The sequence below is a fragment of the Homalodisca vitripennis genome, chromosome X (genome assembly GCF_021130785.1).
Source record: "Homalodisca vitripennis isolate AUS2020 chromosome X, UT_GWSS_2.1, whole genome shotgun sequence".
NCBI lineage: Eukaryota > Metazoa > Arthropoda > Insecta > Hemiptera > Cicadellidae > Homalodisca > Homalodisca vitripennis.
In genome coordinates, this window is record NC_060215.1 from 151,566,868 (window position 1) to 151,634,709 (window position 67,842).

At 34.0% G+C, this 67,842-nt stretch overlaps 3 protein-coding genes across 9 annotated transcripts; 2 read left to right on the top strand and 1 right to left on the bottom strand.

Moving 5' to 3' along the window:
* The first annotated feature begins 1,029 nt into the window (after positions 1–1,029).
* LOC124370028 lies at positions 1,030–13,346 on the top strand. The gene is made up of 2 exons (XM_046828320.1): positions 1,030–1,167; positions 10,790–13,346. Exon 2 carries the CDS (start codon positions 10,797–10,799, stop codon positions 13,239–13,241), a length of 2,445 nt encoding a protein of 814 aa, XP_046684276.1. The 5' UTR covers positions 1,030–1,167; positions 10,790–10,796; the 3' UTR covers positions 13,242–13,346.
* On the bottom strand, positions 1,052–19,216 carry LOC124370029 (splicing factor 3A subunit 2-like). The gene is made up of 7 exons (XM_046828321.1): positions 19,076–19,216; positions 14,756–14,851; positions 14,024–14,119; positions 9,423–9,491; positions 8,003–8,071; positions 5,366–5,440; positions 1,052–1,186 (listed from the first exon to the last, which is right to left on the bottom strand). The coding sequence occupies exons 1-7, from the start codon at positions 19,078–19,080 to the stop codon at positions 1,108–1,110; spliced, it is 489 nt and encodes a 162-aa protein (XP_046684277.1). The 5' UTR covers positions 19,081–19,216; the 3' UTR covers positions 1,052–1,107.
* Positions 19,217–29,093: 9,877 nt separating this feature from the next.
* On the top strand, positions 29,094–59,592 carry LOC124370030. 7 transcript variants are annotated; one of them, XM_046828324.1, is made up of 11 exons: positions 29,094–29,169; positions 33,572–33,720; positions 36,133–36,381; positions 37,692–37,904; positions 39,180–39,553; positions 52,737–53,159; positions 54,675–54,765; positions 55,150–55,396; positions 56,876–57,173; positions 57,465–57,682; positions 58,960–59,592. In XM_046828324.1, the coding sequence occupies exons 5-7, from the start codon at positions 39,347–39,349 to the stop codon at positions 54,693–54,695; spliced, it is 651 nt and encodes a 216-aa protein (XP_046684280.1). In that variant the 5' UTR covers positions 29,094–29,169; positions 33,572–33,720; positions 36,133–36,381; positions 37,692–37,904; positions 39,180–39,346; the 3' UTR covers positions 54,696–54,765; positions 55,150–55,396; positions 56,876–57,173; positions 57,465–57,682; positions 58,960–59,592. The 7 variants fall into 7 exon arrangements, 5 of the variants coding, with proteins under 5 accessions (XP_046684280.1, XP_046684279.1, XP_046684281.1 ...); XM_046828323.1 differs by lacking the exon at positions 29,094–29,169 and adding an exon at positions 31,513–32,152; XM_046828325.1 differs by lacking the exon at positions 29,094–29,169 and having other exon boundaries at positions 32,680–33,720; positions 54,675–54,769.
* The last annotated feature ends 8,250 nt before the right edge of the window (positions 59,593–67,842 follow it).

A 67,842-nucleotide genomic window follows, 5' to 3' on the forward strand; every position in this document is an offset into this window, starting at 1 on the left:
TGGTGTCATCTGTTATCTCACTTAGAAAGAAAAAACTTCGGTTGCGGTTTATAATGATTTAAAAACTGCAATCGAAAATCTCTTGCCCAACCTCCACTTGATTCAACTTGTGTTTTTTTTTTTTTATTCTCTTAGGACAAGAAGCTTATAAATGCACTTAGTCCTGCAAGAATGAATTAGGGAGCTGTTGACAATAAGCTTCATTGTATTACTGTTTAGTTAATTACATATAAAATTATTAGGCAGACGCTTTTTACATGGAGGTATTTATTGGATATAAAATACCCCCAAAGACAATGGCTTAAAAACCTTCCTCCAGCAATTTTCAATTCTCTGTAAGACCTTATAAATGCATTTTAGAACTGTGTTCAGACGTGCTTATGTACTTGTTTGCATAATACTGTCAGTACCTAAAGCTAATTAATACTTGCTAAACACATCATGTGATAAGCTTTACTCTGCACATTATTTTACGTAATTCAATACAATACTTAATCTGTTCGGAACATTGAATTCTTTCCGTTCGAATTCAAATATTTTGCAAAATACGTTATGAACTAAACTCCTTGAATTCACCATTGAGTACTAACTACCATTGTGGAATGTAGGTATGAGCAAGAATGTAACAGGTCAGCATATTTATAACAGCCTTTAGCCAGCCATATTTTTGCATTTTACAAACACAATTATTTGTAATAATAAAAAAATAATTTTACTGCTTGAACCAATTAGTATACCATTATTTTGATCATCACATAACGTACATTTAAAGCATCTAAAATATAATAAAGGGTAATTTAAACAACCCGAGAAACTGTTGGGTGGTTAGTCGGAAACCAATTGAAATCTTATCCACACCGTTACCTGTTAATACGAAACTTGGCAGTATACCACATGAAGAAAACAAAAACTCAAACAACCCTCAGATCCCTGGAGAAAAAAACCCCAACAAAATATTTACTGGGAATTGAACATGATTAGTCTCTTTACCTGTTTTCTTCTTCCACAGCCTCGGGGTTCCTTTCTGAAGGAATAGGAGGAGCTGTTGAGTCCAAGCTGGGAGCTGATTGCACAGATTCGGAGTCTGATTCGAATGAGTACTCAGATTCAGGTTGGGGACGAGGACTCAGAATGAGTGGCAGGTGGCGTCACAGTCGTCTCACTCGGGTAACTTGAACCTCCGTTCCTTTCAGTACAAACAAAATATCAGTAGGCATTATGTTAAATTATATCAAAGTTTTAAGAGAATAAATAATTTCCAGGTTTTACATAACATAACATTTATCTATCAACTTAGTTATTATCTCGTACTTGTCAGTTGTTTAACATTTTTTTCAATCTTTCTATGGCTTGTCATTGATTTATAAGTCGTCTTTATTACAAAATAAACATTCACAAATGGATACATGCGTTGTCAATATAACTAGAAATCAGCCTATAAATAAAACAATTTTCAAGATGATAAATAAATAGATATATAAATTATATACAGAGCTGTCACATACTTATATAAATATATACAAACCTTAAAATGGATTCCAATCCTATTTCGGCCCATGCAATGATGGAGCATAACAAACAATTCAATGAATGCTTTTCTTTAAAAAGTGTTATACAAAATTCAGAACCCCATAAACTTAAAATTAATTATTTATAAATTGCTCCTCAGAGGGTGCTACAAACTAAATATATCTATTTGTAGAAATAAATTATCCTTTACAGTTTTAATTTGTTTTATTTTATAAAATTGCACATTTAACTACAAACTGAATTTATAACTTTCACTTTCAAATGGAAAATAAATTAAATCAAGCTTTTTATGAATTGGCATACTGGTTTAAGGTTAACGGATTGAAATTAAATCAAGAGAAAACTCAACTACTAAATTTTCGAACGGCACAATTAAAAGAGGGCTATAATAAGGATGTGATTTTCCACGGCCAGCAAATAAAATTATGTGATAGCGTAACATTTTTAGGTATTGATCTGGATATAAACTTTTCTTGGAAAAAATGTATTGAAAATATTATTAGGAAATTGAACTCGGCATGTTATCAAATGCTAGTGTTATGAAATTCAATTAATTTGGAAACTAGAATAATAATTTACTACTCTTTCTTTTTTTCAACAATTCAATATGGTGTTGAATTTTGGGGATCATCTTCTGAATTTGATGATAAAGTTTTTAAGATCCAAAAAAATTATGAGATTAATGACCTTTTCATCATTTAGAACTTCTTGCAAACCTCTGTTTAAACTGTTTAAAGAATTAAAAATCTTATCACTTCCAAATTTATACATTCTGAAAACCCTACTAACAGTACAATCAAATTTTGAAAGCTTATCAAGTGATAACTTTGATCATAATTACAATACAAGATTTAAAGCTAATTTTCAATATCCCATACATCGACTGCGTCTGGTAGAAAAAACTCCAATATACACGGCAAAAAAACTATACAGTAAGTTACCTCAAAAATATAAACATTTAATCAATTCAAAAACATTTAAAAGCAAACTAACAGATTTTTGTTGGAAAAAAAACTATTATAGTGTTGATGAGTATTTGATGGATCCTGAATTTTAAAATTGTGTTTTAACATAGATTACATTAAATTTGTTACGCTGTCTTGACCTCTTATATATATGTTTATGTTTATATGTATATGTGAATGGTGATGTGCATATATATGAATGTATATGTGTATGTATTAACTTATGACAATGTTACCTGTTTCTATAGCAATGCTATGTATAAACGTTGATGTAACAATAAAGACTGATTCTGATTTTAACTTTATATTCCTTGTATTATGCAAAATGATTTACTCATTTCACCAAGTACAAAATTAGTTTATTACATCATATGATGTTTCTTTTGTCTATTATTTTATGTTAATATGTTTAACTAAATTGTTTACACAAAATACAGATAATTTTTATGTTCCATTTGTGCAAAATGCCATAATATTAAAAGTCTCAAAATTTATAATTTAAAAATTGTCTCCTGGTCAGGTCAAGATGAAATTTCTAAGTTTAAAAATGTAAAGTTAAAAGTTTAATATGCTGGATGAAAGATCTAAATTGTTATAAATAAAAAAAAAGAAAATAGTCTCTGTTCATGTCATGATAAGTTATGATGTGAGTGTCAAATATTCTTTAATATTATAAGAACAGCGAGCACAGAGAAAGTCTAGTTTCTTTTTTCAACTTTTTAAGAGATTGTTCATTTTTAATTCTGGCTGGAAATTGGTTATAGATGGTGATACTTTTACATGTTTTAAAGGTACAAGTCTAAGTTTAAAAATAGATTTATTGTGACATTATCTTGTACATCTTCTGTACACAAAATGTGTTTGCATGCACCTTCAAAGAAATGAAAATAAATTAAAACTTAATTGATTTTTAAATGGTAGAAGATATTTTCTCTCACAACACTCTTATACAAGAAGTGAGTTAACAGCAATATTTTTAACTGTTATACATGAGATCCAAGCTTCAGCAATTTAAAAAAGTCCTTTACACCATTATAGCTTGTAAAAAAATGGCATTGTATACTAAGCTAAAATGTTCTTATTTACATAATTTACACAGTTAAAGACCCTGGATAACTTACAGAGAGCACCAACAACAAACAGAAACAATTTTGTTTGAGCTGTCGAAACTTTTTCTAGAAATTAAAAGATTGCATCAGATGTGATTTTCCTTTCCGCCAATAGACAATTGAAAAGGGAACCAAAAGAAGTTTTCTTCAAGATACCAATGAATTCTGGCTGCGTAGAATACCTATGCCTTTGGCGAAGGTGTGATTTAATAAAATTTTACTGATGTTTGGATATAGGCTGGCAAAACAAGTTCAGTAGTTAATAGATGAGTAGTTAAAAACAGGACAAGGTCACATCTGTATAGTTATTAAGAATAAAAGTTGTTTTTCTGCATGCTGGCACCCATTGTATAAGATTTAGCTTCACTTCTGGAGCGGACTCAATGTCAATGTGTTTAATGCTGTTGTAGAGTCTGAGATCATTTAGTATGATTTTGTGTTTGGAGGGCAGGGCATTTCTATTTATGTAAATATTGCCTGCACTAGCAGAGTATTTCCCTCTGTCATCTGTTCTCAACTGAACAGGGCGTGCAGCATCAAACCCAAATTGGTGAGGGGTATCGATTTCTGTCTTTGTGAGGAGGTCTCGGAGTTTTAAGATGATTATGGCATACTCTCTCTAAATATTGCTCATTTCCTGCGGATTCTTTGGATGTCCATAATTCATTCTGTTAAGGCATTGTTACTTTAGCATAGTTGTTGGCCTTAGTGGGAGTTATGGTGTTTTTGGGAAAGATCCTCTTGTCGTTCTCTTGGTGCCATTTGAACTTGTGTTTCTGGCAAGGAAGGCTCTTAAAATTTTTCTCTGGTACTTTTCCATTGTGTTGCCAAGGATTTTATCAATAATTTCTTTCAGTTCTTTGTCTGTTATATACATGCAGAGTATGTGTATGTGTATATACATATTTCATTGCAACAGGTCTTGTAAACTGATTTATATAATACTTAACCAACCCAGTTCAAGAAATGGAACTATTCCCATTGCATCAATTATGAAAAACAAGTGAGGAACACCAATCATCAGCAGACACGATTGGGTGGAAGTAAGGCTTGATATGTCTTGGTAGGTCAGATGCAAAGAGCACCAACAAGTTGGGAATCAAGACAGACGTTGTTGTTATATGACTGCCTTAATAACTTTTAGCGAAAGAACTGCACAACTGGTTGGCTACACAGTCCGTTTGTCTGAGGTAGATGATTTATTTTTCTATATTTAAACCTGTCAAAAAAACTAGGTAAAGCAAAAAAATCCTATTAACAGGGGAAAGTTTAGAGTCTTACTAATATTTTAATGCAAATTATGTATGTAGGACAAAAAAACTTAGAGGAAAAATAAAAACCTGAACTATCTAATATTAAAAGCTGCCATCAGAAAAACAAGAACCAGGAAAGCAACAGTTTCAACCGATGGCAAGGATTGAAACCCAAGAGCTTACCTTAGCTTATATACACTGTCAAAGACACATAAATAATTCCTCCCAGAAGAAGAAGGAGTTTACTCACAAAACAATACCTATCAAGAGAAGAAACTGGTGGGAAGTTTATCAAATCCCCAAAAACATCAGGAAACCAAACTGAAACCTTATCCACACAATTTCCTGTTGATACAGAACTTAGCAGTATACCACTTGAAGAAAATGAAAACTCAAACAACCCTCAGACTCCTGTAGAAAAATACTCCCAATAAAATATTTACCTGATACTAAACATGTCTTTCACATAGTCAAGCCCATAATACACTAGTACTCTGAGAGAACTTACTCTTGCTCTGCCAATCCTGGATGAAGCGATGGTGGATAAGAATGAACGGAGAGGTCAAGGGGTGGTAGGAATCCACTGGAAAACATAACACATTATGTTAAATGATAACAAAGTTTCAAGGAAATAATTTCCTTGTTTTAAATAATATAATCAAGTTACTTGTCATATGCTTAGAATGTTTTTAAGATTTCAAAAGCTTGTGAAGAAGTAATAATTTATCTTTATTGAATGATATACGTTCACAAATGAACAGATTCATTGTCAATATTATTCAAGAAATCAGCTTAAAAATTAAACAATTTTCAAGATGATGAATAAATAAATAGATACATTATACAGGGTGGTGCACACGTCAGTTTCCCCATAAATTGGAAATTTAGAATTTATTTTGTTTCCGTGGGCTGGTAACAATGTTAAGTTGGCAGCAACACAGAGTAAGTTCATTGTTGTCTGTTCCAGTGGCTAGTGTAAAGTGATGCTCTTTGCATCTGTTGTTTGTTTGTGTGTGTTTTAAAAATGTTTACAACCCAACTGTGACTTTACTTCCTTCAGTTGTCGTGGAAGCATAATAAAAATACTGCTATAATAATTGAAGAATTTAGTGGTAAATATCCAGGTGTCGTGATACCCACTCGACAGTATATTCGGAAGTTAAATAAGAAATTTGAAAACATGGGAAGCGTTTTAAATGCCCCGAAGTGTGGTCGTCCACGATCAATTTGCAAGGAAGAAAACCTGCAGACAGTTGCTCAAGCTTTTGTAGCCAGTCCTGGTAAATCAACTCGTAAAGCATCTGTTGAACTATAAATATCAAGAAGCATGCAAAGAATGTTAAAGGAACTAAACTTTAAGCCATACTGTCCATCTTTACTCCAAGCACTTCACGAGGATGATTCCAATAGAGGATAGGAATTCTGTGAGACAATTATTATCCGTTCAGAGGCTGATCCAAATTTCTTGCGATCAATTTTGTGGTGTAATGAGGCATGTTTCAAACTAAATGGACACGTTAATCAATATAACTGTGTGTACTGGTCGGATGTAAATCCTCATAACGTAATCCAACCAGAACTCAATGTGCCTGGTGTTGCGGTATGGGGAGGTATTTCGAGTACTGCACTGGTCCTTATTTTCTTCAAGGAAATGTTAACTCAGAAAGTTACTTACGGTTGCTACAAGAAGTAGTAGTTCCCGAGATTAGAAACAATCCTGTTTTCAATACTCATTCGCTCATCTGGCAACAAGATGGTGCCCCAGCACATTTTGGTATCCAAGTTCGAGATTTTTTAAATAAAACATTTAATGAAAGGATTGGTCACCGTGGTACAATCGATTGGCTTGCGCGCTCGCCAGACCTGACCCCGTGTGATTTATCACTGTGGGGTATTATAAAGGGGACGGTGTATGCTTCTAAACTGCGAAATCTTGACAAACTCAGAAACCTAATTAGAAATGCATTTGAACTTGTAGATAATGATAAACCTTTATTGCTAAAAATGTGTGATTCTGTTCTCAGTCGTTGTATGAAGTGTATACAAAATCAAGGTGGACATTTCGAACAACTGCTATAACATTGTATGGTAATATGTAAGTAATTTCACACAATGAATTTGTTTTCTTGCCTAAAAGTGTTTTATTTAAGTAACCTATAACGCCTTTAAATTTCTCTTCTGGGGAAACTGAAATATGCACCACCCTGTATACAGAACTATCACATAATTAAAATATATATATGTATGTTTAATGCCATAATATTAAAAAGTCTACAAAATTTGTAATTTAAAAATTGTCTCCTGTTAAAGGAAAAGATTAAACTTCTAAGTTTAAAAAAGTAAAATTAAAAGTTTATTATGTTGGATGAAAATCTAAAAAGTTATAAAGTTTAAACAAGAAAATAGTCTCAGCCCATGTCATGATAATAGTCTGATGTAAGTGTCATATATTCTTTATTGTTATAAGAACGGTGAACAAAGAGAAACTTAGAGTTTTTTTTTTTTTTAAACTTCTTAAGCAGTTTTTCATTTTTTAATTTTGGCTGAAAAATTGTTAAAGATGGCGATGCAGCTGTAACAAGGAGATTTTCAAAAAAATCTATTATTATTCATTTGTAGTAGAAAAAGTAAACTGAGAATGTTCAAGATTCCTGCTGTAAAATCAGTCAAATCTACAATTCACAAAAATTACACATTGCAAAATAAAAATACATGGGAGTGGTCAAATTTAAAATTTACATCAGCCAGAATTCTGACTACCCTTTTCTGCAGCAGAAATGTCACTACCATGTTCTGTTGACTCACTAGAGTTGCCTCGGAACATCAGACCATCGACATTAGACAATTGAGATAAGAAAAATACACATGTTTTAGAACCTGATGGTCAACTACATGAGGCAAAGTCATAATTGAGTAGAAAGATTTGTCTACTTTAGTGAGTAACGAAGCAATGTGTTGATGCCATGAAAGAGTATCACAGGTAGATTAATCACTCACGTAGAAAAAAACTCACACCAAACTAAACATGTCTTTCAACTGGTTACTTCGTATTGATCAATCTAACAGTGATATTCCAACAACTAACATGCACTCTGAGACTATCATAGTGAAGCATATAATACATCAGCACTCTGATAGAACTTACGAGATTCCCTCAAACAAGCCTCCGTTGGCTGGTATTGGCATAAGTAGTGGCTCAGGTGGATTCACGCCTCTGGTAACATAACACATTATGTTTAAAAAAATCAAAGTGTCCAGAAAATAATTTCCTAATTTTAAATAATATAATCAAATGGCAATACAATGTCATACTTGCCAGTTGATAACATTTTATTTAATCTTTCAAAGGTTTGTGACTAAGTAATAATTTATTTTTATCGCATGATATATAATCACAAATGAACAGATTGATTGTCAATATAACTAGAAATCAGCTTAAAAATAAAATAAATGTCAAGATGATACAAAAATAAAGAGCGACATTATATACAGAACTATCACGTACTTTAATATATATGTATATTGCCATAATATCAAAAATCTATACAAAATTTATAATTTAAAAATTGTCTCCTGGTTTAGGAATGAATCACTAGAGTTGCCTCAGAGCATCAGACCATCGACATTAGACAATTGAGACAAGAAAAATACACTTGTTTTAGAACCTGATGGTCAACTACATGAGGTAAAATCATAATTGAGTAGAAGGATTTGTCTACTTTAGTGAGTAACGAAGCAATGTGTTGATGCCATGAAAGAGCAGCATCGGTAGAGAAATCAATCCAAAAAATGTCTAATAACTTACAGAATTAAAGTGGTATGGAATAAATTATTTGTCTACCGTAGGAGTCTTGCAATGGTTTAGATGAAAACTTATGAACTGAGATTTACAAGGGTTAAATTGTAAGCTGTTTTGTCAAACCAGGAGTTTAATTGTTGAGTACATTGGAATAATATTTGTGAGAGTTATTTTGTTTTTTTCACAACTCACTATGGAAGTATCAGCATACATAAGGATATTGGCCCAGAATAGATCCCTGCGGAACTCCGGAGTTAACCCTTCCATTATTGTCTACAATAACCCTCGTACGTGGAACATGAGGCATTGCTGCTCCAGCTAGACTTGAGGGATTTGGAGTTTGCTACATTTATTTGAAAAACTATTATTTTAAAATTATTTGATGAACACATAAATTGAAGAAGGTCACAAATCCAAAGTTCAACCGAGAACCCTTCCTATACACTACTTGGAGAGTATACACAGATGGATTCCAAAATAAAAGTGATTCATGTGTTGTGTGAGTTTGAGGAACAAACAGAAATAGGCCAAAATACGTTAATAAAATACAAAAAGGAATATCACAAGGTACCAGAAATAATGGACAGTAATATTATAAAAATACAACCCTTATACTAACGTGGAAAAAACTCACTACAAACTAAATATGTCTTTCAACTGGTTACTTTGTATTGATTAATCTAACAGTGATATTCCAACAACTAACATGCACTCTGAGACTATCATAGTGAAGCATATAATACATCAGCACTCTGATAGAACTTACCCGTGTCCCTCCATCAAGCCACTGCTGGATGGTACATCGTGAAGTAGTGGGGCAGGTGGATTCACGCCTCTGGTAACATAACACATTATGTTTTAAAAAATCAAAGTGTCCAGAAAATAATTTCCTAATTTTAAATAATATAATCAAATGGCAATACAATGTCATACTTGCCAGTTGCTTAACATTTTATTTCATCTTTCAAAGGTTTGTGACTAAGTAATAATTTATTTTTATCGCATGATATACAATCACAAATGAACAGATTGATTGTCAATATAACTAGAAATCAGCTTAAAAATGAAATAAATTTCAAGATGATACAAAAATAAATAGCTACATTATATACAGAACTATCACATACTTTAATATGTATATATCGTCGGTGTTATGTAAAAAGGGCGAATTCACCAAAAGTGTGTTTTTCATGTTTTTGCCGATTTGGCTTCCTGGTATTAAGATCTATCGATATGTAAAGACGGCATATCTGTAGAATAGTTCGTTCCCTTGGAAACAGCAAATGACAAAAGGGCGAATATAATATTGGTTGTGTTAAAAAGGCGAATAGTTCTATTCGCCCTTTTTACTTACCGTAAACAGCCAACTGTCACGTCAAAAGGGCGAATAATAAGTGTTAAAGGGGAGTATGAACCAAGTAGTCTTCTTTACACATTATTACAATATTATTAATTAATTACTATTGTATTAATACGATATAATGCCATAACGTTATAATAGTATAATACATTATATATATATATATTAATTAGTTTGTTCTACTCTATTAAATAACACAATTTGTGTTTGTGTTACAAATAAGATTGGCACCACTGAAACTGAAACAGATGTTGCTAATAAAAAAATGTTTCCTGAGCGGACACCTGCAGTCTGAAACTGTACAGTGGTTTAATACTGAAAAGATTTTAATTGTGTTTCAATTATATTTACTTGTGAATTGTAGTGATGCAACTTAAGACTATTTAGGTGAGTACACTTAAAGTTGTGTTAGCTTATCATTAAGTAGAAATGATCAAGTTATTAAAAGAAGCCTAGGTTTGTTAGTTTTTAGGTTAAGACCTATTGTATTTTCCTCTGATCTTATATAATAACTAAAATACAATCACGGGCTATTATTGAAGTATTTCTTGCCAGAATATCTTGCAATCCTTGTGTATTGATCATCAATATATGTCTTGCACTGATACAAGAGTGGTTTGTTTTTATTTCTTGTTGCTTTAACGACGTGTGAAATCTTTCTCGTGAACAAACAGTATTCACATTACTGATGCTCGTATTAGCCAAGGAGGATATTTGCCTTTGAAATGTAATAAATGGTCGCAGCACCCTAATCAGGTTTTTTTTTATTTCAGGCCCAGAATGTTTTACTCACGAGCACAAAAGATTTTGGCGCGGCTTAAAGAACATAATGCAGATAATTTTGTTCAAGGAGTAAACCATGCAATTGAGCAAAATGAACAATTGGCTTTGGAAGTAAACAATCCAGAAATAATACTTGAAGCGGATACAAATATTTTAAATAATGAAAGTACTAAAGAATTTTACAACTTGCAGCCTGTACAGCCCTCGCCATCAACTTCGTTTAATAATATGGAAGAGTTGTCAAACCATCGAACAGATACTAATGAAACAGGCATACTTAACCTCTCTGCATCAACATTAAACTTCATTGATGAATGTTTAAGCAATGATTCATTAACAATAAATGAAATTGATTTGGGCCATTATTTATCATCACCAGGCAATGCTGAGAATTTTGTTGAAAATGACAGCGTTGACAAAAACCTGCATGAAGAGACTCTGATTAGAAAGGGTTTCATGTGCTATCATTGTTCAATAGTTTTTGAAAACAAAAAAGTGTTAAGACAACACATAACCAAACGACATATGGTTTTAGAAGAATCTGAATCAGAAGATGAAATAAACTTGATTCAAAATGATGAAATAGGACTTCAGCATAAGAAACAGAGAAAAATTAACAATGAAAACAAGGCGACTACTATGAAAAAGCGTCAAGAAAGAAAATGTTTAAGGGTTGCAGGAAAATCGTACGTAAGTGTGAAGGGAAGCGTGATAAAAAAGAAAGAAAAACCAATTTTTTCATGCACCAACTGCCCTCTAAAATGTAGTACCAAATTTTCTGAAAACGAAAAGGATGAATTTTTCTTAGCATTTTGGAAAATGGGCGAGGATGACAAGAATCAAGACAGACAACGACAGTATGTAGCAAGCCATGTAGTCGAAGCAGAGCCTGAAAGACGTCGAGTAAATATTATTTCTCGAAAAAAACGCAGCCTCCACTACTACTTAGAAAAGGATACCGAGCGTGTACGTGTTTGTCGCAAATTCTTTTTCTCAGTTTTTTCAATAACTGAAAAGTTTGTAAGAGTCAGTCTAGAAAAAAAGAATGATGTTGGGATTGTGTCAGTAGATGGGAGGGGTAAACAATCATCTGCCAACAAAATTCCTGCATGGATTGAAGAACATGCTCGTAAGCACATCCTCTCATTTCCTACAGTGGAATCACACTACTGTAGGAAATCGAGCAATAAGCTTTACTTATCATCTCAATTGAATATTGAAAAATTGTATACTCTTTATGAGGAAAAATGTAAAGAGGATAACTTAGCAATAACGGTTGAAAATGAAAACTCTAACTCAGAAACTATGAAGTCACTGATAAAGCCTGTGTCAAAATCACAGTACAAAGTTTACTTTTACTCGTATGGTAATCTTAGGTTTCATAAACCTAAAAAAGACCAGTGCAACATCTGCAATCGTTACGAATCATTGTCTGTTGAAGAGAAAGAAACTGAGAAAGACCAACATAATAAACATTTGAAAAACAAAGAGAGAGTTCGTGAAATAAAAAAAGAAAAAATCAATGAGTGTAAAGATAGTAATGGGAGAAAAACTGTTGCTAATTTTGATCTTCAGGCAGTTCTTGAGTGTCCTAAAGGCCAAGTGTCTTCTATTTTTTATAAAAGAAAACTGGCCGTGTATAATTTAACAGTATTTGATCTTACATCCAAAGAAGGAACATGCAACTTGTGGGATGAGATTGAAGGAAACAGAGGCTCAACAGAGATAGGAACCTGTATCTTCAATTATATTAAAGACCACCCAAACATAGAAGAATTCTTTTTCTTAAGTGATAGTTGTGGTGGTCAAAACCTAAACCAGTATTTTTCTACTGCACTTTTGCATGCTGTGCGACTAACAAGTTGTCAAGTTATAGATCATGTGTTTTATGAACCAGGCCATTCACAACAAGAGGGTGATGCGATGCACTCTACCATAGAAAGGGCTTCAAAAAACATACAGGTTAATGTGCCTTCTGAATGGGGTATTATTTGCCAGACTGCAAGAAAGACACCGGAACCTTACAAAGTTGTGTATTTTAATCATGAGGCTTTTATTGACAGGACTGAATTGGCAAGCACAAACAAAGATACCCAAAGATATAAAACTGTATCTGGTAAAGTTGTACAGTGGAGGAAGATAAAATGGTTCAGGTATTTGAAAAGTAAACCAGGTTCAATTTTTTTTAAGTACGAATACAATGATGAGCTTTTTCATGAGATAATAATGAAAAGTGTTGGTAGGCCAAATCTTTTGAAATTAGAAAACCTTCCTAAGGCCTACAAAACCCGTCTACCAATATCGGAGCTAAAATTTAAAGACCTAAGTTTAATGGATCTCTGTAAATCAAGAGTAGTTCCTGTACACCACCACAAGTTTTTTGAAGAACTTCCTAAAGAAGTGAAAACCACCAGCCGGAGGGACAAGAAAAAGAAAAAATAAGTGCTTCCTTAACATTTTCCTTTTAGTCTATGTTGTAAATGTTAAGACACTAAAATATTTTTTGATAATGGTGTAATTGTATGGCTCAATAAATTTGTACTTTTTAAAATCTAATAAAAGGTTTTACTTGTTCTCATTTTAAACCATTTTCACCTTGTATTACTACGTAATATTAATTCCATTCATAGTCTCAATAAAATCTATATTAATTGTATTATATTATAAAAAGGCAAATACCCAACTTGGTTTTATTCAGATTTAAGTATGTAAGAAGGGCGAATAAGCCAACATGATGCTAAAAAATATTTTTTATAAATTTAAAAATGTAGCTTATTTAATTGAAACTTTGCAAATACTAAGAAAAATATATTTTTTATTTGAATTTAATATTACACATGTGTAGAATGCTATTAAATAATTTTTTGGTTGATTCGCCCTTTTTACATAACACCGACGATATATGCATAACATCAAAAATCTACAAAATTTATAATTTAAAAACTGTCTCCTTCTTCAGGAAAGTCACTAAAGTTAACTCAGAACATCATACCATCGACATTAGACAATTGAGATAAGAAAAATACACTTGTTTTAGAACCTGATGGTCAACTACACGAGGTAAAGTCATAATTGAGTAGAAGGATTTGTCTACTTTAGTGAGTAACGAAGCAACGTGTTGATGCCATGAAAGAGCATCATCGGTAGAGAAATCAATCCTAGAAAATTCTAATAACTTACAGAATACAATCATAGTGAAACACATAATATATATCAGAACTTACCCAATTTCCTCCAAAATTGGTTCCTCGAAAGGAGCCTCTTCTGCACCGGGAGCTTCAGATGGAACTTGTTGAGGGGATGGTGTTGGAGGTGACTGGCTGAAAAACATTACACGTTATGTTAAATAACAAAGCTTCATGAAAATTAATAATTTCCTGGCTGTAAATAATATACTCTAATTACTCAATATAATCTCATACTTGTCAATTTGCTTAGCATTTCCTTCAAAGGTTTGTGACTAAGTAATAATTTATTTTTATCGCATGATATACAATCACAAATGAACAGATTGATTGTCAATATAACTAGAAATCAGCTTAAAAATAAAATAAATTTCAAGATGATAAAAAAATAAATAGCTACATTATATACAGAACTATCACATACTTTAATATGTATATATATGCATAATATCAAAAATCTACAAAATTTATAATTTAAAAACTGTCTCCTTGTTCAGGAAAGTCACTAAAGTTAACTCAGAACATCATACCATCGACATTAGACAATTGAGATAAGAAAAATACACTTGTTTTAGAACCTGATGGTCAACTACACGAGGTAAAGTCATAATTGAGTAGAAGGATTTGTCTACTTTAGTGAGTAACGAAGCAACGTGTTGATGCCATGAAAGAGCATCATCGGTAGAGAAATCAATCCTAGAAAATTCTAATAACTTACAGAATACAATCATAGTGAAACACATAATATATCAGAACTCTGATAGAACTTACCCAATTTCCTCCAAAATTGGTTCCTCGAAAGGAGCCTCTTCTGCACCGGGAGCTTCAGATGGAACTTGTTGAGGGGATGGTGTTGGAGGTGACTGGCTGAAAAACATTACACGTTATGTTAAATAACAAAGCTTCATGAAAATTAATAATTTCCTGGCTGTAAATAATATAATCTAATTACTCAATATAATCTCATACTTGTCAATTTGCTTAGCATTTCCTTCAAAGGTTTGTGACTAAGTCATAGGTCATCTTTATTGCACGATATACTGTAGATTTACAAATGAATATGAGCAATATAACTAGAAATCAGCTTAAAATAAAATAAATTTCAATATAATACATAAAAAGTTAAATACATTTTCTCTGTCAAATTACTGAAATATTTTCTTTGTCAGTGTAGGAAATGATCTAGTACTTGTCAGTGGCTTAACAGAATTTTCTTCAATCTTTCTTTCAAAGGCTTGTAACTGTGCGACATGAGACATTACCGCTCCTGCTAGATACTCGAGGGATTTGGAGTTTACCACATTTGTTTATAAAAGGTATTATATTTATAATTATTTAATGTGTACAAATATTAAAGAAAGATAGGACAAGAACCCTTCCTAACTCATAATCTTGTAAATTATAACGAGAGGTGGATTTCAAAATCTGCCACTCGTAGGCTATTGTGATATCGCTCCCCCTCACCCAATTGATGTGCGTAGTATTCCTTCTGTTCAACATACCACCTTTGATAATGTCTATGAAAATATATGTTATCATACTCTTAAATCTGTTGTCATATAAATCATTCAAGTTAGTTGCTAGATAGCAATGATTTACGAAACGGCAAGAAACAACTCAGATAACAGTTAGATAACGGCAAACGAAAGAAACAAAAATGACAATGATACATTTTTTTTTTAATGATCATTGTATCATGCGATGTAGATAATTTCACGTTTGAATTTCAATTAGTCTGTCACAATCATCAATGCTTATATGAATGTACATGTGAAAATATTGGATTTGTTGACTCAGTTAAGTATTTAGGCGTTTTTATTGATAGTAAGTTAAAGTGGAATAAACATGTGGAGTACTTGGAATCAAAACTCAAAAAAATTAATTATGCTTTATATTATATAAGGAACTTTTTAAGGAAGCAGCATTTAAATTCCCTTTACAGATCTTGGTTCGAAAGTACAGCTCGTTATGGCATCATTCATTATGGGGGGACTTACCCTACAGTATTAAAATCAATTGTAATGATACAAAGGTTTGCAATAAGAACTATCCATTTTATTAAAAAATCAAAGTATGTCTTATTTATTTTCGCAGAATGATTTTCTTACAATCGATCAGTTGTATTTGTTGACTGGTTTGTTGCATTCACATAAGTTTTTTGGCAAATATAGCTTGAAACAATTTAATGCTCCTACGCGAACTTCGCAATTCATTACTATTTCAACGCCCAATTTCAGAAAAGAATTTTGTAGAAGACAGTTTTGTTTTGTTGGAAAAGAAAAATTTCAATAAGATTATTGTACACTTTGGTAACGACAATAAATTACTCAAAGGTATGTATGTTGGCTGACAACTAATATTATAAGTCGTAATTAATTTTGTTTCTTATGTTAATAGTATTTCCGCACGAGCTCTGTGAGCTCTTGGAATGTTTAAAAGTATTGCGAACTTTCTTTAAATAAAGCATTTGTCTACTGTCTACAAATTACAGAAAATTAACAAACATGTTTTAATGATTACATTCTAAAAATTACAAAAAATATCCATTATTTAAATATAATTAACAAACTGAGAGAAATTATTATAGAATTCAATTAATTGCAACTCTTAGAAACTGCCTAACAGAACTGGTATATTCCACAATATTTCTGCCTCACAATCCCCTTGTAGATATGCAGTCTATTCTCTTTTAAAATCCAAGATACTGCTGCTAATTTCTCTCTACTGCTATGTTGTTGTTGCCTTTCATGTGATATTCAAAAACCTATATTACATATATTCAAAATTATCATTTAAAATAACTAGTTCAGAGAGAAAAATAGATAAACTGTTATATCTTATTGAGGTAAACCTTAAACAAGGTTTAAATAAATGCACACCATACTTCGGTTCGATGTGGAAGCCTTTCTGTTCAATCAACATCGGATAACAATCTTACCCAGAGAGCGACTCTCATTACTGAAATGTACCAATTTTCATACCAGGGTTTTAAATGGGGAAATTTTCAACCCGGGTGAGTTGAAATGTATCTTGTTTACAAACGTAAAAATACACTCGGAAAAAGTAAAGTAAAGATGTCTTATTTTACCACGCAAAGTTAACAACAAAAACGGAGCAACTGTGATCAGTATTGTAACATTCTCTTCACAAGCGAAATATGTACTGGTGGGCTTAACTCTTATTCTGTTTATTTTCAAATGCTTTTTCAAGCCAACTTATAATTTGAACATATTCCATTGTAATTCAGAAGAAGCGAGCAAATTTACTTTTTACAAGAACAACCTAGTTTATTATTAAATTTAAAGAAAAATGTTCCATTAAAAAGGAATTGATTATCAGCCGTGCTACTTTAGTAGGATATTAAAATGGGAATGTTCCACTCAGTGCACCGTCTGAAGTCTAACGCTGCGATAAAGTTGCCTCCATGAATCTGGAGTCAATATCCATATGAAAAACAGTCGGTGATGAAGAAGCTCAAAACGAACTATCTAAATTGTTTCGACAACAGAGACACCTGGACTACAAACAAATTTAATCAAGATGAAGTGGTGTTCTCATTGTCTCATCAGGTACACAATTGAGACAATCTTAGTGATGATTAGCTGATGATTGATTTCTTTCTAAGGAAATAAATATCATACAGCGAATTCATATAAAAAAGATTGTGTTCTTACAAAATGCTAATTGGATCTCGCCTCTTGTACTACCATAACTAAACAGTGTACATAATAGGAACGAATCCTAGGCTAATAGAGATTATTTAAACCTACTAGGCTATAATACACTAGTAAATATTTATCAAACGTTATTGTTGAATTTGTGTTTAGATAGTCTCTCAATCACTTAAAGGCTTTGTCACTTCAGTCAATATTCTGTTGGTTGTCTAGGTTCAGAAAACTTCCTAGCCTAGGTAAGGTAAGATATACTTTCTAAGCCATGTGCCATTCACAGTACCTTTCTGTGATCAAAAACTAACTAAATGATATTATGGGGGATGAAGAGATTTCATCTGGTAAGTCGCTAAAGTTTCTAGGCGTTCAGATTGACAATAAATTAAGCTTCCACGATCATATTGAGCTCGTTTGTAGGAAACTAAGCTCGGGGATTTTTGTTATTAGAAACCTGTCAAAGTTTGCTGATACCAGAGTGACCTTGGCTGCTTACTATGGGCTTATCTACCCCTTTCTCACATATGCTGTAGTCATTTGGGGATGTGAAAGTGTACGTACAAAATTCGTTTTTAAACTCCAGAAAAGGGCGTTGAGAGCGGTTTTTGGGAAACCGTGTAGAACTTCTTGTAGGTCGCTTTTTAGGGAGGCAAAGGTTCTAACATTCCCATCGATTTATATCTTGTACTGCGTGACATTTGTTCACAAAAACCTCCACCTTTTCAAATCTCAAAATCCCCTACATCGTCACAATCTACGTCACTCCAATATGATTACCATTCCTGCCCATAGAACAAGTTTTTTTGAAAGACATTTATTAACCAGCGGCATTAAACTATATAATGCACTCACAGACTCTATGAAAACAAAAACAAGTCCTTCTTTTGAGAGGGAGGTCAAGCGGCATTTGGTACAGCGGGCTTACTACAGTGTCAGGGACTTTGTCGAGTGCTCTGGTCAGACTAGCTTATATTAAGCTTTATGTTAAGACTAGCCACCTATGTAAGCTTTAGTTTGATTTATTTTAGCATTGACAAAAACTTTAGTGCTGTTTAAATTAATCTGACGTTTTTATATTTAATTTTATTGGGCTTTTCTGAAAATAACTTAATGTAATTAACTATTACATAATATTGTTGACGCTATTTTGCAGTGTTCTACTGTCTGACAATAAAGAATTTCTGATTTCTGATTAAATTGTATTATGATATTGTTTATTTCAATAAATAGAATATATGTATAAAGCCTATCACAAAACATATTGGCAAAATTAGCAACAAACCATGACTATAACCCATGTGGTAAGTAGCTTAACTTATTAACAGTCTATTTATTAACTTCCTATATAAGAAGTGGCGTATGATGATGTCACATGTAACAATGAATTGTTAAATCTAAATGTGTAAATTAGAATATTAATTACCTCATGTTTAACTGTATATTTCAGCAGACGCTCAAGCAGATTTCGATCTGAAATCGAATTCGATCAATAATGGAATCTTGTAGCACTCTTAATTCTAAGCGTGTCTGTTCTTCTATTCTAATAGTATACTTTAGTATTACGTTCCCGGTATAACTGCCAGTGCTGTCTTGATAGCATATTTTGATTAGTCACTATATCTATATTTCGCATATACAGTATTACAGATTAATAATGTTTTACTAGTGTAAGCTGCAAAGTAATTGCAAAATTAAATAAATCTTTATTTTCACAAAAGTTTCACAATATAGCGCAGGTATAAAATAGACTACATTATGAAATATAAGTTACACTACTCTTTTATAAGTAAATAACATTTCCAAACAACCAAACATACAATACAATAAAACTCACAAAACTTATACAATAAAACGGTATTAACTGACTTATCAAACGAAAGCAATTATGTCAGTTTTTAAACTTACTTAAAAGTATAAAATGTAAACATTAACAAACAGTAATACAGTGAGAACAATTAAAAACGTTATTTAAAAGCCACATACATTATAGTGTTTTTTAAAGTAACAGTTCATTTTATCTCTGAATGTATCTGAATACATCATTTCCTTAAAGCTTAAAGGCAATTTATTGAAAAGTTTTCCCCCATGTAGGATGGTGTCTTTTTACCTCTTTCAGTTGATATCTGGAGTATTACAAATTAGTTTGATACCCAATATTATGATCGTGTTTATGGTTTTCATTACAAAGGTTGTCATAATTAGACTGCACTGTTAATAGGGGTTTAAAAATTATTAAGCTCGGTACACTCAACATTTTATATTCATTAAAAATAGACTTACAAGAAGTCTTCCAAGATGAAAATGCCATTATTCTTTAAAACAATTTAAATAAAAAGACTTTTTATCTGTGTACCTATTTAAATCCCCCAGAACTTAATCCCATACTGAAGAATTAAATAGAAAATAAGCATAATATATCATTAAACGTGTTTTTATATCTATATATCTCAAAATAAACATTATAAAGCATGCCGAATTAAATTTTCTTGAAATATTTTCAATGCACTTAGTCCAATTTAAATTCAAATCCTAGTTCTAGACCCACAAATTTAAAGCTTTAAATAATAGAAAATCTGTGATATCCAAATTCTAAATCACCAAAATAATGATTTCTTGATTGAGGACAAGAAATGTTACAAAATTTACTACTTGAGTTTTTCGTTAGTTTAGTTTCAGTCAATTTATTTCAAACAATTCCTTTAATTCAGTTATTACTTCACAGGTTTTAGCCTTCAATTCGCCGCCATTCGTAGATGTAACAACTGCAGTCGCATCATCTGCTTAAAGTATTAGACTGAATTATATTTTTGCGTTTATGTAGAAAAGAAACAAAACAGGTCCCATCATTGAACTTTGTGGAACCCTAACTTTTAGATACTACCACTCTGATTTAAATTTAACATATTTTCTACGGATGACTGTCTTTTGATAACGATTTGGTAGATAATATTTGATCCAAGATAATGAACTCTTAGAACATTCGTAAGCGTTCAACCTTTCAATGAGTATACCATAATTAACCCAGTCCAACGCCTTAGACAGATCACAAAACACACCCACTGCGCTCTGAAAATCATCCAAGGCCGATGACACATCCTCAATAAATTGAGATAAAGCAGTTATATTATTCATCAATCTTCTGAATCCTAATTGTCCAGATGCTAAAATATTATTTTTTTTTCTAAAAATACTGATATTTCATTTAAAACTAATTTTCAAGAATTTTAGCTAATGATGGGAAACTGAAACCGGTCTATAATTATCAGAATTTACTTTTTATACGTTGGTCGAGTTTATGAAGAGCAGCCTGGGGAGTTAAAAACGAAGCACGTTTTAACAGGATCTGATGTAGGAATTGCTTTTTTGTCTGGATGAGGAACTTTCTGCATGTATGAATGAGCTGATAGGGCAATGACTGTTGCTATGCAATACTGTATATTTTTTTCAAAAGCATTAATGTCTGATTCTATTTGACTTTCTTTCTCTCCTTATTAATGAAGAGGTTTGACTTCTTCAAACTTTAAATGATAATGAATAAGAGGTGTTTTGAAAAGATTGGTTTATAATAATAGCTAAAGATTTAGCTATAACACATGAAACTTTTTCACACATTAACTGGAACTTCATCCCAACCTGCAGATGTTTTATTTTGTAAGGACTTAATTACTTTGAGTACATCATTGTCTCTAATAATTTGAAAACTAAACTCTGAACTAAGACTAAGACAATTAATTACTCATACTAAGACACTTTACATTTAAGACTTCCACAAGTTTGAGAGCCTTATGAACACAAGGTTACAAATTGCTACCAACTTGCCAACGAAATTATTAAATAGGTTTGAGTACCCAATACCCAGCATCTACCAATGCGGTCGCGTGGGTGTGCTTAGTTTGGGGAGCAGCACACTAACAAATTCGGCGTCTCTATTTTCGCCCACTGATCAATAAGAGTTCAACGAGTTTTACAGTAGAGCATCGACTATCCGAAACAATTAGTGAAGGGGGATTTTCGGATAATCGAACATCAATGTAAAAAAACGTCTATCTGGGGTTTTGTAGGGGAATGGGTGGGACAGCTAAAAACACGTTTTTGGTCAATAATACACAATAGGACATTTTAATATCACACGAAAGTATAAAATATTATGTGAAGGTAACACATAAAATAGGGATTGCACATACAGTAAATTCAATTTTGTCTCAGTAACTTAGATGTCGTAGAAACAGTACAAACTTTACTTAAAATAAGTTAAAATAGGAACAAAATCATTCCAAAATTAGATACTTATGATAAAACAGTACAAAATCAACCTAAAAGGAAAAGTTGAACAAGTTTTTTTTGCTTAAGCTTTGACACCCGTTTCTTTTTCTTTTTTGCCGCTAAGCCTAGTAAGCGTTAATACAGCAGCTGCACAGCACCACGTTCATCTTGCTGTTCCGACCATTTAATGCCAGCCTCAAAGCACTGGAAGGCATTTTCATTGGCCGAACTGTTTACAACCAAGACGTTGTCTTCATCAATGTCATCTTTTGGCTCTCGTGCCTGTGCTCCTGCTGGTTTTTAATGTTGACAGAGGAACTAATCTGTGAGCGGCGCTGCATGTTCAGTGGCATGGTAATGTAGATTATATATATGCTATAAATCATACTGTCGATATATGATGCGATTTTTATTGCTACAACATATTTATCAATAAATATGAACTTTTTAATTATTTTAAACACTATACCGACGCCAACGATGCGAAGGAACAAGTGGTAGACATGCACAAAAGCACACAGAGCCAATTAGGATTCGGTGACAATAAGAGCCTTGATAATCATAATACACGACATAAGTCGGATAGGGCTGACCAATCGTAAAATTTTGCGTGATTTGGCTCTCGGTTAACCGGAGCTTCGGATGACCGACTTTCGGATAATCGACGCCCTTCTATACTTGGTTAAAATATTCAAGGTGACCTGAATGTCAACAGAAGACTTGGGCCAGGGCTCCACAGAGATGCGCCGGTAGAGGATGATGCTATGGATATCCTCCACACCTCCAAAACCGTAGACCGTCCTGTCAATCGCTATTACCCCGAACAAAACACGGTAATGTACGTAGTTTTGTCTACTACGTATGCTCTTTAGTCAACTGATTAATATTTCATTCTATTAAGCTTTGTTTCAGCCATTCTTCATTGTTATTATATTTAAAAACTGTTAAAGTATTTAGTACTTTTCGTAAAAATATAGCAGAAAAATAGTTGAAAACGTTTCATACATATCGTAAGACGGAACTGGAGAGTTAATATAAAAAACAAGCATAACTGCTCACACAGTCTGTCGTTGCCCAGTTCAGTAATGCTTTGTTAGCAGAAAAAATACATTCCTCCAGTATACGAAGCCATAACTTACCCAAAAGTAGGTGCCTTTGGAAAGAATTCCGCTACAGAGACTTCAGAAGGAAAATGTTAACTTACATGTTGCTATTGATCTGATTAAAATTGTATGTTTAATTTTGGAAAATATGAGAGGAGAGAATGCTTTAAACAGTTTCATTACTGATACCAACAAGCTGGATGAAAACTCGACATAGTCTAAGTGAAGAAACAGTTTTCTTATGAAATAGAAGATGAACCTACTGGACTAGGAAAGAACTCTTTTGGTTGTATTGTTACCTTTTTGATCATTATAGATTAAGCAATCAATAACTTGACTGATCAGTTTGAACAAATGGAAAATCGCAACAATTAAATTTAAGTTCCAGCAAAAATTAGATCAGAACGAGTGGGATATAGACTGAGGCGAGTTAGTGGATTTAATCGTGAATGAGTAAACGATTTCTGTATAACATGTAACCAATTTTATACATTAAAAAATCATTACACAATTCTTTCACAAATATTCTCATGCAGACATTGCCGACACAAGCTCTTGTTCCGAAAATTCCAGAAAACCTGGACCGGCCTCGCCACTTCTCCCTCCCTCCTCAATGGATAAGTCGGGAAGAGAGTGTCTACGATTGTCGTTACCGTTCTAGATGATAGGCCGTAATGTTTGTCCCTATTCCTCCGATATTCATGGTTACTAGCCTGTAGCCCTTCCCCCAAAGTTTGGAGTCCACTTCCCGACATAGCTCTCTCCAGTACCTCTATGAGCTCAGGCGGATCGCAGCGCTTATGCTTTATGCTCTGCTGACCAAACAGCAGCTTCAGGCCGGTTTCGAGCACTCTTCTTCAATGCATCAGCGCTGTCCTCCTGAGCTCTGTAATTGGAGTGCTGGATCGGTTCCATGTAGAATATACCAGATATTCCACCCCGACACTTCTGTGGACTCCCTGTGCGCAGTCTCACGGACCTCGAGACGTCGACGAATTTTCCACTGTTCATCTTGGCCGTATTCTAACCAAGTGTGTTTCGAGTACTCAATCGCCGCACTCGGTCTCTATCTGTCAAAAGGAAGGAGATAAATTTGTAGTCAATGGCAGTGTACACCACCATCACCCCCAACCCAATAGCATACGGGCCCTATCGTCGATACCACAGTAATGTATAGTATGACTCACAGAAACTAGATCTTCGGTACGTTGGCTTTGAACCCCTATTTGCTACTTCCAAGTTGAGTCTCGAAAACAACTCCAGAATGTGAGTTCCTTAAATGTTAGTGACAGGCATGTCCCATTCAACGTCTCTTGCGTTGGAGTTATCCGCCACAATAACACGATCGGAGGCACTCCGAGGACTGTCCTCCAACGTCTCCTGGACTTCCTCCCCATTCCCGCACTTCACGAGTTCCAGGAGCACCTTGGTATCAGATTCATCCAGCTTGACTTCCTGTTTCTTCACTCCAAGGATTTCGGCGTACCCTTCCTAACACTAGGGGTTGATCAGTATTACTTGACACTTTGGCTTTGAAGGTTTCGAGGTAGTCTTGCTAACCGGCCGTTTTGAAGGAGCGGGCGCCTCCTAGCGTTTCTCCTGCCTTTGCGCTGCCGACGCCATGGCCCTCTCCCTTATTTTCTTCATTGCTTCGATCCGCACCGAACAACAGGCACTGAGGAGCGGTCCTTGGGTTCATTCTGCCTCTTCTCCCTGATGTCCATGGGAAGTCTTGACGCGACCTGCTTTGTATAAGGGTCGGCCGCCAAGGCAGACATCGTGTACGAGAGGGGGCCTGCGTTGATTTTGCCACCCCCTACGTCAAGCGCCGAAGTAAGATCTTCCAGAGTTTCCACGTGGAGTCAATGACATCCATGGATTCTTCCAGAGAGCACATGCCGTTCTTGACGTTCATAGAGATATTCTTTTGCCAGATCGCGGCCACGCGTTTGTTGAGGACTCCACTCATCTTCTTCAACTCCGCTTCCATAGTTTTTCTAGCCAGTTCGACATTTTTCTGGTCAGGAGACACTCGGTGCTCAACTTTAGGCCGAGGCTTCGGTGTCTCCATCTCTATATTCTCGACGGACGCCATATGCTTAGGAGTAACAGCGGAGGGTGTCGGAGATGGTATCCTGCTCAACTTGCTGTTCCTCATGAAAGGAGAGACAGAAGGTGGGAGCTTCGGAGAGCTCCAGTCCTTCCACTACTTTGGGATCGAGAACTCGACTTTTAGGGCAAAGGTGTCCATGCATGGATCTGCCTGCGCATCGTGCGGCAAGGAGTGGCCTGGAATAGTCAGGAGTATGTATATCCTTGGGGGAAATGCCCCTGCCCCAGTTCCCCGAGGCCCGTTCCGTTTTCCCAATACCGGATACCTTACGTGTCGGGGTTCACTCGTGGCATTGCAAACTTCTGCACCCATGTCACGTTTCCTGACCAGGTCCCGGAGGGGCTGGTTACTGAAGATACTCCAAGAGAACCCATCGATAGTGCGAACACACATCAGCCCCTGTAATACCACAGAGGCACTCCCAGAGGCTCTTAGTGCTCGCCGGTTGCATAGAAGAAACGGAACACATCATAACATGATATAAGAAAGAAAAACCTAAATTAAATAGAAATTTGTGAGGATCAAGCCAAAGACCAAAAGGAAACTTGACCTCCATAAAGATGAGAGCGTTAGAGAAGGATCTCTCACCCCAATTTGATCACTTTTTACGAGAAGCAGGGATATTGTGGTCTTTTCTAAGCCTGATACCGCACGGTGAACTTTATGATTGTTTAAACCAGATTAGATACTATCTTTACTAATCATGTGTTAAAGACGATGCATAAAGATATGTTAAAAGGTTAATACTGATTTACCGATTCACTCATACTTCAACAATACTTTTAAGAGACACGTGTTTTATTTTCAATAGAAATGTATTTTTTAATTTTTTAATGTGTTTGCTAAGATAATGTCAGAATGGTCGCTAAAATACCGAAAGAAGGACTCTTTCAATGTTTATGCTTTTGAAATCACATTTCTTAATCTTTAACAAACATACGCTTATTTTCTCAGTTTTCGCAAAAATTCTATTCATAACAGCAAAATAAAAATGGTTATTACAAGAATTATGAAAATTTACTTATATGCAAGTTTGTGAGTTGTCAAGATTCAAATAAAACGAATATTATTATATTTAAAAGGGAAAGATGAACATATTTCATGTGCCCCAAGAAATATATACTCCAAAAGCACAAGACAAACGTATAGGGCCTACCACAAAGGGGTGTATTAACACATTTGAGTCTACGCTCGAGCCAGACTCGAGCGCCATTGTTTAAACCCCCGGCCGGCGCTCGGGAGTAACTCGAGCACAGTTTTGCCGATTGATATACGGAGTTGCTCGAGTGATATTCGAGTGCCGTCTCCTGCATTAGAAAGCCAGCTTTGATGGTTGGTTCAGAAAAATTCCGCTATGCGCTACTACGTCATACCCGCTTAAGGCTTTTGTTTATCGACTGACGTGGCCTGGCGCGTTGTCAGTCTGTCTACGACAACAATCATTTTTTTAGCGTTTGACTTTTTTGGCAATTAAAATCATTTGTAAATATGTATATAGTAAATGCCTTTAAAAAAATTGAAATTACTTGTTTTATTTATTCAAAAGTTAGTTTTTAAGTAACACAAGACATGCGGGAGTTTTTATTTTTCTTCAAAAAAGGTAAGTTTTGAAACTTAAAAAAAATTAATTAGATTTTATAGGAATACAGTTTTACATATCAATTTAAAGAGGAAAGATAGAACTTTCAAGAAAATATAATATCATATACATAATATTTAACAGTTTTCTAAAAACAAAATCTGAAAACCAATTAATTTATGCAGACCAGGCTATAAAAACAGCAAATAGCGAGCCAGACTCCAATCCTTTACTGTTCTCTATATATGTGGCAGACATACACACTAATCTAAAACCAAATGTATAATGCTTACAGTATGCAGATGACATTGTAATCTACCGTACTCATATATTAAGAATCATGTTACACTATATAAAAACATTCAAGACACCCTATAAACTAACAAAGCTAACAATTTTATGAAAACTAGTCTAGAACTTAATGCCAACAAAACTAACACCTTAATAATATCCAGAAATATAAATAATAATTGGATCACACCCGTCAATATTAACAACATACCTGTTCCCATTGTAGAAAACTTGCGTGTACTGTGTATTATTTTTGATAAAGATTTCACTATTAAACATCGAACCAATAATGTACACTAGCAATGCTTAAAAGACCTAAACATAATAAAAATGGTTACATGTGGCAGATATGGGGCACACCAAGACTTCGCTTTACAAATGTTTAAAAATATAGTAAGGTCTAAAGTAGAATACTGCAGTGTGTTATATATGGAAACATAGTCTACAGCGAATTGAAAAAAACTCAACTTTATACTAAATCAGGCAATGAGGATTTCATTAGGTGCCTTCGCATCCACAACGATTGTTTCATTACAATCTGAATCTGCTCTCATGCCAATAGGTCTAATACGACAGTTGTTAACAGATAGACTCGTATATAAAATTGTCACTGAAAGAAATCATCCTGCCTACAGCAGTATTAGTTTCCTCAAACAGCTATGTCTACATTCACCATACTGGCTACACAAAAAACCACCACTACATATAAACTCATCCAATAATAAAGTGCAAAGTATTCCTAATATTATTTCTATGGACAGTATACAACTTATTGGGATTTTGATCTTCCCCTGTTTGTGACTGATAACATAGTTAAATGTGTATCCATCCTACATAATGAAAAACAGAGTAAAAGAGATATTAATACAGTATATTTTAACCATTTAGTAAATAAGAAGCTTAACCTAAATTTTGGTAAGTTTCCAAATAGTTACAGACGCATCAAAAACTGATACAGGTGCTGGCGTGCCTTTGGGGATATATATCCCGATCTTGATATATTCAGAGTAAACAACATATTCCCTTCTTACAATGCTGAAATGTTAGCAATAATATATAAAGCTATTTAATATGTAAATGATATAGAGGCCTATGATGTAGACTCATTATATTATGTTCAAGCAACTGACTCACCTAGCAGGGGGCGGAGATCAGATGGCATAATATTGGATATTTTCAAAGCCATATTATTCGGTGGAAAATCATAAATCTCCTCTGGGTTCCATATAATGAACAAGTGGATAAATAGGCAAAATAGGCAACAGCGGGAGGCACTGAATTAACCCACATTAATTAATATAGCTTATGAAGACTTTAAAATGTACAGAAAACTATTTTACCAAAACAAATGCAGCAATCGGCTTATCTTTACAGACAAAGCTCGTTGGTACAGGCAAATTGTAGACGTCACCGAACCTCAACATGGTTCAAACATATTAGGTGGAAGAGAAATGACATAATAAACGTCATCAGAATGAGATTCTGACATGCTAAAGTTAATAGTAAATTATACTCAATAAAGAAATATTTCACTCCTTATTGTCTTAAATGCAACATGGGAGTTGATGAAACAATAGACCATATAATTATTGACTGTCCCCAATACGATTATGCCAGAAAGCATTTCAACCAAATCAAACAAAAATCACATAATAAAATACCACCAGTAAAAGACATGTATCATACGAAAGAAATTACTTATTATAACTAAATCTGCAAATTTTAAACACAATATAAATTAACTTGTAACGCACATAAAACATATATGTCATCATATCATGGGATTCCTCATCCGTGGTACTCCTTTTGTGGTACTCCTCTTCGGGTTAGTAATGCCATATTGACCAATGGCGAAAATATCTTTTCAACTAACATTATCTTCACTCCCACAACCATTAGCTTCTTTGTTTTCCTCCGTTTTATTAATAATACCCTAAACATACATGTTTGTACCTAACAACCTAATAGAAATCCTAAAATAAACCCAAGTAGGAAAAGTACAACACAGAATGGAAAAAGCCACAGTAAACATCGCGGCTAAATGACACATCATAGAAAAAAAAACAATTGCCTCGAGCCTTTCGATTCAAAAGTGGAGAAATGGCGCCAATGGCTGACAAGGAGAAGATTGAATAAATTGTACAAAATGAGAGAAGATACTATTAATCGTAAGTGAAATACTAATTTAAGTTAATTGAAATCATGCTCAGCAAAGAATAGTAATTATCAGTAGCAAACACAATTAATTTCATAATTCCTCAAAACTTTGCTTTTAGTTTTGAGATGTAGTTCAATCTTACAACTTTCAGGTTTTTTGATACATTGGTGATGGTAAGGGATCCACTAAGAATATTACTTTTACAATTTATTGATACATAATTGGTTAAGATTAGATTGTATTCTAATAATTAAGGATGAAGCTACAAGTTATTTGTATTGCTGTTTGATTATTGAAGAAATAAAACACTACTGTAGTAGCCTAGTAAGTACTAACAAGAAGCTTATTGTTAAATCTGAGAGATCCAGCCATAGTAGATTGTCCAAATTGAGTAAAGCTGGATGTGATGTGAGTTGCTTCAGTTTTATAGTTCAGTAAATAACCAATAATTTGGTTTTATCCGACAGGTTTATCTGTGATATGAAGTTAACTATCAATATGTAACTCTCACGTATGACTAGCAGTATGTGAAGAACATATAGACCAGACCGCTCTTAGAGTAAATGTGAACTTAACAGCCGTAGTGGCAAAATACGAGTTGCGCGTTATAAGGCTATTGCTATCATCCTCCTGAATAGAACAATAAAGGTTTTAAGAGGTGCAAATGACAATTAACAAAGTTATAGAACATTAAAAACAAAGTAATTTGTGATTTGTACCCCCTGAAACCATAAGTATATTCATTCAGTAGGACAAGGAGGAAACTTTAAAACGTTGAAATTTTGATTGGCTACTCTAGCCATTAACCTCACTGATACTGTCTTTAGTCTTTTATCTATATTTAATCAGTACATAATTTTATGGTACAGTTTATAAAACCCACTTCGGCTTTAGTTTAATAAGCAGCCACCACCATAGTCGAGTCAACTATTGATTAGAAATATCTAAACTATCAAATAAAAACCATTTTACTATATATATTCATAATTAATAGTTGCCAGCTGTTTTTATTCTACAGAATAATTATATTGTTTAGTACAATCTTTAAAACATATTACGTAATTTTGTTGGACATAATTGTTCTAAATTAATTCAAACAAAGTTAGTCATGCGTATAGGATTTGATTAATGGCCGCTAGAGATGGGGCGCTAGATGTTATTTTTGTCAATAACCTTTTACCAAAATAACGTCAGGTATTATATTCCATTAAGCCAGGTACTGGTGATGCTCGCTGCATATGTCAGTCGAACATCACCGTGAAAAAGCCACTTTATAAAGTAACTATATTACTTTTCGACTAAAGTGATGGTAGTATTCGATAATGAATAAATTAGTGTATCAATTAGTATGAAGTTTGATACTTTTTGATATTTGATACAAGTCGTGGAGAAGAAGAATATGGTATTTAATTTTCATTCTTGTGATTTCTTTGCTGTTGTTTACGTATTGTTTAATTTGTTTTTTTTTATGTTTCTTGTTGCAAGTATGTATGTACGTTGCATGTTTTTTGAAAATTATTTCTCTTTCACGGGAGTGATGTAGTGAACCACATAATTAGGGTTTTGTTTCAAAATAATTTAAGTTTTGTAACACAAGGTCTGTAAATAAAGAAATGAGGCAGATTTGTTTCGCTACCAAACTGGCAACACTGTAACTCTGAAAAGTAGTCATGTGTTTAGCCAAAAGGCTGATCAACATTGAGTATTAATTTCATTAGTCTATTATTGTCATGTAAGTTGTAAACAAACTTCTTCTATATAACAAAACAGGTTTTTGTTATGCGTTCCAAAAATGAGATAGACAACGGAGTGGAAGTTTGTCAAGATCTTATGGGACAAAAAAAAGAGTTGTTTATTTTCTAAAACACTTTGTCATCTGTGACGAATCTTGGATTTTTGAGTATGACCCGCAAAAAACCGTAGGAGTAAAGAATGAGCAAGTCCAATGTCAAAACTATGCTGATTTCTTTCTTTGTTTCCTATGGCATTGTCCAAAACAAGTTTTTGCCTGCAGGACAGTGTAAATCAATACATTTATCGTGAAATTCTTGAAAGGTTACGGAAAAATGTCATGCGCTTGAGACCAGCCATCAAAGATAACTGGATGCGCCTTGCCACATTGCACTCTCCATTACTGAGTTTTTGACCAGAAAAACCACTCTGTTCTCCTGACGAGTCCTTATGACTTTTTCCTGTTCCCTGAGTTATAAACCCACATCAAAGGGCATCATTTTGGAACAATATACAACTCAAAACAAAATGTGACCGATCTGCTAAAGAAAATTGCAGTTTCGGACTTTCAGCACTGCTACGAGTAGTGGGGAAACCAACAATGATATGTTATTTCAAACTCTTGATATGACATAATACTGTTTAATGTAATTAATAACTATTATTGCTGTAATATGTTACCAGGGTAATGTCAATTTTCATAAAAAATATTCTGTTGCAAGTTTTATCAATATAAAAATAAATATTTATTAAATAAGTCCATCAAACTATATACTTGTTGAAACTAGAGAAATGTATAAATAATTTTTATATTTTGATTTAGTACAAATATACCACTTCTGTAGCTATGGTACTACCCCCCAAAACAATATATATATAAAAGTAATATGACACTACATAATCAAATAAATGTTAGTATTTTGTATATTTGTTATAAAATACTTTTGCATAACCTGGAAAAGTAGTGGCCTGCGAATAAAGATAATTTAGTTACCAATTCTTGGGCTAACCTGTCCACTTGTAGTAATAGCATCATGCTACATGATCTGAGCTTGATTTTAGGTACTATCTCAAGGTGTGTGTTTTTTTTTTTTTTTCCACCAGAAGTTCGAGATGGCGTAGCGCTACCGAATCCCGCACTGATGATACGTGCCAGATTGTCAAACATGATCTGACGTCAGATAAGTTGGACAATCTGGAAGGGATCTGAGGTCGGGGAAGTACTAATCAGAAACGACCTTGGCCATCAGTGTAGGCTAAAGGTATCTTTAACTTTGGTACCACTAGTAATATATTAATGATAACCTAATCTGAACATACTTATACTGGGTAATAAGATTCCATAGCGTGATACTCCCATTTCTAGACTCATTGTTTGCATGAAATAGCCTCGGCTGTTACAGGTTACAGAGTTACCTGGTACTAGAAAAACGTTATGAGAACAACAAATTATTTATCCCAACTGTTACTGAAATAACAGGGTGTTGCTGGTAACACTTTATCCCATTAATAGGTTACACCGAAAAACTCTATTGCTGACACTAATACGTTATAAACCGCCCATGTCTAATGGCCGCAAGTACAATGGGAATGTACTTGTGTTATTTATGCCGTAAGTGGTTAGGTACCTTTATCCTTCAAAATAATGAAAAGAATACTAAATGTTACACTGATTTGTTTGCTACATTTTATAAATATACATAGCCTAGATTATTTGTAATTCATCATTAAATTATAACTTTTTAAGAAATAAAAAACAGCCCAACTATTACTGTAATTAAATTTGAAATAATATAACTTATTTGTTTTCAGTAGTTAGCCAACATCAAGGAATCATTACTCATGAATATCGATGGTCGTGGTGGCTGCTTATTATACTGTAGTCCATCTTTTATTTCTTGTACAGTCGAAGGAAATTTAACTATTAGTTGGTTTTTCCTCAATAATTTAATCCATAACGTAATGGATAGTTTTTTACACCGTGCTTCAAGTTGTTAAAATGCATGTTTTAAGAGATAATCATTATAAAGGGGTTAAAAAATTGGTATGAAGTTTAAGTAAAAAGTTGGAGTTACCAATCAAAATTTCAACTTATTTATGTATTCTGCTCGTCCTGAACAAAACTATGAATGGTTTTAGGAGAAATCATAAATAAGTATGTTTTTTTGTAATAATTGAAATGGAAATTTCATATTCGTGTATTGTCCTTACGATTTTCCCCTGAAAATAACCAAGTTATCTGTCCCTGACAGCTTACCAGAGTTCTGTAGTCAGAACAGCTTAGTACAGCACCAACAAACGTCCCATCCCCTAGCGTTCACTACCTTATCGATAATCATGACGCCCAGCACTTTAACTTTAATACCGTCTATTAGTTTTGAAAGTTATTTACGTGTTTGGATTAGTGAGCAGTTAAAATATTACGAGATTAATTTATTTCCTTTTAATTTATCATCATGTTAGAGTGAGAGTATGAGGTCGTTGTGTAATTGTGTGTTTTTTAATGGATTAAAGGTGCTTGTGTGAACGGAAGTTACCAGGTGATTTGTAAATAGATGGTACATACAAAATTAGGAAGTTACGTTTATGTTAGTTTTGCTCAAACTTGTGTTTGTTTTTTACTGTATGAAGTGTGGCTAGAAAATAACCAGACTGAGGCTGAAAATAAATTTTGCTTGCAGATATTTAAAAAATGATGTTATCCCCTTCAGTATACTACCCTCCTGGGACACTTCAGAAAAATTTGGGACCATCGCCAAAGAAGAAGTTCAGCCCTCATTCTGGACTCTGACTACAATGTTCTCAGACCTGCTTATGTATATACATTTCTGTAAGTAGGGAAACAAGGCAAAATCAACTATGGCACGAAAAATGCTAAGACAGAAATAAATTACAATGGCCGTAAATATAGGCTATACTTTTTGACATTTTTTTTTTTCATGACAACAAAGCAAACTCACAATTGGCGTCGGAAATATAATTCACTTGAACCAGAAGTGCTCATACATGTACAAAGCCACGGGTAACTGCTAGTAACTCAAAAATTATGTAATAAAACTTATTTATAAGATAACTTATGATAATATTTCTATATATTTCCATTTGCTCCACCTCGTTTCTTATGCTCAGGCATAAATTCTGAAGTCATAAAATCTACATTTTGGTTATTAAACCTGAGTACAGTAGTTGTTTACAATTGCTTATTTCACTATGCTCATTATAGGTTTTTTTGCTGCGAACACCACATTAGTGATATATTTGATCTTTGTGATCTAGATAAATAAAACAAAGTCAGCTTAGTTACGTCATTTATATGTCAAGAATGGCTATATGGATTATAATTATCTCTGATTTGTTGGATTCGTCTTCTCCTGAATAGCATAATAACTATTAAAATATTAGTTGACAGGAAGAAATGAGCTAAGTAGAATTGAAAGAGCCTGGTAAATTTAATCAGTTGTTCTTTCTAACCATTTTTTTATGACAGCACACCATGTGTTTAATTAATTTACAGTAGACTCCTGCTTATCCGAGTCCCGATTAACCGAGGCCTTCAAAGATAAAAAATGTTTTTATAGACCAAGCGGTTTTATAGACCAGTACAACAATAAGATAATGTGTGTGTGAATAGCGGCTATATCAAGTTGTGATGCATGTACTCTGGCTGTTGCTAGGTCGAGTAGTGAAATCTTAGAATACGCATCCTCTTGGTGATGTAACAGTTGCTGATTTATGATTGGTCGCCCAACATTTGTTGGAAGAAGGCTCATCTGAGTGTAGCCTGTAGGAATGAACTTTCACTGAGTGACACTACAGCGTTGCCATATTTCTGTACTTTTCTACTGCCAGTCAGTCGCACAAGTTATTTGGAAGTGTTCGTTTCGTTTGTTATTTTTGTAACTGTGGTTTACCCGTGCTTTTGGTTGTGGAAAGTGTTAATATTACAGCATGAGTGGAAAACGAAAAAGGTGTGTGATTTCTCTGGAAGAAAAAATTAAAGCATTAACACGTTTAGACAATGGTGAGACAATTAAAATGGTGACTGCAGATCTAGAAGTTGGTGAAGTGACTGTTGGTGATTGGAGACAGAACCGTTAAAACATTGAGAAATTTGTTAATAAATGTGTGAGTTGGGGTAGCAGTTTATTGTGGAAAACAATGAAGAAAGGTGAATATGAACTGACATAAGAAGCCTTGTTTTTATGATTTACTCAAGTGCAGTGTTTGGACAGCCCTATAACCGGCGTAATACTACAATTGAAGGCAAAAGAATTTCATAAAAAGTTTAAGGATGGTGATGACAGTTTTACAGCCAGCGATGGACAGTTAAACAGGTAGAAAAAGCGGCACAGTATTAGACAGCTTAATATTGTTGGTGAAAAATTATCGGCAGATTCTTCAGAAATTACAAAAATTCTAAATAAATTGGCAGAAGTTGTTTTGAAGTCTGTTCTAACATCTGTCCAAATATCTAACTGCGATGAGACTGGGCTCAATTTTCGTATGCTGTCAACTAAAACTTTGGCGGCTAAATCTAAAAAATTCGCTCCAGGATTTAAGAAGAGCATGTTAGTCTTAGCATGCTCGAATTTATCAGGAACATTTAAACTGAGACCTCAACTGATAGGGAAGGCCCACAAACTCAGGGCATTTAAACACATCAGTGTTCACTGTTTGCCCACCATGTACTGAAACCAAAAAAGTGCATAGATGAACAGCCACATTTTAAGGGAATGGTTTTTATAAAGAGTTTGTCCTGTTGTTGAGGCATTTTTTTAAAACAGAAAGCTTCCCTGAAATGCAATCGTATTAGTGGACAACGCACGTTCACACTCCGATGAGCACGAGCTTTGTAGTGGTGATATTAAAGCTGTTTTTACCCCCTAATGTGACCTTGCTACTACAGCCCCTACATCAATCAGTTCTCGAGACCATGAAAAAAAACTACATACGTAGACTTCTACAAACACTTATTTCACGTGTAGACGATGGTATGAGTATTACAGAATCTCTGACAAAATAACAGTCAAGGATGCAGGTTTTTTTATCGCAATGGCTTCGGACGAAGTAAATAATTCAATACTACAAAAATTGTAGAGAAAACTGTTTAACCTGCCAAAGCATAAAGAAAATGTATCAGCAGAGTTGCTTGTTCAGTATTGTAATGCAGATATCAAAGATAAAGTTACTATCTCATGTGTACTATAAATTGAAAGTCTGTTACAAAAAGACATGTTTTCAGGATATCCAGAATGGACACTAGAAAAGGATCCATTATCTGCTGTCTGGCGTGGATGTCCTGGAGGAGGTGGCCAGCTGCCAGCCAGACTTTGTGACTGTCGATTAGACGTACAACATTGTGAGGGTCATCAACGTCACGGGTCCATACCAGAACGGCTGGCAGTCGGAGATGACGGCACTGCATCTCCAAGGCCATCTAGTAGATCCGGGATATCTACGTCGGAATACATAGGCATCAGGCAGTACACAGGTAGTTGTCTCATCACCAGTCCCAATTTTACTCTATTTATTGTTTATATTGTTTTTTATTGATTATAATGTTTTTTTTTTTAATTTATTATGTTTCATTTAATGCATGTTAGCCTGTAATGTTTTATCTGTTTAGTAATTAATGTTCTATCTATTTTATTTTGATTTACTGTTATATTTGAGGGCTATTGAGAAAGTAACAAATGTTTTGAAATAAAATATTAACCAGCTGTGAAGTTGGCATATTTCATAATATACATTTAAGAGCTACACTCTTAGGTCCGTATGACTTTTTCCTGTTCCCTGAGTTATAAACCCACATCAAAGGGCATCATTTTGGAACAATATAAAACTCAAAACAAAATGTGACCGATCTGTTAAAGAAAATTGCAGTTTCGGACCTTCAGCACTTCTACGAGTGGTGGGGAAACCAACAATGATATGTTATTTCAAACTCTTGATATGACATAATACTGTTTAATGTAATTAATAACTATTATTGCTGTAATATGTTACCAGGGTAATGTCAATTTTCATAAAAAATCTACTCTGTTGCAAGTTTTATCAATATAAAAATAAATATTTATTAAATAAGTCTATCAAACTATATATTGTTTGAAACTAGAGAAATGTATGTTTTAAGAGATAATCATTATAAAGGGGTTAAAAAATTGGTATGAAGTTTAAGTAAAAAGTTGGAGTTACCAATCAAAATTTCAACTTATTTATGTATTCTGCTCGTCCTGAACAAAACTATGAATGGTTTTAGGAGAAATCATAAATAAGTATGTTTTTTTGTAATAATTGAAATGGAAATTTCATATTCGTGTATTGACCTTATGATTTTCCCCTGAAAATAACCAAGTTATCTGTCCCTGACAGCTTACCAGAGTTCTGTAGTCAGAACAGCTTAGTACAGCACCAACAAACGTCCCATCCCCTAGCGTTCACTACCTTATGGATAATCATGACGCCCAGCACTTTAACTTTAATACCGTCTATTAGTTTTGAAAGTTATTTACGTGTTTGGATTAGTGATCAGTTAAAATATTACGAGATTAATTTATTTCCTTTTAATTTATCATCATGTCAGAGTGAGAGTGTGAGGTCGTTGTGTAATTGTGTGTTTTTTAATGGATTAAAGGTGCTTGTGTGAACGGAAGTTACCAGGTGATTTGTAAATAGATGGTACATACAAAATTAGGAAGTTACGTTTATGTTAGTTTTGCTCAAACTTGTGTTTGTTTTTTACTGTATGAAGTGTGGCTAGAAAATAACCAGACTGAGGCTGAAAATAAATTTTGCTTGCAGATATTTAAAAATTGATGTTATCCCCTTCAGTATACTCTCCTCCTGGGACACTTCAGAAAAATTTGGGACCATCGCCAAAGAAGAAGTTCAGCCCTCATTCTGGACTCTGACTACAATGTTCATCACACCTGGGGAAGAACAAACTAATCAGAAGCACCCAAGAGATGAGGACCTCCAGCAGTTTATGTTCTGTAATAGACTCTGTAATCGAAAGTAAGAAAACCATGATTCCTCTCCGGTAATCACGTTTTCTTAGAAGGTATGGTAACTTTCGATGATTTGTAGGATGTCTGAACAAATCATTCTTTAGCGTTCCTTCTGTTCTGTTGATGTGTGAGACATTATGGAGCCATTTTTTAATATACTCTTTTTATTAAGAATTGGCCTTTTTCCTCGTCGATTTCTGTTGGCTAAGACGTTCCTCTGATATTTAACCAAAGATCTTGTCAAACAAAATTACCAATCTTTTCAATGTTAAAAGATGAAGATGTTCATCAGTTTTTTGTGAAAATGGTCTACCAATGTGTTTATTCACTTGTGTCTTAACAACCGCCTTTAAATTGTGGAAAACTCTTATGTTCATGATAAACCGTCTTCACCATACACTTGCTGTAACATTACATTGAAACGTTACATTTATTGTTCAATTTTCGTCCTTTGCCACTCCGGCCATTAATTTCACATTTACGTAGAAATTGATAATAACAATTTGTTATATAGCACTACAAGTATGATTGATTAAAATAAACACATCTGTATAATAAAGTTTAACTCGGCCAGAGCTGTAGAGCGGTAGTATTGCCATGTACTCCACCTCATTTCTTATTCTCAGGCATAAAATCTACATTTTGGTTATTAAACCTGAGTGGTTGTTAACAAATGCATATTCACCTATGCTCATTATAGGTTTTTCTGCTGCGAACGCCACCTTAGTGATATATTTGACCTTTGTAATCTATAGAAAAGAAAGTCAGCTTAGTTACATAATTTATATTTCAAGAATGGCGATTATAATGATCTCTGATTTTTTTTTATTCATCTTCGCCTAGAATAGCATAATAACTATTAAAATAAGTTGACAGGAAGAAATGAGGTAAATAGAAAAAGATTTTTATATAATAATATAGATTGAAAGAGCCTGGTAAATGTAGTAAACTGTTCTGTCTAAACATTATTTTATGACAACACACTATGTGATTAATAATTTAACTTCTATTTTCAATAGTTTATATTTGTAGTCGTGAAGACATAAAATAAGTTTGATAGTAACACACTTCTTATTTGAACCTTTTCTGCAACCACTGTTGCGTAAGAAAATATAGAGATAAGAAAGTTAAAAGTTTTAATAAAAATATATATTGTACTGTACGTTTTAGTAAATATAATGCATGATGTGCTCGTTCAGTATTGTAATGCAAATATCAAAGATAGTTACTATCTAATATGTACTATAAATTGAAAGACTGTTACAAATAGACCTCTTGTCAGGATGTTCAGAATGGAGATCCATGGACACCGGATGAAGGAGTGGCTAATCAAGAGGATAAGAGGATACTGCTCCATGATCTGCTGTCTGGTGTGGATGTCCCGGAGGAGGTGGCCATCTGCTGACTGTACTTTGTGACCAGACCAACAACATTGTGAGTGTCGACGTCATGGGTCCATGCGAGTTGGTGACAGCGGCCAGAGAGAAGAAATTCTCATCCAGTAAGAAACTGTCGTGCGGCTCTCAACTGGGGGCCACAGAATGTATCCCAGTTGGTGGGATCCCGAGGCGCCAGGGGATCCGGTGCTGTCTCCAAGGCCACCTCCGGAGCCAGGATATCTACGTTGGAATACATGGGACATCAAGCAGTATACAGGTAATTGTCTCAATCCCAATTTTACTCTATTGTATGTATTGTTTTTTTATTGATTATCGTTTTATTTATTGCATGTAAGCCTTTTTAAATATTTAATCTGTTTCATTTGTATTTACTTTTAAATATTTATTGTTAATCTTTATATTGTTATTTGGTTAATGTATGACTGTCAGATATCTGCATGTTTATTGAGAATTTAAGCTTCTATGATCTGTTAAATATTTTTATTTTGGTTTATTACATGTAATATAATAATATGTTGCTTTGCATGTGAATTCTCTTAAATCTTTCTGAAAAAAATTGTATTTAGTTTAAAGTGAGGCTCAAAAATATCTCTGTCAGAAGTATGTTTCTCAGACCTGCTTATGTATATAAATTTCCGTAAGTAGGGAAACAAGGCAAAATCAACTATGGCACGAAAAATGCTAAGACAGAAATAAATTACAATGGCCGTAAATATAGGCTATACTTTTTGACATTTTTTTTTTTTTTCATGACAACAAAGCAAACTCACAATTGGCGTCGGAAATATAATTCACTTGAACCAGAAGTGCTCATACATGTACAAAGCCACGGGTAACTGCTAGTAACTCAAGAATTATGTAATAAAACTTATTTATAAGATAACTTATGATAATATTTCTATATATTTCCATTTGCTCCACCTCGTTTCTTATGCTCAGGCATAAATTCTGAAGTCATAAAATCTACATTTTGGTTATTAAACCTGAGTACAGTAGTTGTTTACAATTGCTTATTTCACTATGCTCATTATAGGTTTTTTTGCTGCGAACACCACATTAGTGATATATTTGATCTTTGTGATCTAGATAAATAAAACAAAGTCAGCTTAGTTACTTCATTTATATGTCAAGAATGGCTATATGGATTATAATTATCTCTGATTTGTTGGATTCGTCTTCTCCTGAATAGCATAATAACTATTAAAATATTAAGTTGACAGGAAGAAATGAGCTAAGTAGAATTGAAAGAGCCTGGTAAATTTAATCAGTTGTTCTTTCTAAACATTTTTTTTATGGCAGCACACCATGTGTTTAATTAATTTACAGTAGACTCCTGCTTATCCGAGTCCCGATTAACCGAGGCCTTCAAAGATAAAAAATGTTTTTATAGACCAAGCGGTTCCAGTACAACAATAAGATAATGTGTGTGTGAATAGCGGCTATATCAAGTTGTGACGCATGTACTCTGGCTGTTGCTAGGTTGAGTAGTGAAATCTTAGAATACGCATCCTCTTGGTGATGTAACAGTTGCTGATTTATGATTGGTCGCCCAACATTTGTTGGAAGAAGGCTCATCTGAGTGTAGCCTGTAGGAATGAACTTTCACTGAGTGACACTGCAGCGTTGCCATATTTCTGGACTTTTCTACTGCCAGTCAGTCGCACAAGTTATTTGGAAGTGTTCGTTTCGTTTGTTATTTTTGTAACTGTGGTTTACCCGTGCTTTTGGTTGTGGAAAGTGTTAATATTACAGCATGAGTGGAAAACGAAAAAGGTGTGTGATTTCTCTGGAAGAAAAAATTAAAGCATTAACACGTTTAGACAATGGTGAGACAATTAAAATGGTGACTGCAGATCTAGAAGTTGGTGAAGTGACTGTTGGTGATTGGAGACAGAACCGTTAAAACATTGAGAAATTTGTTAATAAATGTGTGAGTGGGGGTAGCAGTTTATTGTGGGAAACAATGAAGAAAGGCAAATATGAACTGACATAAGAAGCCTTGTTTTTATTATTTACTCAAGTGCAGTGTTTGGACAGCCCTATAACCGGCGTAATACTACAAGTGAAGGCAAAAGAATTTCATAAAAAGTTTAAGGATGGTGATGACAGTTTTACAGCCAGCGGTGGACAGTTAAACAAGTAGAAAAAGCGGCACAGTATTAGACAGCTTAATATTGTTGGTGAAAAATTATCGGCAGATTCTTCAGAAATTACAAAAATTCTAAATAAATTGGCAGAAGTTGTTTTGAAGTCTGTTCTAACATCTGTCCAAATATCTAACTGCGATGAGACTGGGCTCAATTTTCGTATGCTGTCAACTAAAACTTTGGCGGCTAAATCTAAAAAATTCGCTCCAGGATTTAAGAAGAGCATGTTACAGTCTTAGCATGCTCGAATTTATCAGGAACATTTAAACTGAGACCTCAACTGATAGGGAAGGCTCACAAACTCAGGGCATTTAAACACATCAATGTTCACTGTTTGCCCACCATGTACTGAAACCAAAAAAGTGCATAGATGAACAGCCACATATTAAGGGAATGGTTTTTATAAAGAGTTTGTCCTGTTGTTGAGGCATTTTATTAAAACAGAAAGCTTCCCTGAAAAGCAATCGTATTAGTGGACAGCGCACGTTCACACTCCGATGAGCACGAGCTTTGTAGTGGTGATATTAAAGCTGTTTTTACCCCCTAATGTGACCTTGCTACTACAGCCCCTACATCAATCAGTTCTTGAGACCATGAAAAAACTACACACTTAGACTTCTACAAACGCTTATTTCACGTGTAGACGATGGTATGAGTATTACAGAATCTCTGACAAAATAACAGTCAAGGATGCAGGTTTTTTTATCGCAATGGCTTCGGATTATTTATTAATTTTTAACAGATAATTATTAAAGTCGTATGCAACTTCTAAAGGAAGAACACAAGGAAACAGGAATTTACCCGACATTTGCCATCGTTCAGTGATACAAAAAATCAGTAACACTATGTTCCGAGATCTGAAATCTGATCTCTTCTCCAGTTTTGAGAATATACCTAACACATAATTACAAACTAGATTAAAATAAACAAATGATACCAGAGCGTTGTGACACGTGCAAGTCAGGAATCACAACCACCATGTTGTGTGTCAACTTCAGTAACTACAGTAGAACCCCTCATATCCGACCCTCACGGGACCGGGCCGTGGTCGGAACGGCCAAAAGGTCGGATAAGCCGAGGAATAATAAAACAAGTTTTTCGGGTAAAAAAAGCTGTATATTGCACTAAACTATTAGTACAGAACTGTACAAAATACCCACTCAATACATATAGTGCTGCTTAATTGTAATTACGAACTGTATCCAATGCAAAATTATTTAATACAAAATTATTTTTCAGTACATTTTAATAATAAATAACAGTTTTTTTTTATAAAATGGAAAAGTTTCATTTTTATATTACAGTAACAACGAAAAATATTATAAATACAGTACTGTACTGTTTAATCAAAAAGGCAAACAATTACATACAGTGTGTACAGTACAATTGAAGAAGTCCTTAATACTCTTTTGCTTCAATTTACCCAATCTTGATTTAGCTGAAAAATCACGCCATTTCTTTGCCCACAACACGTCCATAGGTGTAGCTCTCGGGTTCTGCTCCAAATATTTCAACACTACGTCAAATGCGTCTTTAGCCTCTGAATGCGTCACTCCAGTATCACGATCAACTTCTTCTTCTTCAGCGTCGCTGTCTTCATTATTTGCGCTTTGAACTGCAGCAACTATTTCGTCATCATTGAGTTCTTCATTTGTAGACTCAGCCATGTCAGCTTCGGTCAGCCATTCCTCCACATCTGTCAGCTGCAGCTGGACACCGTGTTGCAGTTCCTGCAGGTCTTGAAGAGTTTCTGCGACGTCGTTTTCTTCAGCTTCAAGGTCAACTTCCATTGATGATGTGGGCTCATCATCGTCCTTATCAGCACTATCGCTTTGTTTTAATGATGGCCAAATTTTCTTCCACGATTTTTGAAGAGTTGTCTCTTTGATTTCATCCCATGCAGAAGCGGCGGTATAGATGGCGTGTTTTATGTTTTGTCCAAAAGAGACCCAACATATTTTTCCCAGTACCGTCTTTTTACCCACTCGATTACGCCTTGGTCCATTGGCTGGATTAATGGGGTGACATGTGGAGGTAAAAACATCGCTTTTATGTTGCCTTTCTTCAATTCATGCTCTGTGGGATGGCTTGGTGCATTATCCAGCAACAACACAGCTCGAAGTGGCAGGTTTTTTTATTTTAAGTGTTTTTTAACAGCGGTCACGAATTCAAGAAAAAAACCATTCTTTAAAAAGAGCACAATCCATCCAGGTGAGGATTGATTACGGTAATACACGGGGAGTGTTGACATATTGAGATTTTTAAAAGCTCTCGGCTTCTTAGATTTGCCGATAACAAACAACGGCAGTTTGTGACTGCCACTGGCGTTGCTACACGTAGCAATTGTTAGTTTACCCAAAACAGGCTCATTTTTAGAAGCAAGAGTAGATTTTGGCAACATTTTATAGTTCAGTCCGGTCTCGTCTACGTTATATAATTGTTCGGCTACAAGATTACTATCCGACACCAACTTTTGAAACTTTTCTACAAAATCTTTTGCAGCATCGTCATCAGCAGACAACTTTTCACCCGTAATAACAACATGTCTAATGCCGTGGCGAAGCTTCCAGCGGTGAAACCAACCTTCGCTTGCCTGGAAAGTCTCAACATCTCCTCCCAATTTTTCAAACAGCTTTACGGCTTTTTCTTTTACAAGAGGCCCCGACAAAGGAGTCCCTTTTCGCCGTTCTTGGCAAAACCAAACCCAAAGAGCTTCGTCAACGAGTTCTAACTTAGGTTTTTTTAACATTTTCTGATTTTTAAGAGCATCTTCCGTTTCAACGGTCATAGAATAGGTTTCGATGTCTTTACGGTTTTTTCTCCAGTCTTTAACTGTTGTCACGCCGACCCCTAGCTCTGCGGCTAATTTTACTAGTGACTCACCACGGTCCAATCGTTGGAGCACTTCAAGTTTTTGTTTAAGGGTAACGCACACACGCTTACGTTTTTGAGTAGCCATAGCTAACGTTCACTAATCGCACAACACAGTGTTTTACACAATCACAAATCAAAGATTGTACAACAATCACGAAAACAAAACAGTCAAGTAGAGCAACGTTTACGTCGACAATCAGAACGCAACTGGCCGTTTAACAGAGAAATAATGCACAGCGCTGATGAGTCATGTTTCACGTTGAGACTTGTCGACTATAATAGGCAGCCTTTGTTTGGTCGGATATCCCGAGGTCGGATATGAGGGGTTCTACTGTATAAAAATTAGTTTTTTATTAAATGCATGTTTAAATATGCATAAAAGCCTATTAAATGTAATCAACTGTTCTCTATAAACATTGTTTTACATCAAGCACAACCATATGTTAAATTTTTTTATTGATTTAAATATCCTAAAAGTGCCATGTTTGTATGTCTATGAGTGTGCAGTGTATATTAAAACACAAAACCTTGAATACCAAAATGATGTTCACTCGTATAACACTAGGTATAAAAACAATTTTGCTGTATACCATAGGTAAAGCACATAATAAAATCCCACCAGTAAAATACATTTATCATACGAAAGAATTTAGTTATTATCGCTAAATCTGCAAATTTAAACACAAAATAAATTAACTTGTAACGCACATAAAACATATATGTCATCATATTATGGGATTTCTCATCCGTGGTACTCCTCTTTGGGTTAGGAATGCCATATTGACCAATGGCGAAAAGATCTTTTCAACTAACATTATCTTCACTTCCACAACCATTAGCTTTTTTGTTTTCCTCCGTTTTATTAATAATACTCTAAACACACATGTTTGTACCTAACAACCTAATAGAAACCCTAAAATAAACCCAAGTAGGAAAAGTACAACACACAATGGAAAAAGCCACAGTGAACATCGCGGCTAAATGACACATCATAGAAAAAAAACAATTGCCTCAAGCCTTTGGATTCAAATCTAAAGTGGAGAAATGGCGGCAATTGCGGACAAGAAGAAGATTGAGAGGAAAGTGTGCACATTATATCAAAATTCCCATTTTAGTACTTACGTCAGTTCGTGAGATGAACAAGGAAATGAGAGAAAATATTATTAATCTTAAGTGAAATACTAATTTAAGTTAATTGAAATTTTAATGGTAAGACTTTTATTGTTTATATTACTTGACACATATTGGTTGGTATTCTCGGCCTTATCGTTGTCATGTGGGTAGATTATTTACGTACCTAGTGTTCTTTTAATAATTCTCAGTAAATAATAGTAATTATCACTAGCAAACGTGAATAATTTCATAATTCCTCCAAACTTTGCTTTTAGTTTTGAGATGTAGTCCAATCTTATAACTTTCAGGTTTTTTTACTCATTGGATGGTAAGGGATCCACTAAGAATATTACTTTACAATTTATTGATCATACATAATTTGTTAAGATAAGATTGTATTCTAATAATTAAGGATGAAGCTACAAGTTATTTGTATTACTGTTTGATTATTGAAGAAATAAAACACTTCTGTAGTAGCCTAGTAAATATTAACAAGAAGCTTATTGTTAAATCTGATAGATCCAGCCATAGTAGATTGTCCAAATTGAGTAGGTAAAGCTGGATGTGATGTGAGTTGCTTCAGTTTTATTGTTCAATAAATAACCAGTAATTTGGTTTTATCTGACAGGTTTATCTGTGATATCAAGTTAACTATCCATATGTAACTCTCACGTATGATTAGCAGTATGTGAAGAACATATAGGGGGCTATATGTTCTATATGGCTATAGAACTTCTTGACAACGACACAGTCTCGGCAAACTTAGACCAGCCTTTAATTCCAAATGTAATTAGCAGAAATTTTCCCAAAGAAGACATGCAAAATCAACTTCATAAGGCTAACTTAGTATGCTCCAAAGCTAGTAATAATATGCATGCTAGAAACTATAATTTAATAATGCACTACAACATCCGAGGTATAAGCCAAGACAAAATTTCAGAACTAAATATATTTTTATCCGAATCAAAAATAAAGATAATCTCACTGAACGAACATTGGCTTGACAATGAGTGTATAAATATATTAAATTCATTAAATAATTATATTTTAGGTGATTATTATGTAAGACAAAATAATCAAAGAGGAGGTTCTTGTCTTTTAATAGAAAAACACTATCCCTATATACCAATTAAACTTTTTATTGATTTATATGAAGATTTTATTTTTGAATGTTCGTGCATTGAGCTTCTTGATCATAGCGTAGTCATTGTTTCTATCTACACTATACCAGACTATAATGCCAGAAAAATATTTTTTGCCAAACTTGAGAAAATTGAAAAAGTATTAAAGAATAAATCGATCTTAATAGTGGGTGACTTTAATGTAAATATACTAGTAGAAAATGATATAACAAGCAAATTCTTAGAAATAATTGAATGTAATGGTTTTCAGTGTATGTTTGGTGATCCAACTAGAGTGTCAGTAAATACTTCAACTTGTATAGATAACATATTAACTAGAAAAGGATATGATGTTATAGCCAAAATGAATATTGACCTAGGTCTTTCTGACCATAATGCGATTTTTTTAAATATCCCACAAAATACAATAGAAAAGCAAGGCTTTAAAGAAATACTAGTAAGGAAAAGGATATTCTCTAGTAAACAAATTAATATTTTTATGGAATCACTAAAAAATTGTGACGATTTAACAGTAAGCCCAATTATAAATGCCGAGGAAAGCTACAATAACTTTCTAACTTGTTTTTTAAGACATTATGAGTCTGCTTTTGTTCCAAAAACTGTTAAAGTTAAACAGAAAAGAAAAAAAGTAGTTTTACATTGGATTACACAAGGAATAAAAATATCAGCAAAAAGAAAACGTGAACTTCACTGGAAATCAAAATTCAGTAGAAGTATACAATTTCTAAGTTATGTTAAATCCTACAAAAAGATTTTCAAAAAAGTAGTTATTGAGGCAAAGAAAAGGGCAAACTCCTCGTTTATACAGAACTCAGAAAATAAATGCAAGGCTGCCTGGCATGTTGTGAATAAAGTACTCGGTAAAGATAATAAAAACAGAGAAGATAAAATTACTTTAATAGATTCAAATAACACGGAAATAAGTAATCCAGCTCAAATTGTTGAACTTTTTAATGATTATTTTTCTAACATTGTACAAAAAATTAGTGTTCCAAAGGCTACTGTAAAAGGAATTCATAATTCATTAAGAAATTTTTGTACTGAAGAGAGGGTTGCATTGCACAATCTTGAACCTTGTACAGTTGATGAGATCAGGAGATGTGTTTTAGGTCTTAAAAATAAAATTTCTGTAGGGTGGGATGGGATACCAATAAGACTAATTAAAATCTCTGTTGATATTATTTCAGAACCATTGGCACAAATAATCAACAAATGTTTAAATGAAGGGATTTTTCCTGATAGATTAAAGTATTCTCAAGTTACTCCAGTTTTTAAAAAGGACTCGAAGTTAGATTTAAATAATTATCGACCTATTTCAGTTCTAAGCAATTTCTCAAAGATATTTGAAAAGATTATTCACTCTAGATTAGTTGATTACTTTGAAAAAAACAAACTCTTTTACGATAAACAATTCGGGTTCAGAAAAAACATGAATACTCAATCAGCTTTGACAGAATTTACAAACAGCATATTACATGGTCTGGACGGGTCACGGAATACAGCCGGTATTTTCTGTGATCTGTCTAAGGCGTTTGATTGTGTAGATCATTCGGTCTTACTGTTAAAGCTACATGACTATGGCATTGGTGGAAATTGTTTGTCCCTTCTAAAGTCTTACCTAACAAAAAGGAAACAAAGAACAGTTATTCAAGAGAACTACAATAAAGTGTATTCAAATTGGAAAAGTAATAGTGTGGGAGTGCCACAAGGTTCTATCTTGGGTCCTCTTTTCTTTTTAATTTTTATAAACGATCTTCCTAGATCTATTACCAAAGATTTAATATTATTTGCTGATGACACAACAGCTATTATCAAAAGCTCTACTAGTGAAGAACTAATAATCACTCTTTCAGAAGTGATGGATGATTTGGATTCTTGGTTTCATTCCAATGGTTTAAAACTTAATATAGATAAAACCCAAGTAATAAAATTTGGTATTAGAAATAATAAAAATGGCAATTTTAACTTCCCAAATTTAGTTGACTCACATAAATTCTTGGGAATTAAAATTGATAGTAATTTTAAATGGAAAGCTCATCTAAATGACCTTCTGTCAAAACTAAGATCCATTTCTTTTATATTTTTGCACTTAAGAGAAAATGTTTCATTTGACGTTCTAAAATCTGTTTACCATGGTTATGTGGAATCAATTCTTAGTTATGGGATTGTGTTATGGGGTCTAGCTCCTGGCATTAAAGCAGTTTTCAGATTACAAAAAAGAATTATCCGAATAATGACAAATTCTCATTTTCGAGCACCTTGCAAATCATTGTTTAGAAATAAAAAAATATTAACTTTAACCAGTTTGTACATATATGAGTTGTTGGTTTATATCCATTTAAGCAAAGACCAACTAATAGAAGATCTAAGATTTCAACATAATTATAACACTCGAAATAACGCTAATTTTAGAATACCCCTCCATCGCTCAACATTCTATGAAAAAAGCCCTTTGTATTCGGGGTTGATATTGTACAATAACCTACCCTTAACATTTAAGTCAATGACCATAGGAAAATTTAAAAATGAATTAAAGACTGTTCTTATTGACAAAGCTATATATGAAATAGATGAACTACAGCTAAAGCTCCTTAGTTAATTCTAAATAAAAATCAAGTGTTTGTTATTTTTCTGACTAAATTTTATTGTAACATAATAAAATTACTATAAGGCTTTAGTATGTATTGTATATTATGACAATGTACCAGTTCACTATTGTAAAAAAACATGTAAAGAACGTTTTGTACAAATAAATATCTATGTCTATGTCTATGTCTATAGACTGCTCTTAGGGTAATTGTAAACTTAACGGCCGTAGTGGCGAAATACGAGTTGCGCGTTATTAACCTATTGCTATCGTCCTCCTGAATAGAACAATAAAGGTTTTAAGAGGTGCAAATGACAATTAACGAAGTTATAGAACATTAAAAACAATGTAATTTGCACCCCCTGAAACCATAAGTATATTTATTCAGAAGGATGAGGAGAAAACTTTAATAACGTTGAAATGGCTACTCTAGCCATTAACCTCACTGATACTGTCTTTAGTCTTTTATCTATATTTAATCAGTACATCTTTTTATGGTACAGTTTATAAGATCCACTTCGGCTTCAGTTTAATTAGCAGCCACCACCGAGTCAACTATCGATTAGAAATATCTAAAATCGAATAAAAACCATTTTACTATATATATTCATAATTAATAGTTGCCAGCTGTTTTTATTCTACAGAATAATTATATTGTTTAGTACAATCTTTAAAACATATTATGTAATTTTGTTGGACATTATTGTTCCAAATTAATTCAAACAAAGTTAGTCATGCGTATAGGATTTGAGTAATGGCCGCTAGAGATGGGCCACTAGATGTTATTTTTGTCAATAACCTATTACCAAAATAACGTCAGGTATTATATTCCACTAAGCCAGGTACTGGTGATGCTCGCTGCATATGACAGTCGAACATCACCGTGAAAAAGCCACTTTATAAAGTAACTATATTACTTTTCGACTAAAGTGATGGTAGTATTCGATAATGAATAAATTAGTGTATCAATTAGTATGAAGTTTGATACTTTTTGATATTTGATACAAGTCGTGGAGAAGAAGAATATGGTAGTTAATTTTCATTCTTGTGATTTCTTTGCTGTTGTTTACGTACTGGTTAATTTGTTTTTTTTTATGTTTCTTGTTGCAAGTATGTATGTACGTTGCATGTTTTTTGAAAATTATTTCTCTTTCACGGGAGTGATGTAGTGAACCACATAATTAGTGTTTTGTTTCAAAATAATTTAAGTTTTGTAACACAAGGTCTGTAACTAAAGAAATGAGGCAGATTTGTTTCGCTACCAAACTGGCAACACTGTAACTCTGAAAAGTAGTCATGTGTTTAGCCAAAAGGCTGATCAACATTGAGTATTAATTTCATTAGTCTATTATTGTCATGTAAGTTGTAAACAAACTTCTTCTATATAACAAAACAGGTTTTTGTTATGCGTTCCAAAAATGAGATAGACAACGGAGTGGAAGTTTGTCAAGATCTTATGGGACAAATAAAAAGAGTTGTTTATTTTCTAAAACACTTATAACTGGATGCGCCTTGCCACACTGCACTCTCCATTACTGAGTTTTTGACCAGAAAAACCACTCTGTTCTCCTGACGAGTCCTTATGACTTTTTCCTGTTCCCTGAGTTATAAACCCACATCAAAGGGCATCATTTTGGAACAATTAAAACTCAAAACAAAATGTGACCGATCTGCTAAAGAAAATTGCAGTTTCGGACTTTCAGCACTGCTACGAGTAGTGGGGAAACCAAATAAAGCGGTGTGTGGCTTTACAAGGGAACTACCTTGAAGGAGCTAGCGTTCATATATATAAATAAAACATATTATCAAACCAGTCTCATTACTTTATTTACAGACCTCGTATATGTGAGCCTAAGTTAGGACTGCCAAGAAGTCAATGGATAGGAACTATTTAGATTAATCTACTGATATAAGAGAAATGTTAGAAAGTGAACCAGTGTACCATAACGGCAGTGGTGGATCTGATTAGGCTTAATGTAAGATCTAGTGCCTTTACAATAACAATGCCTATAACAATTAGGGTTATGTGTTTTTAGTGAATAAATCAAATTTTATTTTTCAAATGAGAAGAAAATTCAAACATTGCTTCTAAATTTGAAGATATAAAGTTTCACATGTAAGAAAATTTATGCTTTCCGGATTCATAAATATGATGAGTTGTGCTACATAATTTTGTACTTGTACTTGTTATTGATCAATTATATGTTATTTCAAACTCTTGATATGATATAATACTGTTTAATGTAATTAATAACTATTATTGCTGTAATATGTTACAGGCCGTGTCACCGTGCTCGGCGCCTCGTTTGAGCACGCACACTACTGTCCTTCCCCACTACTGACTTTTCTGAAGATGACATTGAAGACAGGAATTTGTAAGGGATCGAAGAATTATTTGTAACCATCAGAGGGTAATACCTTATCACAATAATTATGTCATGGATTTAAAGAAATATTATTTAAACATTTCTATGAAATCAATTTAAAGAAATATTTTGGTTCATACTGTTTAATATAAATGTGTTTTCTCCATTGATAAAATAACGAAGATATGGGCATCAGGCAGTACACAGGTAGTTGTCTCATCACCAGTCCCAATTTTACTCTATTATTTATATTGTTTTTTATTGATTATAATGTTTTTTTATTTTGAATAATGTTTTATTTATTGCATGTTAGCCTGTAATGTTTTATCTGTTTACTAATTAATGTTCTATCTATTTTATTTTGATTTACTGTTATATTTGCGGGCTATTCGGAAAGTAACACGTTTCGAAATAAAATATTAACCAGCTGTGAAGTTGGCATATCTTATAATATACATTTAAAAGGTACACTCTTAGGTTATTTTTTAAAATGTTATTATTATATTATTTTTATTTTACACCTCGTTTCTTAAGCTCAAGCAAATATTTTGAAGTCATAAAATCTACATTTTGGTTATTAAACCTGAATTTTTTAAGCAGTTGGTTACAATTGCTTCTTTGCCTATGCTCATTATAGGTTTTTCTGCTGCGAACACCACCTTACTGATATATTTTATCTAGATACATAAAAAAGTCAGCTTACTGAAAAAGAATGGCTATATCAATTGCAATAATCTCTGATTTGTTGGATTCGACTTCACCTAGAATATCATAATAACTATTAAAATATCAAGTTGACGGGAAGATGTGATGAAGATAACAAAAGAAGATTTTTATATAATAATATAGATTGAAAGAGCCTGGTAAATGTAGTCAACTGTTCTGTCTAAACATTATTTTATGACAACACACTATGTGATTAATAATTTAACTTCTATTTTCAATAGTTTATATTTGTAGTGGTGAAGACCTAAAATAAATTTGATAGTAACACGCTTCTTATTTGAACCTTTTCTGCAACCACTGTTGCATAAGTAAATATAGAGATAAGAAAGTAAAAAGTTTTAATAAAAATATATATTGTACTGTACGTTTTAGTAAATATAATGCATGATGTGCTCGTTCAGTATTGTAATGCAAATATCAAAGATAGTTACTATCTAACATGTACTATAAATTGAAAGACTGTTACAAATAGACCTCTTGTCAGGATGTCCAGAATGGAGATCCATGGACACCGGATGAAGGAGTGGCTAAACAAGAGGATGAGAAGATACTGCTCCATGGTCTGCTGTCTGGTGTGGATGTCCCAGAGGGGATCCCAGCGCAGGAGGTGGTGGCCATCTGTTGGCCAGACTTTGTGAGGGTCGACGTCACGGGTCCATGCGAGGATGGCTGGCAGTCTGTGACAGACAATGAGAACAAATTTTCGTCCAGTAAGAAGCTGTTGTGCGACTCTCAGCTGGGGGCCACAGAACTTCGGTGGTGGGATCCCGAGGCGCCAGGGATTCTGCCAACTGAACCACCCTCAGCCGACTGGGAGAAGATTGCTGCAGAGATCCGCCCTGGCCCGGTGCTGTCTCCGGAGCCGGGATATCTACGTCGGGATACAGGGACATCAGGCAGTACACAGGTAGTTGTTTCAGTCCCAATTTTACTCTATTGTGTGTATTGTTTTTTAATTGATTTTTATTTTATTTATTGCATGTTAGCCTTTTTTTAATATATTATCTGTTGACTCAATAATTCTTTATCCATTATATTTTTATTTACTATTATATATTTATTGTGAATATTTATATTGTTATTTGGTTCATTTATTTGTATGACTGACAGATATCTGCATGTTTGTTGAGAATTTTAAGCGTCCATATTTAGGCGTAAATGGAAGTAAGCCTATGGCTATTGTATGCGATGACAGCATCCACCACAAAGTACCAGTCTTATCAGTTTACAGCTACAACAGGGTATAAACCTCTAACGCATGGAAGGAAATGGGAGTCAGAAATGGAGTTTTCTAATTATTTTTACAGGTGAACTATTGGAAACTTGATATAGGAATCCAACAGATATGCCAATGAAAAGATTAAAAAAGTGCACTTCTCTGCAAGATAATAAAAATATAATATTACACATGTATTTTATTTATAATGTCAGGACTTTCACGTAGTATAGCTAAAAAGAACATAAAACTTTAAAAAAAATTTATTTGGTTTTTACCAGAAAAAATATATAAAGTATTTGTTATATTTTTCATTTATTTCCAAAAAACAAAAATTATTCATGCAAACATACAAAAAACAGGTTGGTAATTTAAGGCAGTAACTTAGCACAATAGCTATGGCACTCAAAGGGTTAAAACTTGCAGTGTGACCAAAACAAGTTCTAGTTCAAATATTATCTGTGCAGCTTCTAGTTTTAGTTATTATTCTTGTAGGGTCTCTATTATTAATCATTTTTAGAACAATCATTAATTTTTATTAGATAATTATTAAAGTCGTATGCTACTTCTAAAGGAAGAACACAAGGAAACAGGAATTTACCTGACATTTGCCATCGTTCAGTGATACAAAAAATCAGTAACATTATGTTCCGAGATCTGAAATCTGATCTCTTCTCCAGTTTTGAGAATATATCTAACACACAATTACAAACTAGATTAAAATAAACAAATGATACCAGAGCGTTGTGACACGTGCAAGTCAGGAATCACAACCACCATGTTGTGTGTCAACTTCAGTAACTATAAAAATTAGTTTTTTATTAAATGTAATCAACTGTTCTCTATAAACATTGTTTTACATCAAGCTCAACCATATGTTAAAATTTTTTTATTGATTTAAATATCCTAACAGTACCATGTTTGTATGTCTATGAGTGTGCAGTGTATATTAAAACACAAAACCTTGAATACCAAAATGATGTTCACTCGTATAACACTAGGCATAGAAACAATTTTGCTGTATACCATAGGATTACTCTTTTTGAAAAAAACCCTTATTATTCTGGAAACAACATTTTATTTTTCAAGTTCTACCTTCTAGTGTAAAAGATTTAAATTCTGTAAAAAAATTCAACTGTGAGCTAAAGAACTTTTTAGTCTTAAATTGTTTCTACAGTGTAGAAGAATTTTTTGAATTTTGTGCAGGCACTACCCAACCCACCCTGACCCTTTCCTGGGGCAGTTTGACCTGCAGAAGTCCAGTTTGGGCCAACTCCTTTGGAATTGGAAGAATGAAGTAAGTAAGTAATTAATTTAACCATTATTTTCAGTATGTTTACATTTATAGTCTTGAAAGCCCAGACTAAGGACTTTCAAGACTTCCAGCTTGCGAAGGGTTAATTAATTTAGCCACTATTTTCAATTTGATTATACTTATAGCCTTGAAGACATATAGTAATTTTGATAGTAACAACACTTCTTATTTGAATGTAACTACTGTTGAGATAAATAAATTAAAGGTTTAATAAAACATACTGTAATGTATATATTTTAGTGTACGTTTTAGCAAATATCAAGGATGCAGTGCTTGTTCAGTATTGTAGTGCAAATATCAAAGATAAAGTTACTATCTCATGTGTACTATAAATTGAAAGTCTGTTACAAAAAGACATGTTGTCAGGGTATCCAGAATGGACACTAGAAAATGATCCATTATCTGCTGTCTGGCGTGGATGTCCTGGAGAAGGTGGCCAGCTGCCAGCCAGACTGTGACTGTCGATTAGACGTACAACATTGTGAGGGTCATCAACGTCACGGGTCCATACCAGAACGGCTGGCAGTCGGAGATGACGGCACTGCGTCTCCAAGGCCATCTAGTAGATCCGGGATGTCTATGTCGGAATACATAGGCATCAGGCAGTACACAGGTAGTTGTCTCATCACCAGTCCCAATTTTACTCTATTTTTTGTTTATATTGTTTTTATTGATTATAATGTTTTTTTTATTTATTATGTTTCATTTATTGCATGTTAGGCTGTAATGTTTTATCTCAGGGATGCTACAGGTCAGGGAAGTCAGGGAAAAAAAACAGGACTGGAAACAGGGAACAGTCAGGGAATCCGGTCTCAAGTCAGGGAAAAGTCAGGGAATTTCGACGTTGGTCAGGGAAAAATATAAAATCCCTTTACACAAATAAACTTACTGCCGCCGCGCCGAGTCCAAGCCTGCAGACGACCCATTAATTGCCAAAAACCCTGGGGATTGCGTCGAAAAAAGTCAGGGAAAAATGAAAAATTTTGTCTGGAAATCAGGGAAAAGTCGGAATTTCATTATTGGACTCCTGTAGCAACCCTGTATCTGTTTAGTAATTAATGTTCTATTTATTTTATTTTGATTTACTGTTATATTTGAGGGCTATTGAGAAAGTAACAAACGTTTTGAAATAAAATTTTAACCAGCTGTGAAGTTGGCATATTTTATAATATACATTTAAAAGCTACACTCTTAGGTTATTTTTAACGTAATCCACGTTCAAATTGAGACATTTGTCATAAAATATATCAGAAATATAATTCACTTAACCAGTAGTGCTTATACTCGTGAGAAGCCACGGGTAACTGCTAGTAACTCAAGAATTATGTAATAAAACTGATTTATAAGATACCTTACAAGAGTATTTCTATATATTTCCATTTGCAATTTGCTCCACCTCATTTCTTAAGCTCAAGCAAATATTTTGAAGTCATAAAATCTACATTTTGGTTATTAAACCTGAATACAGTAGTTGTTTACAATTGCTTCTTTGCCTTTGCTCATTATAGGTTTTTCTGCTGCGAACACCGCCTTAGTGATATATTTTATCTAGATACATAAAAAGTCAGCTTAGTTACATCATTTATATTTCAAGAATGGCTATATCAATTGCAATGATCTCTGATTTGTTGGATTCGACTTCACCTAGAATAGCATAATAACTATTAAAATATCAAGTTGACGGGAAGATGTGATGAAGATAGCAAAAGAAGATTTTTATATAATAATATAGATTGAAAGAGCCTGGTAATGTAGTCAACTGTTCTGTCTAAACATTATTTTATGACAACACACTATGTGATTAATAATTTAACTTCTATTTTCAATAGTTTATATTTGTAGTGGTGAAGACCTAAAATAAATTTGATAGTAACACGCTTCTTATTTGAACCTTTTCTGCAACCACTGTTGCATAAGTAAATATAGAGATAAGAAAGTAAAAAGTTTTAATAAAAATATATATTGTACTGTACGTTTTAGTAAATATAATGCATGATGTGCTCGTTCAGTATTGTAATGCAAATATCAAAGATAGTTACTATCTAATATGTACTATAAATTGAAAGACTGTTATAAATAGACCTCTTGTCAGGATGTGGACAATGGAGATAAATTGACACCAGATGAAGGAGTGGCTAAACAAGAGAATGAGAGGATACTGTTCCATGATCTGCTGTCTGGCGTGGATGTCCCGAAGGAAGTGGCGACCCGGCGACTGTACTTTGTGACCAGACCAACAACATTGTGAGTGTCGACGTCACGGGTCCATGCGAGTTGGTGACAGGGGCCAGAGAATTTTTTTAATTTTGTGCAGGCATGTTACCCAAGCCACCCTGACACTCCTGGGGCAATTTGACTAGGGCCAACTCCTGCGGAATCAGAAGTACAAAGTAAGTAAGTAATTAATTTAACCATTATTTTCAATATGCTTACATTTATAGTCTTGAAAGCCCAGACTAAGGGCTTTCAAGACTTCCAGCTTGCGAAGGGTTAATTAATTTAGTCACTATTTTCAATTTGATTATACAGTGTCATCGAAAAATAATGCCTAGATTTAATAAAATTATAACATCAAAACCTTTCATGTTAAATGAGTAATTCTTTCACTGGACGATAACTGGTGAACGCAAGTTTTGTTTTTAGTTAGTCTGATTGTGTTTCCCTGTCTTTGTGATACGCAGACAAGCTGCGCAATCGTTAAGGTCAGCCGGCCACAGACGCGCCGCCGCTCAGTACGATGTTGACTGTGGAACAAAAAGCACAGTGCGTGATTTGGTCCAGCCAAGATGTCCAGAATGGCGTTGGAGATCAATAGACAACACCCGCAGGAGGTGGCCAGCTGCTGCTCGGACTCTGTGACTGTCGACCGGACCAACAAGCACCAAACCCTTCCCTCAAGGTAATCACATTCAACGTTGCTGAAACAATGCCAGGGCTTTCATATGCCTGACTCAAGGTTAGAAAGGGGACATGCTCAAGTTGGTGGATCGAAGTTGACCAGTGATCACAGTTGTGCTCACACGGTAAATGTATAGATTTATTGTTTTCTGTACTCAGGAAGACACAAACTGAGTTCAAGTAGCAGAAGGTGATGTAATCCTTTTGTTTTAAGGCCATTATCCCAGACATGTGCATACACTCGTAACCATTTTCAATATCGATGTAAAAGTAGTAAAAGTAATGTTTTATCCCAAAATTTCAACCCTCTGGGTCAACTCATTTTAACAGTTACCGTGTGTACAAATAAAAAATGGGTTCTGTTCATCAGCATATAAAGGTAAAGGCATTTAATTGATTTGTGGTTCAGCTGTGGTCTGCAAATATACGTGGTGCAGTGAATGAACTTGCACATAGAACATGCGAACTTTCCATCAAATATTAGTTCTTTTGCAGAATGATGTCTTTTGCATTATGTTCCCTCATTTTCTAACTATTTTATCTCCACTCAGAATACTTTCTACACATTTATGACCATCTAAAATGTCGTCTCCATGATCCATTTAAAGTATTATGATTATTTTAGCAATGTAACTAAAGATAGAATTATTATTTCAGTCTTAGCGCTTGAACGCGCCAGTAATACCTCCGTGCTCAGCGAGGCTACTGCAGCACTTACAGTACTGTCCCACGCTGATAGCTAATCATTAAAATATCAAAATTGTAGTCTGCATAAAATAGTACAATTTGCTACTTACTACTATCGCTATTTGTACACTATACAAGTATCTACAAAAGCAAAATTTATACAATTAGCATCAACAGCGTAAGCTTTTAGAACAATGAAGATCGAGTGAATTATTAAAAATGAGCCGTTCAATGAGAGATGTGTTCGTATGATACTCATCCTCCCTGAGCAAAATTGTCATATATACAGTGTCATATGAGTTTAGCACAGTTTTGAACACTTTCTATGTTCTGACAAACGATAATTATACTTGGCTAGTCTAATGGCTTTGTTGTGAAGTGTGAGTGCCCTTGGGTACCTTAGCTTCTAGTACGCTTACTACTTATATACGTATCATCCACAGATTGTGCATTGTATTAGACTTCTATTTATTCTTCAGACACATTTATGAGAGGTGGATATTTCTATTTCCTTACTAACGCATAATTTCTTAGAGGAATATGTTGGTATTTGCTTCAGGAATTATATCTAAATTCAGTTTTTTGTTCCAGGAATATGCGCATTTACGGAGTATGCAAAATCTCAACAAATTACGAGGGAAACATGAAAATATTTTGAATAAATTAAGTAAATTTAAATATATTTCTAGTTTTTCATTCAGTTTTAAGGTAATGTTAATATATTTATAATTAGTTGAGTTAATTTACATGTATTTATAGTTAGTTAAGTTAATTTAAATATATTTTTAGTTAACTTAATTTAAATATATTTATACTAGTTGTTAAGAAAATTTTGATTGATAGAACTAGTAAAAGTACACATATTTTACACATAATTAGAACTGAGCAAGGGCGCACCAACGAGGGGAAGGGGAAGAAATGGTCCGGTCTCGCAGCAACTACAAACGGTTAGTTATTACTATTTCTTGTGGCTTCTACCTGTACCTGGTATAGATAGCCGCTTGGTGAATGGCGTGCGGCTGACGCATGCGCAGAGAAGCCTATCCCCCTCTTTGCCCGGCCACGTGGTGCAGTACATTCACAGGTCGCATTTGTTTCGTTCAGTCTGTCTTCTGCTGCTCGTTCTGTTTAGTAGTGTCTGACAATTGTGATTGTTTTGTTTATGTGCGACAGTACGTTACTGTAGTTGAGTTAATTTTGATAAATAAAAATTGTTGTAACTACTATATGTGTGTCAATATCCTAACAAGCAAGTTAAAAGTAAATTTAAAGAAATTATGTTAGATAACTGGATAATTATGCCGGATAATCTAGTTGATAATGAAATAAGATATATATATTATTATGTGCATATATGTATGTACTCTTCCCTAATATATGAACGACACAATAATTTCTAATACTGCATTGAGAATAGCAAAGTACTTCTACAATATAGTATCATATAACTTACAATTTAGTAACAGCAATGATTTTCTTATAATGCACCAGAACATTAGAAGTGTAAATAAAAATATGGATTTATTTATTATTTTTTGTCTTGAATGCCTGTTAAGCCTGATATTATAATATTGTCTGAAGGTTGGATAATGGACTCTAGGGATGCTGAATTGTACTCGTTGGAGGGCTATTTGATGGTGTCAGTTGGTAGCAATGTAAGAAGTGGAGAAACAATTCTATATTATAAAGATCCCATCAGATATGAATCCAGGGGGTGTGAAATACACAGAGCTGATATTCTGGGGGGTTACTTTACTTTAAATGGAAATTTTTCATTAACAGTTATTGCTGTCTATAGCCTACCTGTTTATGATTTTGAATAGTTTTTCCACATGTCTGAACAGCATGGATGACAGACATATGGTATGTATTGGAGATTTTAATTAAACATAACACTTGATAACTTGCAAGTGGATGAATATTTGGAGATAACAAGTAATTTTGGATTCGAACATCTTACTGATTTCGACACCTGTCACAGAAAACAGTGCTACTTGCATCGATCATATTTTATATAACAGCCATAAATCCATGCCTGTTGTATCAGCTGTTATACACTCATTTGTCACTGACCATAGAACTATCTGTCTGTGTGTTTAAATAAACCTTCCCTTGTTGAAAAGTATTTCAAATCAAGTTGTAAAACTGATTACACTGTTTTAAAACTAACACTATTGTTGTGAATCTGGGAGAGAAGTCTATTCTGCTTTGGATGTAAATGAATGCTTCAATGAATTTATTAGAATCTTAATTTGCAGGATAAATAACTCAAACATTGAAATTCTTCAAAGAAATATAAAATCAAATAGTGAAAAGGTAAAGCTATGTATGACTGAAGGCTTATGTCTGGTGATGGCAAATAGGGATAAACTTCTAAGAAAGTTAGATGTAATCCCCAAGATACTAGAAACAAAATAAAATATTTACAATTAAAAAAGTATATAAATAATTGTGTAAAAGACCTGACTGTTTCAATTGAAAACTATAGACCTATATCATGTTGTCAGTTTTTTCAAAGCTTTTGGAAAAAATTATCAAGTCTAGAACCATTAAATAATTTTGTAGTATAAAATTGTTCTCTCCTTCCCAGTTTGATTTTAGGGAGGGTTGTAATACTGGAATGGCACTACATTTTCTTCCCCAACTTTATCTAAATTTAAAATCTAATAAGACATCTGGCCTGTTTCTGTTCTGTTCAAGGCATTTGACACAGTAAATCATGAATTACTAGTACAAAATATGGAAAGGGCTGGAGTTCGTGAAACTCCTCTTCAATGGTTTAGATCTTACCTCATAATAGGCAACAGTTTGTTTCAATTGATAATTTCAATAGTGAATTAAGATCTATAGAAAGTGGTGTACCTCAGGGCTCAGTTTTGGGGCCGATATTGTTTTTAATATTTATTAATTATTTATATTGAGGCCCTTTTAATGGATAAACAACTGGATTTGTAGATGATACCGCTCTTTCATATGGAGCAGCCACTACACTTTAACTGAGGAATGGAATGCAGCAAGACCTCAATTATCTTAGCCTATGGTTTGCAAGAAATAAATTAGAATTAAATGCATAGAAATCAATGTATTTAAATTTTTCATTGTCTGAAAAGTTTACATTTATGGAATCATAAGATATACCGTAATAATGATCATTGCAATTGCAGTCAGTTAACAAAAACTAGCAGTGTTAAATATCTTGGCTTCAATGTGGATGAAAACTTACTCTGAAAAACCCATATAAAATATTTAAAATCCTTTTTATTTGTTTTTGAGAAATCTTTGTTGTAATAAAGTATTAACTCAGATCTATCATGCATTTATACACTCAAAATTAAGCTATGGTCTATCTTGTTGGGGCAGTACTTGTGTCACACCTGTTAAGCATATTGGGAAATCACAGAAGTCATTCATTAGACTGACTGATATTTAGAAAAAATAGGACAACTGAGTCTTTCCCATTATTTTTAGGGCTAAAAATCTTGCCCCTTCACCATTTATTTCTTTTAACAATGTTTTTTCTTGTTAATGGAAATAGAGGTGCAGTTGCGGATGAACATCCTCGGATGCACATTACCAGACAGATAGGAATGGTGAGACCTGTTAGGACTAGAAATTCATTGTTGCAAAAAAGTTTTGTTTATCTGGGACCTAAATTGTGCAATAACTTGCCAACGTTTACAGAAAAATTTAAAAATCTGTAAAGAAGCAAAATAATTGTATAAAGAATTGGCTTTTAACTTTTTCATGTATTGAAATTGAACAATTTTTTACAATACAAAGTTAAATAATTCATTAAAGATTGTTTTCTGCCAATATATTCTTCAGAGCCTGGTTTATATAAGAGAGAACTTAGACTCTTTCCAATCTAGAGGGGACACACACTCTTAAAATCTCCATGGTTTAAACAATAGGGACTTACCCTACTGCCGGCTTAGTAACACAAGAGACTGTTTCCCAGTGCTGGCACTCAGGATGTTTAACAAACTCCCTCAGGCCGTTCAGTGTTTGGGGAAAAATGCATTTGAAGTCAAAATCAAATTATGGTTACTCTCCGAGTTATTTCACTCTCTCAATGAGTTATTTTGCTGTTCGGGTGGAGGAATGGGCTCAAATCTCGTGTAGTACCGCCATCTTGCGTAGAGTTTTATTTTAAATAGTATTTATTAATTTAAAGTCCAATGATGCAATCTATCCAGCTAGTCGGCTCAATGATGCAGTATTGAAGTAAATCTCTGGTCATTTAAAATTTAAGTACTCATAGTTACCATCTAAACTAGTTTTTTTATGATTGTAGTAAAGTGATGTATGCATTGTGTAGACTGTTTATTCATTGACTTGGTCTTTCATGATTCATAAGCAGTCAAAATGGACTATGAAAACTATGCTCTAAGCTGATGCAATAAACAACTAACAGCGGGGGTTAACAAAGAATACTCAAACTGTGGAAAAAACCCAAACAGAAGCATAATACTATGATTGCCTAAAACGTTAAGAACGATCATAGAGAGTAGGATATAAACATTTCCAAGTTCAGGTACGCCATGAGTATGGGAGTACATGACAGTACAAAGTTCACTCCCGCTATGCTAAACTTCGGTCGCAAGCTGTAACCACCAAAATTCGTATCTGTAATTTGCTTCTAAGAAGGGATAACCTCTTTCAACAGCCAAAGTTCACAAAGAAAGAGGTGATTGGTTTAAACAGTTGTACGAGAAATGTCAACAGAACCTAAGATTTGCTTGTAACAATCAAGCCAGAGTAAATCATTTGAGACGGCGAGAAGTAACCTGTGATGTAAGCGATGTAGTTCTTAAAAGAAATCACCTTCTTTCTTCAGACGTTAACGCTTTTGTAGCAAAATTAACCCCGAAGTACATAGGGCCTTTTAAAATCGATCCCAAAGCTGGATATAATACATACCGTACAATCAACGAGACTACAGGCAAAGTAAGTAAGGGACAAAAACGTTCATTCTATAATGTCACATATGTGGCGGAAGTTATAGAGACAGCAGAAGACAACCTCATAGACGACACCGTAAGGAACCCAACGTGGAGTCGCGTTAAAACAACGGACAACTCTTAACCAGGAAGATGGGAATTCCGCCCGTATGGCACAGGGCAATAAGATAGTTTTGAGTAAAACAGTGTTTTTCCTTTTTTTACAGACTAAAAAGGGGAAAGATGAACATATTTCATGTGCCCCAAGAAATGTATACTCCAGAAGCACAAGACAAGCGTATGGGGGTGTACCCCTACCACAAGGGGGTGTATTAAGTCCTTTACTGTTCTCTGTATATGTGGCAGACATACACACTAATCTAGAACCAAATGTATAATGCTTACAGTATGCAGATGACATTGCAATCTACTCACATAATAAGAATCATGTTATAGTATAAAAAAACATTCAAGACACCCTATAAACTAACAAAGCTAATAATTTTATGAGAACTAGTCTAGAACTTAATGCCAAGAAAAGTAACACCTTAATAATATCCAGAAATATAAATAATAATTGGATCACACCCGTCAGTATTAACAACATACCTGTTCCAATTGTAGAAAACTTGCGTGTACTGTGTATTATTTTTGATAAAGATTTTACTTTTAAACTTCGAACCAATAATGTATACAAACAATGCTTAAAAGACCTAAACATAATAAAATCTGTTACATGTGGCAGATATGGCACACACCAAGACTTAGCTTTACAAATATTTAAAAATATAATAAGGTCTAAAGTAGACTACTACAGTTTTATATATGGAAACATAGTCTACAGCGAATTCAAAAAACTCAACTTTATACTAAATCAGGCAATGAGGATTTCATTAGGTGCCTTCGCATCCACAACGATTGTTTCATTACAATCTGAATCTGCTCTCATGCCAATAGGTCTAATACGACAGTTGTTAACAGATAGTCTCGTATATAAAATTGTCACTGAAAGAAATCATCCTGCCTACAGCAGTATTAGTTTCCTCAAACAGCTATGTCTACATTCACCATACTGGCTACACAAAAAACCACCACTACATATAAACTCATCCAATAATAAAGTGCAAAGTATTCCTAATATTATTTCTATGGACAGTATACAACTTAATGGGATTTTGATCTTCCCCTGTTTGTGACTGATAACATAGTTAAATGTGTATCCATCCTACATAATGAAAAACAGAGTAAAAGAGATATTAATACAGTATATTTTAACCATTTAGTAAATAAGAAGCTTAACCTAAATTTTGGTAAGTTTCCAAATAGTTACAGAAATTGATATATTCAGAACATTCAGAGTAAACAACATATTATTCCCTTCTTACAATGCTGAAATGTTAACAATAATATATAAAGTTATTTAATATGTAAATGATATAGAGGCCTATGAGTCGGATCTATGGTGAGTCGGCGATTGTGAATTACGATATTTTATACGTCGTAAATACGACGCGGTGATTTACGATCATTTCGCGTATAGTTTGGTGTTTTCAATTTCTATGAAGGCCAGTAAAAAATATTTTCCATAAATTTGTTGTGATTCATTGGACATTTATTATATTGTTTGTAACCTAGTTGACGCCATCTCCAAGCTAGGTTAGGTTTGACATTTGGTTAGTAGTCTCGTACAATCTCGGCTTTTTTTCTCTCTTTTTTAAGCCTCAGCTTCTGCTATGTAGGCTTCGATGTACACTGGCTATTAATGATGGGCCCTCCCCGGGATTTGAACAATAAGTTGACAATAGTATAAATAAGCAAAGTGGTAACAAGCCGGTGGTAAGTAGGCCTAACACAAGTGTTTTTCAAGTGGATGGTCATCCTAAACAGTCGTTTTCTGGGGTTGTCAGGAGTGGTCTCTGGGTGAAATCCAACTCTGTAGCGGATGTAGAAAACTCTTTGACATCCGATAAGTTTCCCGAATCTAACGTGGAAGATAATTTTCGCGCAGTTACACATAGGAGAAAGAGGCTTAGCGCTCAAACGGTGAATGGTTGTTTTAGGGGGAAACCTAGGCCAATAATTGGTACAAAGACTGGAGGGGAGGTAAAATTTAAATTGGCAGAGAGGTAAAGGTGGGTTTTTGTATCACGTCTTGATGCGGAAATGGAATCATACTTATCAGATTGTGGTGTCAATAACTTTGTATGTGAAGATGTTCGCTCTAGGTATGACACCTATAAATCCTTTAAAATTGGAGTGAAAGAAGATGTGTTTGAAAAAGTGTTGAATGCTGAATTTTGGGATGATGGGGTGTTAGTCAAGGAGTTTGTGGCACCTCGCAGATCCCTGCATGTTGTGAGTGGGTCTAATTTAAACTATGTACATCAAGTTCCGATACAAAAAGGATAGGCCTGGACTTGGCTAATGTTCAAAGGGAGGACAGTACATTATTTGAAGACTCTAAAGGTGGGCGGTTTAGTGTTGCCAATTCAGGGTGAGACATTAAAAGTGATGATAAGTACAAAAATTCCAGGTTAAAGGACTGGTTTAACCTATTTTATATAAACATACAAGGTTTGTGGAGTAAAATTGAAGAGTTGGAGGGATTTTTAATTGATGCAAATTTTAGTGTAGTATGTCTCAGCGAGCATTGGCTCCGTAATGAGCAGGTGGATTTGTGTGTTCCTGCCAACTACAATATTGGGAGCAGTTTTTGTCACATGAATCATGTTCAGGGTGGTGTTTTATTATTCCTTAATCAAAGTTTAGCGGGTACTTACACTGCAATTAACCTCAACACCTTTTGTAATGAACTTAACTTTGAAGTAGCAGCTGTGGAAATACATAACATCAACTTAGTTGTAGCCTGTCTTTACAGATCACCGAAAGGTAGTCCAATACTTTTTCTCACGCAGCTGGAAAAATTACTGCGATTTTTTATAGGCTACAAGAGGAGATTGTTTATTTGTGGAGATGTGAATGCGGATTTCGACATTAATACAAATAAATCTACAGTTACTCAGTTTTCTAATTTATTGAGACAATTTAAGTTGTATTGTGCAAATCATGAGCCTACACGTGGGCAGGCATGCCTTGATAACATCATGACTGATTGTACACCAGATTGTTACTATATTGAGGTGATCTAGCCAAGTTTGTCGGACCATGATGGTATACAAGTTGAAGTGGATTTAAAGTTGGTTCTAAGTAACTATACTCCCGGTGACAAGTCTGAAAATACCACTGTTCAACATATTCAAGTGCGTCAGGTTACTCCCTTTAACTGTGAACGTTTTAGGTTGGCATTGCTCAGGACTGACTGGTACTATCTCTTAAACAATATACGTAATCTTAATGAGGGCGGAGTAGGACTAGCAGAAGCCACTTTTGATACCTTCTTTAACACGTTTTTGTCAACGTTTGAGGAATATGTCCCATGCACAACCAAGAAAGTACCTGGGCGTAGTAATACATGTAGATTCAGGATGAGTTTTAAAAACAATAAGTGGTATAATGATGACCACAGAAAAATTAAATATGAAATTCTGTTTCTGTTGGACATCTCCAAAAGCACAAAAAACTGTGAAATCCTTAGTATCTTGCGTGACAAGAGAAAGGCATACAAGAGAGCTCTACAAGCAAGTACATTGTCCTTCAACGCTACTAGAATTGAAGAAGCGTCCAACAAATGCAGCATGGCCTGGACCATCATCAATGAGGCAGCTGGGAAGCCTTCGAAGCGCAACCTGGGTGACGTCTCTCCGGACTGCTTCAACAACTACTTCCTGTCTTCAGTGGAAGAAATTAGTGCTACAGTGAGGGGTAGTGTCGATGGGGCTGTGAAGTGTATTGAAAAATCTGCAAAACCTAATACTAGTTTTAGTTTGTCTCAGGTCTCTTGTGAGCAAGTGTTAAGTGTAGTGAAGTCACTGGAAATATCAGAAAGTAAAGATGTATATGGTCTAACCAGTAAGTTATTTATTTATGTTATTTATTCTATTCTAGTCCCTCTAACTTATTGTTTTAATCTTTGTATTCTTAGAGGGGTATTCCATAATTGTTTAAAGTTCTCAAGAGTTGTTCCCATTTTTAAAAAAGGCAACCCTAAGTTACCAGCCAGTAATCGGCAAATCTCTTGTATTCCTGTTATGGCAAAGGCTTTAGAAAAAATCATAAAGATACAGTTGTGTAGTTATTTTGAAGGATTTAAATTATTTAATGATAATCAATTCGGCTACAGAGCGGGTTGTTCCTCAATAATGGCAGTGGATAGTCTTGTGACTGAATTGTACTTAGCTGTGGAGGAGAAGCGCATCGCTCGGGTCACACTGTGTGATCTGAGCAAGGCATTTGATTGTGTGGCAAATGATATTCTTATTGAGAAATTGCATTATTATGGCCTCAAAGATTCTGAACTTAAATTCTTTGAGTCTTATCTTAGTAACAGAACACAGCTGGTTGAAGTAAATGGTAAGAGATCTCTGATATTAGCTGTTAACCAAGGTGCCCCACAAGGCTCAATTTTGGGGCCAGT

Bases quoted from the DNA above. Each gene is read 5' to 3' on its own strand.
- LOC124370028 (XM_046828320.1), top strand. From the start codon at position 10,797: ATGTTTTACTCACGAGCACAAAAGATTTTGGCGCGGCTTAAAGAACAT.
- LOC124370029 (XM_046828321.1), bottom strand. The intron at 14,120-14,755 runs GTAAGTTCTATC...AATGTTTTTCAG, and splicing joins CCAATTTTGGAGGAAATTGG to CCAGTCACCTCCAACACCAT. The intron at 1,187-5,365 runs GTAAGTTCTCTC...TTGTACTGAAAG, and splicing joins CCAGGATTGGCAGAGCAAGA to GAACGGAGGTTCAAGTTACC.
- LOC124370030 (XM_046828324.1), top strand. From the start codon at position 39,347: ATGGGTCCATGCGAGTTGGTGACAGCGGCCAGAGAGAAGAAATTCTCA. The intron at 39,554-52,736 runs GTAATTGTCTCA...ACCTCTTGTCAG, and splicing joins GGACATCAAGCAGTATACAG to GATGTCCAGAATGGAGATCC. The intron at 53,160-54,674 runs GTAGTTGTTTCA...AATTTTGTGCAG, and splicing joins GGACATCAGGCAGTACACAG to GCACTACCCAACCCACCCTG.